The 72,089-nt window shown below is 44.8% G+C and overlaps 1 protein-coding gene and 1 pseudogene across 1 annotated transcript; one reads left to right on the top strand and one right to left on the bottom strand.

The window, feature by feature from the left end:
- Window positions 1–28,275: 28,275 nt before the first annotated feature.
- On the top strand, window positions 28,276–59,172 carry LOC118615230 (cytochrome P450 4F22). The gene is made up of 13 exons (XM_036239921.1): window positions 28,276–28,344; window positions 39,015–39,237; window positions 41,844–41,988; window positions 47,462–47,515; window positions 47,623–47,750; window positions 47,950–48,071; window positions 52,323–52,590; window positions 53,792–53,858; window positions 53,967–54,096; window positions 56,967–57,100; window positions 57,858–57,922; window positions 58,556–58,638; window positions 58,995–59,172. Exons 2-13 carry the CDS (start codon window positions 39,016–39,018, stop codon window positions 59,170–59,172), a joined length of 1,596 nt encoding a protein of 531 aa, XP_036095814.1. The 5' UTR covers window positions 28,276–28,344; window position 39,015.
- Window positions 49,855–50,241, bottom strand: LOC118615231 (annotated as a pseudogene).
- Window positions 59,173–72,089: the final 12,917 nt, after the last annotated feature.

Here is a 72,089-nt window from a genome sequence, read left to right as displayed (position 1 = left end):
TGAAACTAGCCTGGGGAGTTTCCAGGGGACCCACTAGGCTGGGCACTCAGCAAAGGCCAAGCCCTGGGCGGGACAGGGAATGCCCAGGCTGAGCCAGGCTTGGGATTCCCCAGGATAGGCCTGCCCAGATATCCAGTGTCTTCCTTCTGGGGACTCAGCATTACCCAGCACACAGCTGGGCACAGAGTAGGGGCTCAGGAGTGGGCTCTTAGGGGAGGGAGTGAATTGGGGCCACTCTCCAGGAGAATCTGAGGAAATATCCTCCTCTGAGTACCAGCTTCTAAGGATTTGGGGATGGGGCTCTGCCTGGCAGAATCAAGTACAGGAAGTGGTCTGTGTGTCCATCTGGGGCAAGGACTAGAATGAGGAGAAGGAAGCATCCTTGGGCACAAAATTTAAGGTGGTGTCGAAAATCTCAGTCATCAAGATAAATAATATTTTAACGCAACATTTTAATAAGCTAAAGTGAATGCGAAAAATCCATGAAGAACAAACATTTTAGATGTGTTTCTCAACATTTTAGATAAAGACAGGATCAGAAACCATGCTGTGCAAAGACTATTGAAGCCAGAGGTGACAGAAAAAATCAGGAATTCTGATACTGTCTTTGTGCCTCACTTGCCTCACCCTAGTCCCAGTGACCCTGCATAGACCAGAGGGGAGCCCTGAGATGCTGTGGGGGTGGCTGTCACATGAGAGCCACCTGATGTCCACCTGGTCTGGGAATGAATCTGATTCAGCTTTATGGATCTTGGGTTTGTCCCTCTGATTTTCCCACTGATTGTGGCTGTGGGGAGCCTTGTAGTTTTATTTAACCACCTTATGCCCATTTTACCCAGCAGGAGGGTAAACTCAGAGAGGTTAAGTAACTTGTCCAAGGCCACAAAGCTAGAAAGTAGAGAGGACTCTAAGTCCAGTGCATGTTTTCACTGTCCTGTGTTTGGGTCAATGCCAATGTAAACATGACCCTTCACCCTTGGGAAGTGTTTGCAAACTGGCAGTAGAGCAACTTCACTTAGGAATTCAGGGGCCAGCCATAGAGGCAGCCCTGATTCCCTTTTAAAGCTTGGAGTTGGTGGCAGAGGGTGGCTCGAGTTTGAGCCAGGGGAATGTGATGTCCAGCTGGCATTTCCCTTAGGGTCGGTCCAGGATTTATGACCTTCTAGGATAAGACTCTTTCTCCAGGAAGCCTCCCTGATTACCCTTGGCTCCTCCATTATTCTATCCTGGCTCCCTAAACTGGAATTCTCTCTTTTAAGTCAGACCCGTCCATAGAGGACTGAGAGTTTCTTTGTCCAGTTCTGTCTGTCTCCCTGAGACTAGGAGATGTTAGTCCTCTTGGAGTACCCAGAAGTGCACAGCACAGACCAGAGACCAAATGGGTGGCATGGAAGAGTTGCTAAGTACATGAAAGGCTTGACTGAGGATGTGGGGTCAGTTTGGGGTTGGGCTGTGAAACACACATGCACACATACCCAAACATGCAGGCTGGGCCTCACTCCAAGGCACCTGGTCTAGGCTGGGCCTAGGAGGAAGCAGAAAGGCTGGGGTTCCAAGGATGAATCACCCCTACTTCTACCTTTTTTTCCCACCTCATGAGACCCACCTGCCAGGATAGATCAAGGCCCTTCCAGGCTGCAGACAGACTAGAGGTGTCATGAGAGCAGTCACTGTTCAGGGCTTGGGGACAGCTCTAATGAAAGTAGCATTGGCACAGACAGGCAGAGCCCTGGGCCCTGGATCTGAAGTAAAGCTGGGATCAGGGCCAGAGGCTAGAGGAAAAGAACCCTGAAGCAGGGCTGAGCTTGGCTAAGGTTAGACTTAATAATATTCACTTTGGTAGCAGTAATATAATAATAATGAAGAACCTAATACAAGTAATAATAATAATAATAATGATAATAATAATAATAATTGCTGTGTACAGGGCTTTGAGCTAAGATTTTATATGCCTGTGTTTTTATTTAGCTCTAGGATTTGTTAAGAGATGTTGTACAGCACTAGTCAGCACACTACAACCTTCAGACCAACTGTCTGTTTTGTGAAGTATTTTTTCTCAAGGTGAAATTCACCTTACATAAAATGAACCATTTTAAAGTGTACACTTCTGTGGCATTTAGTACATTCACAATGTTGTGCAACCACCACCTCTATCTAGTTCTAAAACATTCTTATCATCCTGAAATAAAGCCCTGTACCCATTAAGCAGTCATTCTCCATTATTCACCAACTCCTCTTACCCATTGATCTGCTTTCTGTCTGTATGGATTTGCCTTTTCTGGACATTTCATATAAACAGAATCATGCAGGAAGAAAAATAATAATGGAGGAGTGAATGGAAGCTACACAGACCATCTCTCAGGACCAAACTGGAATTACAACTAAAATAAAGACAAGTCATTGGGAAAATCCAACTGAAGAGCAGCTAGAGAGAACCCTTATAACTAGGGATGGAAAGAGGACACCAAATTGAGCCTGGTAGGAGCTATAGAGGCACAAGAGGGCTGGCTAGGTGTCCACAGGCAGCAGCTGAGGGCTGTCTTAGCTGTTAGCAGTTCCCTCTGAGAAGTTGGGGGTTAAAACCCCAAGATGGCTCCACAGCACAGAGTAGGGGCTCCCCCAAAACAGAGTGGCAGAGCAGGGAAAGGCTCCCATATAATACCTGTTGAGGAATTTACAACAGCTGTCTGGCAGGGAGAGGCTTGGGGAACTCTGGCACTTCCCTGAAGGGCCAGGGCACTAAACCAGTTACAGCTACTTACCTTGGGCTCCAGTAGAGGGAGGGAAAATTGGACTTAAACTGTGTGAAGAGAGGTGGGAGTTTGTAGCACTGGGGAGAGAGTTGGGAAGGAGGACACTGGGAGTTTTATGCTGAATCACTCCTTCATAGGACAGTAGTCATCTTACTCAAAGAGCCCCTTCCCAGAGCCCTGGAGCAACGGCCCCTCCCTCAGGAAGTTAACACTACGGTGGCTGGAGAAATGCAAATTGAGGCTCATTAGCAGCTAGAGTCTACCAGCAAGCAGGGGGTGGGGGGAAGCCTCTTGAAATGTGGATATGGCTCTCACTGTTGGAGGTCCTGGCTCTGAGGACTGAGCTATGAAGGCTAAGGCCTGAGTTCCTAAGTTGAACTCCTCCCCCATGGCTTCAGTAGCCATATCTGTCAACTAGCCCTCAGTTTTAAACTGGGGGAGAAGCAACTGCCCTCTCTCTGGAATTTAACAACCACCCTGTGGCTCTGGGGACTGAACAATGAAGGCAGAGGCCAGGACCCCACCCTAAGCCAACAATCCACACTGCAAAAACCACTTTCTCTCTCTCTTTTCTTTTTATCCTCACCCAAGGACATTTTTCATCTATCTTCAGATAGAGCAGGAGGGAGAGAGGGAGGAAGAGAGAGAGAGAAACATTGACGTAAGAGAGACACATCAACTGGTTGCCACCAACACAACCCCAACCAGAGCCAGGAACAAACTGCAACCGAGGTACATGCCCTTAGTGGGAACTGAACCCAGGGCTCTCTGGTCCATGGGCTAACACTTTAACTGCTGAGCCAAACTGGCCAGGGCAGAAACCATTTTCTTATCAAAGCAACTTTAACCCAGGGAACAGCAATTGCCCACCTGCTGGAAATCATCTTACCCTGTCTACCTGAGGAATTCTTCATTCAGCTGAGGACTAAAACCTGAGGCTCATCAAGTAACTGAGACTAATACCCTGCAGGCAAAAGCTATAGGATAACTGAATCTTCACTTGGCCTGCAAATCTGCCCAGAAAAGTAAGACTTGACATTGGTGTTTAACGTGGGCCCTCCCACAGTCATCTAGACCCAGTAGAGGGAGCCACAATCAGCAGAACACCAGAACCCACGGGGAAAATTTGGCAGGCTCCAAAACCCACTGAGACAGCCAAAATGGTGAAATGAAGAAATAAACCTCAAATGAAAGAACAAGATACTTCTACAAAAGAAGGGATAAATGAAATGCAAGTAAGCAAGTTATCAAAGGTAGAGTTCAGAGTAATGATTATGAGAAAGTTCAACAGCAGGAGTAAAGAGCTCAACAGCATGAGTAAAGATATAGGAACAATGAAAATCAACCAACTTGAAATAAAAAACCCACCAAGCGGAAGTGAAGAATGACATAGCAGAAATAAAGAACACATTGGAAGGAATAACCAGCAGATTAGAGGAAGCCAAGGATTGGATCAGTGAATTAGAAGACAGGGTAGGAAAATTCACCCAATCAGAGAACCAAAAAGAAAAAACAATTAAAAAACAGGAAGACAGCTTAAGAGAACTGTGGGACAATATGAAATGTAATAACATCCACATCATAGGAGTTTCAGAAGAAGAAAATGAGCAAGGGTTAGAGAATACATTTGAGGAAATAGTGACAGATAACTTCCCTAACTTGGTTAAGGAAAAAAGCATACAATTTCAAGAAGCACAGAGAGCCCAAGTAAGAATAATTAAAAGAGGTCCACACCAAGACACATCATAATTAAAATGCCAAAAATCAGAGACAAAGAGAGAATCCTAAAGCCAGCAAGAGATAAGCAACAGGTTACCTACAAAGGAGGCTCCATAAGGCTATCAGCTTATTTCTCAACAGAAGGGAATTGCAGGGCAGAGGGGAATGGCAGGAAGTATTCAAGGTAATAAAAAACAAGGGTCTGAATCCAAGACTACTCTATCCAGCAAGGCTATCACTCAAAATAGAAGGTGAAATAAAGAGCTTCCCAGACAAAAAAAAGTGGCTCAGGGAATATATTAGCACCAAACCAGCACTGCAAGAAATATTTAAAGGACTACTGTAATAAGCAGAAGAACTAGGAAGACAAACATAACCATAATAAATTAAAATGACAATAAATAAGTACATAACAAAGATAGCCTTAAACATAAATGGATTAAATGCTCCAATCAAAAGATGCAGAGTAGCTGAAAGGATAAGAAAGCATGATTCGTACATATGTTGTTTTCAAGAGACCCACCTCACAACAAAAGACTCACATAGGTTGAAAGTGAAGGGATGAAAAATAATTTCCAAGCAAATGGAAAGGAAGAAAAAAAGCCAGGGTAGCAAAATTCATATCCAATAAAATAGACTTCAAAAAGAAGACCATAACTAGGGACAAAGAAGGCCACTACATAATATTGAAAGCTTCTTTCCAATAGGAAGATATAACCTTGGTAAACATATATGCACTCAATGTAGGAGCACCAAGATATTTTTTAAAACTTCTGGAGGACTTCAAAGGAGAAATCAACAGCAATACAATCATAACAGGGGACTTCAACACCCCACTGACATCACTGGATAGATCCTCTAGAATTAACAAGGAAACAGACTCTAAATGATGCACTAGATTCAATTGATTTAATAGATATCTACAAAAAATTACACCCCAAAACTACAGAATTCACATTCTTCTCAAGTGCACATGGGACATTCTTAAAGATAGACCACATGTTAGGACACAACTAAGTCTCTAAAAGTTCAAGAAGATTGAAATCATATCAAGTATCTTCTCAGATCACAATGGCACAAAACTAGAAATTAATTACAATAAACACACTAAAAAACATTCAAACAAATGGAGACTAAATCATACATTATTAAACAATGAATGGGTTACCAAGAAAATCAAGGAAGAAATTAAAAACTTCGTGGAAACCAATGAAAATGAATGCACAACAACACAAAAACTATGGATGCAGCAAAAGCAGTTCTGAGAGGGAAGTTCATAGCACTACAGGCCTACCTCAAGAAAGAAGAAACATTTTTAGTTGACCATCTAACCCTACAACTTAAAGCATTAGAAAGTAAGCAAAAAGAAAAACCTAGAGCAAGTAGAGGGAAAGAAATAGTAAAGGTCAGAGCAGAGATAAATGACATAGAGACTAAAAAAATTATTCAAAAGATCAATAAAACAAAGAGCTGTTGTTGTTTTGTTTTGTTTTTTAATCCTCACCCGAGGACATTTTTCCATTTTTTGTTGAGACAGAGTGAGAAAAAGAGAGAAAGAGAGAGAGACAGAAAAACATCAACCTGAAAGAGACACATTGAGTGGTTGCCACCTGCACAACCAACCAGGGCCGGGGACAAATTGCAACCGAGGTACGTGCTCTTAGCAGGAACCGAACCTGGGTCTCTCTGGACCGCAGGCCGACGCTCTAACCACTGAGCAAAACAGGCCAGGGCAAAGAGCTGGTTTTTTGAAACTATAAACAAAATTGATGAAACCTTAGCCAGACTCACCAAGAAAAAATGAGAAAGGACCCAAATAACAAAATCAGGAACAAAAGAGGAGACATAACAATCAACATCACAGAAATACAAAGGGGTATTAAAAAATACTATGAACAATTATATGCCAACAAATTGGACAATCTAGGCAAAAATGGACAAATCTCTAAAATCACACAGTCTCCCAAAACTGAACTGGGAAGAGACAGAAAACTTTAACAGACCAATAATAACTAAGGAAATTGAAGATGTAATCAAGAAACTCTCAGCAAACGAAAACCTGGGCCTGATAGCTTCATGGGGGAGTTTTCCTGCAGATTCTTCTCAAACTATTCCAAAAAAATTCAAGAAAAAGGAAGACTTCCAAATTCTTTCTATGAGACCAACATAATTATGATTCCAAAACCAGATAAAGACACTACAAAAAACAAAAACTACAGGCCAATATCCCTGATGAACATAGATGCTACAATCTTTAACAAGGTATTAGAAAATCAGATCCAGTGATACATTTTTTTTTTATCCTCACCCGAGGACTTTTTTCTATTTTTTTTTAGATAGAGTGGGAGGGAGGGAGGGAGAGGCAGAGAGAGAGAGAGAGAGAGAGAGAGAGAGAGAGAGAGAGAGAGGGAGAAATATTGATGTGAAAGGGACATATCCAGTGGCTGCCTCCCGCACAACCCCAACCAGGGCCGGGGACAAATCACAACCAAGGTAAGTGCCCTTGACTGGAATCAAACCCTCAGTTCATTGGTCCACGGGCTGATGCTCTAACAGCTGAGCCAAACCAGCCAGGGCAGATCCAGCAATACATTAAAAAAAGTATTCATTATGACCAAGTGGGATTCATCTGAGGGATGCAAGGCTGGTACAATATTCGCAAATCAGTAATTGTGTTACACCACATAAACAAAATGAAAGATAAAAACCATATGATCATATCAATAGACACTAAAAAAACATTTGACAAAATCCAGCACCCATTTCTCTCTCTTTTTTTAATCCTCACCTGAGGACATTTTTTCATTTTTTGTTCAGATAGAGTGGGAGGGAGAGAGAGAGAGAGAGAAACATCGACATGAAAGGGACACATCGAGTGGCTGCCTCCCGCAGTACCCAACCAGGGCCAGGGACAAACTGCAACTGAGGTATGCGCCCTTAATGGGAACCAAACCCAGGTCTCTCTGGACCACAGGCCGATGCTCTAACAGCTGAGCCAAACCGGTCAGGGCTCCAGCACCATTTCTGATAAAAACACTCAGCAATGTGGGAAGAGAGGGATCATATCTCAACATAAAAAAGGCCATATATGAAAAACCTACAGCCAACATCATACTCATTGGGCAAAAACTAAAAGCATTTCCCTTAAGAACAGCAACAAGACAAGGATGCTCACTTTCACCACTCTTATTTAACATAGTACTGGAAATCTTAACCACAGCAATTAGACAAGAAGAAAAAAATAAAAAGGATCCAAATTGGAAAGGAGTTAGAGAAACTGTCACTGTTTGTTGACAATATGGTATTAGACATAGAAAACCCTAAAGACTCCATCAGAAATCTACTAGATTTAATAAATGAATTTGGCAAAGTAGCAGGATACAAAATTAACATTAAGATAACGATGGTATTCTTATACAACAATAATGAACACTCAGAAAGGGAAACAAACAAACAAACAAAAACAATCCCAATTACTATTGCAATAGCAAAACAAAAACAAAAACACCTAGGAATAAACTTAACCAAGGAGATAAAAGACATTTTCTCAGAAAATGACAGAACATTGAAAAAAGAAATAGAAGAAGACATTACAAAGTAGAAACAGCCCAGCTGGTGTGGCTCAGTGGATTGAGCATCATACGATGGACTGAGAGGTCCTGGCTCAATTTCCAGTCAGGGCACATGCCCGGGTTTTGAGCTCGATCCCCAGTAGGGGTCATGCAGGGGTCACATCAATGTTTCCATCTTTCTCCCTGCCTTTCTATCTAAAAAGTCAATAAAAAGATATTTTTAAAAAAGTGGAAACATATACCATGTTCATGGACCAAAATAATCAACATCATTAAAATGCCCATACTACCCAAAGCAATCTACAGATTCAATGCAATCCCTATTAAAGTATCAATGACATGTATCACAGATCTAGAACAAACACTCCAAAGGTTTATATGGAACCATAAAAGACCCTGAATAGCCACAAAAATTTTGAAAAAGAAGAAAAAAGTGGGAGGGATCACGATACCAGATATCAAATTATACTACAAAGCCATCGTAATCAAAACAGCCTGGTATTGACACAAGAACAGACATACAGATCTATGGAACAGAACAGAGAACCCAGATATCAACCCAAGACAGTGTGCACAATGAATATTTGACAAAGGAGGCAAGAGCATACAATGGAGCAAAGACAATCTCTTCAATAAATGGTGCTGGGAAAACTGGACAGCTATATGCAAAAAACATGAATCTAGACCACTATCTTACACCATATGCAAGAATAAACTCAAAGTAGATAAAAGACTTAAATATAACCCATAAAGCCACAAAAATCTTAGAAAAAATGTAGGCCAAAAAATCTCAAACATCATATGTAGTGGATTTTTCACTGACACAGCTAGGGCAAGAGAGTCAAAGGAAAAATTAATGAATAGGACCACATCAAACTTAAAAGCTTCTGCATGGCAAAAGAAACCAGCATCAAAATGAAAAGGGAACACAGTCTTCTGGGACAACATATTTGCCAATGATATGTCAGGTAAAGGGTTAATCTCCAAAATATATAGAGTACTCATACAACTCAACAAAAGGAAGACAAAGAATCTAATTACAAATGGGTTGAGGACTGGAATAGACACCTCTCCAAACAGGACATACAAAAGGCCAGGACACATATAAAAAAAATGCTCATCATCTCTAATCATCAGAGAGATACAAATGAAAACAACTATGAGCTTAGCTGGTGTGGCTCACTGATTGATCGTTGACCCACGCACTAAGAGGTCACCGGTTTGATTCCTGCTCAGGGCACATGCCCAGGCTGTGGGCCCAATCTCCAGTGGAGAGCATGCAGGAGGCAGTCAATCGATGTTCTCTCTCATTGATGTTTCTATCTTTCTCTCCCTCTACCTTCCTCTCTCTCTAAAGTCAATAAAGCTAAAAATGTAAAAAACCCCACTGTGGTACATTTACACAAGGAATTCTATGCAGCTGTAAGAAAGATAGATCTCTTACCCTTTGAGACAACATGGAGGGACCTGGAGAGTATTATGCTAAGTGAAATAAGCCAGTCAGAAAAAGACAAGTACTATATGATCTCGCTTATTTGTGGAACAATGAACAAAATAAGCTGTCAACCAAAAGATATCCAGAATCATGGAAGTAAGGAACAGACTGACAAACCTCAGAGGGATGGGGGGTGGGAGGGGAGAGATAAACCAAAGAACTTATATGAATATATGCACAACCAATCGACACGGACCCTAGGCTGGGGAAGGCAGGAGGGGTTAAGGAGTGGGAAGGAGGAGGTCAGTGGGGAAAAAATGGGGACATCTGTAATATTTTCAACAATAAAGAAAATAAATACATTAAAAAAAAACAAAAAAGAAAGACTCATGGACATAGACAATAGTATGGTGATTACCAGAGGGATGGGGGCTTGGGGTGAGGTAGAAGAGGGCTAAGTGGGGATAAATGGTCATGGAAGCAGAATTGACTTGGGGTGGTAAACACACAATACAATATACAGATGATGTATTGTAGAATTGTATACCTGAAACAATTTTTTTTAATCCTCACCGGAGAATATTTTTCTATTTACCTTTAGATTGAGTGGAAAGTGGAGAGGGAGGGAGGGAGAGAGAGAGAGAAACATCAATGTGCGAGGGACACATCAACAAGTTGCTTACTGCACGACCCAACCAGGGCCAGGGACGAACCACAATGAGGTACGTGCCCTTGGCTGAAATCACACCTGCAACTCATTAGTCTGACTGCTGAGCCAAACCAGCCAGGGCTACCTGAAACATAATTTTATTAACCAATGTCACCCCAATAAATTTAATTTAAAAAATTAAAAAAAAATAAAAAATAAACAGAATCATGCAATATATGACTTTTTGTGTTTGGCTTTTTTTTTTTTTTAAATTTCACTAAGCACAATGTTTTTTGTTTTTTTTAATCCTCACCCGAGGATATTTTTCCATTGATTTTTAGATAGAGTAGAAGGGAGAGAAGGAGAGAGAGAGAGAAACATCAATGTGAGAGAGACAAATCGATTGGTTGCCTCCCACACAACCCCCACCAGGGCTGGGGAACAAAGCTCCAACCCAGGTACGTGCCCTTGACCAGTAATCGAACCCATGACTTTCAGTCCTCGGGCTGATGCTCTAACCACTGGGAAAACTAGCCAGGGCACTAAGCATAATGTTTTTGAGGTTCATTCACATTATAGTATGAATCAGTGCTTTTTATCATGAATGGATCCTTTTTATGGCTGAATAATATTCCATTGCATGGAATATTCATTTATGTAAAATGGAGGTTTATTGGAATACATCTTTTCCCATTTGTTTATATATTGTCTCTGACGTTTTTTAATGCCTTAACAGCAGAATTCAGTTGTTTTGACAGAGACGAAGCTGAAAATGGTTACTGTGTGACTTCTCCCTTTCCCCCAGCTTTAGGAGATATAATTGACATATAACATTGTGTAAGTTTAAGGTATATAATAAGTTGATTTGATATATGTACATATTGCAAAATGTTTACCAAATTAGATTAGTTAACACATTTTTTGTCTCACATAGTTACCATTTTGTTTGTGTGGTGAGAACTCTCAAGATCTATTCTCTTAGCAACTTTTAAGCATATAATATAGTATTGTTAACTATAGGCACCAAGTTATACATTAGATTGTCAGATCTTATTTAACTTATTTATCTTACAAATAGAAGTTTGTACCCTTTGATCAGCATCTCCCAGGCCCTGGCAACCACCATTCTGCTCTCTGTTTCTGTAAGTTGACTTTTTTTTTTTTTAGATTCCACATGTAAATGAGGTCATACAATATTTGTCTTCTTCTGTCTACTTACTTCACTTAGCATAATGCTCTCAACTTCCATTCATGTTGTCACAAATGGTAGGATTTCCTTTTTTTTCCTTATGGCTGAATAATATTCATATATTATATATTATAATATATATGAATAAAAATAAATAAAAAAAATATATATTCCTTATCCATTCATCCATTGATGGACACTTAGGTTGCTTCCATGTCTTGGCTATTATAATCAATGCTGCAGTAAACTTGGGGGTGCAGATATCTTTTCAGGATAGTGATTTCATTTAATTTGGATTTTTGTGCCCTTTAAACTTTCTTTTCAAAATAGGTTTTAATCAAATTTTATATACAAATTGTTGTTAAATTATTTTTATGTGGCCTTTTAATAAAGTTTGCTGACCCATGCTCAGCCAACCCTACCTAGATTCAAATTGTCAGTCTGTTGCTTAGTAGCTGCACCAAGTGGTTTAATCTCTAGCCTTTATTTTGTCCGTCTCTAAAATAGGAAAATAGTACCAACCTCATAGGGTTACTGTGAGAATAATCTAATCTAGGACCATGCTAGCATGTGGAAAGCATTTGATGAGTAAGGAGTCATTTATGTTGATCTACCCACCTACCCCAGCATCCCCAGTAGAGGTCTAGCCCACAAGATAATCTGTTATGACTAGGCTCCCATGTTCTGGTCATGTATTATTTCTGCAGCTGGGGTATTTGTCTAATCCCAGTCTTCTCTGCTGGCCCTGGCCTCTCAGCAGCTAGCTGGGCCTGAGGGCTAGGCCTTGAGCCAGTCTGGAACTCCAGCCAAATCACTGAAGCCTGGGAAGGCCAGCTCCAGAATTGGTCAAACCCAATTTGCCTAAGGGAAAAGCAAGTTTTGGTGTGAGTAATCAAACCCACAGCCTCCAGCTGGGACTATTCTACAGTCCCCCGTGGGCAGAAGTTGACTTAAGTTGTATCTTTCTGGAAGAGTAGAGGTGAGATTTAATCTGTTGAACACCTGGTCCTGGAACGGGAGAAGAGGGAGTTTTGTAACTCAAAACACTAGATATTATAATGAAATCATGAACTTACCCCTTGGCAGTATGCTAGAGGCCAAGAACAAGTGTGGAGTAAATGGGGCCAGATGTTGGCACTCTCTGGAAAATATTTACCCAGCACCCACAGGCTCTTTGCTGTCATCACCCTGTTTTGATAGAATGACACAAGTCAAAGGCTTTAAGCATTTTTTTTCTAAATAGAAAATTTCAAACATATTCAAAATATTGTATAATGAACTCCGTGTATATCTATCATCCAGTTGACATGTGTCAACTCATGAGCCATCTTATTTCTTCTATAACCTCCATGCACTGGCTCTCTTCTGCAACGTTATCTCACATTGATAATCATTGCCTAGATCTATTAATTCATTAGAAGCTATAACAGACTGATATTAAAATATTATTTTTTCTTCATTTGTTAGCTGGAGTATCTCTGGAAAGAGAGACATCCTCTCATCTACCATTTAGTTACCCAGTAGTACAATTCATATGAGAAAAGCAAGATAAAAGCTTGATTTTTTCCCTCCTAGTTTCCAAAATAACTATTGGGCTCCTTAACATCTTCCAAAGGTAAAGAATAAGATTCCTGCCGGCTGGTGTGGCTCAGTGGATTGAGTGTTGTCCCATGGACTGAGAGGTCTCAGTTTGATTCCCAGTCAGGGCACATGGGTTTGAGTTATGGGTTTGATCACCAGTGAGGGGTGTGAGGGAGGTGGTTAATTGATGTTTCTCTCTCATATTGATGTTTCTATCTCTCTCTATCCCTTCCTCTCTCTCTAAAAAATTTTAAAAAAAGAATGAGATTCCTTTCCTATTTATTTATGTACCCATGAATTTACTGAAATGGGTCAATATGTAGCAGTTCTTATCATTATTGATAATCAAATTTTTATTCCCTCTTTGGCCAGTGGATCCTCTTCACTTTGACACCTGAGTTCTTTTGATAGGACACTTGGGTACCTTTCTTTCTTTTTCTTTTGTTTTTTGTCAATCCTCACCCGAGGATATTTTTTTCTATTAATTTTTAGAGAGAATGCAAGGGAGGGAGAGAGAGAGAGAAACATCAATGTGAGAGAGAGACATCGATTGGTTGCCTCCCGCTCATGTCCCTGACAGGGAGCCAAGGATCTAACCTGCAACCCAAGTATGTGCCCTTGACCTGGAACTGAACCGTGACCCTTTGGTCTGAGGGCCAAGGGACAAAGTTCTCACTGCTGAGCCACACTGGCCAGGGCTTGGATATCTTTCTTACTTTATGATGCAACGAGAATCCAGGAACATCTTGTATGTTTCTTGCCACAAGCCTGGGGTCAGCCATTTCTCCAAGGAGCTCTTTTTCCTTTGATTAGAGAGTAGTACTTAGAGACCACAGTCAAGATGCTAGGGGTGCTGGTGGCTACTGGGTTAGTTGTTGTTTCTAGGTCTTTTCACTGAACAGAAATTGGAAACCCTCATTGTATTAAAAAAAATAAACGACATCATAAATTTATGATGATAGCCCTGGCTGGTGTGGCTCAGCGGTTAGAGCATCAGCTTGTGGTCCAGAGAGACCCGGGTTCGGTTCCCGCTAAGGGCATGTATCTCAGTTGCAGTTTGTCCCCAGCCCTGGTTGGGTTGTGCGGGTGGCAGCCACTCGATGTGTACCTTTCATGTCGATGTTTCTCTCTCTCTCTCTCTCTCTCTCTCTCTTCTTCTCTCTCTCTCCCCTCTCTCTCTCTCTCTCTCTCTCTCTCTCTCTCTCTCTTCCTCTCTCTCTCTCCCACTCTATCTGATCAAAAAATGGAAAAATGTCCTTGGGTGAGGATAAAAAATAAAATAAAATAAAATAAATAAATACATTTATGATGATACGTCTAATACTCAAGATTACATGACTTTGCCCTGGCCAGTTTGGCTCAGCGGTTAGAGCGTCGGCCTGCAGTCCAAAGATTACATACATGACTTTTACCTAGCCTGATCAATCTCATACTTGTATTTCTTTTTCCCACACTGAAAATCAAATACTCAATGACACTATCATTTTTTTTAATTCCACAATACATACAGATAAAATCTCAGAATAACATACCAACAGTACCTTAAACAATGTGATTACTGAAAAACAGTTTAAGACTTTTTTTGGGTTCTTTTTGTTCTTTGAGTATATTGCATTGGGGATATGTCATTAAATTACTGTGCTATACCCTGGCTGGTTTGACTCAGCAGTTGGAGTGTTGACCTGCAAACCAAAGAGTCACAGGTTTAATTCCCTCTCAAGGGCATGTATCTGGGTTGCAGGTTTGATTTTCAGCCCCCGTCTGGGCTAGTGCAGGAGGCAACCAATCAGTGTATCTCTCTCACATCAATGTTTCTCTCTCTCTCATTCTCTCTCCCTTCCTCCTTACCTTCCTTCCACTTTGTCTAAAAATCAATGGAAAAATATCCTTGGGTGAGGATTAACAACAACAAAAAAATTACTGTGCTATAATACCACTTAAAATAGTTTCTTTCTGTAGTTATGTTACTAACCTGAAGCTTTAGATTTTTAAGGAATTTTTTGGAGAACAGAAAATTTTATCTTTTGAAAATAGCAACAACAATAAAAACAACACCTCATGATAAGATTATGTATTATAGTACTGCCGGTGTGGCTCAGCGGTTAGAGGGTCGGCCCCTGGACCAATGGAGTCATGGGTTCGATTCCAGTCAAGGACACGTATCTTGGTTGTCGTTCATCCCCAGCCCTGGTTGGGTCATTTGGGAGGCAACCAGTCGATATGGCTCTATCAATCACATCAATGTTTCTCTCTGTCTCTCTTTCTCTCTCTCCCTCCTTCCCACTCTATCTGATAATAAGTAGAAAAATATTCTTGAGTGAGGAATAAAAAAAAAAGTAATGTGGTATTACCTCACTTGAATGACCCAGTTTCTCTCAATTGCATTTGTTATAGTACAATATTTCAGAGATATTTTTAAATGGATGGGGTAGGGGGAGTAATGATGTTAAGTTTTTATAATAATAACAGATTGATAATAATAATTACAATAATATAATGCACAATCTTTTTTTTAAATAAGGGGATACCCAACTTTATTTATTTTATTTTTTCTTTATTGACACCACATTACTTTTTTTTATTGTGGTAAAATGTACATAACATAAAATTTACCATTTTAACCATTTTTAAGTGTGCATTTCACTAGCATTAAGTGCATTCACATTGTTGAACAACCATCCACCATCCATCTCCAAAACTCTGTACCCATTAAACACTAACTTCCCATTCTTTCCTCCCCCAGCTCCTGGCATCCAACATCTACTTTCTCTCTTTATAAATTTGTTTTCTCTAGGGATCTCATATAGGTGAAATCATGCTTGTCTTTTGTGACTGACTTATTTCATTTAGCAAAATGTCTTCAAGTTTCATCCATGTTGTAGCATGTGTCAAAATTTCCTTCCTTTAAAAAAATAGATAATGTTCCATTGTATGGATAGACCATATTTTGTTTATCCATTCATCTGTTGATGGACATTCAGGTTGTTTCTACTTTGGGCTGCTATGAACATGGGTGTGCATATACGTTTGAATTCCTGCTCTCAATGCTTTTGGGTATATATTCAGAAGTGGAATTGATGGATAATATGGTAATTGTATGTTTAATTTTTTGGGAAATCTCTGTACTATTTTCCACAGCAGCTGCACCATTTTACATTCCTACCAGCATTGCACAGAGTTTCAATTTTTCCACATTCTCACCAACACTTGTTACTTTCTTTTATATAATAGCCATCCTGATGGGTGTTAACCTAGGGAATTATTTTCAAAATATAATATTATTTTAGAATTATGTAAGATATTTACATAATTTCAAAGTCAAAGCTACAAAACAAAGTATATAGAGACACATCTAGCTTCTATTCCTGTACCTTCCATCATGTTCTTTGCTTCTTCCTCAGTTCACCATTTATACTTTCTCATGGTTTATCTTTCAATTAAATATATATATGAATCCAATTTGTTGTTTTTCCACTTAACACTGTTTTCAATATACAGAGGTCTTTCTTATTCCTTTTTATAGCTGCACAGTACTCTATTCTGTGGCTGTGCCATAGTTTATTCAACCATCCTCTATTGATGGACTTAAAGGCTATTTCCAGTCTTTTGATATTTTAAATAGTGTTGCTATGAAAAGCCTTGTTCGTTCACCTTTTCTTATTTTTTAAAAGAAAATTATTGTTTTTTTTTCTCTAAGTGGATAAATGCATATATAATTTTGCCAGATATCACCTGTTTCCCTCTCCACAAGTAAAGTATTCAAATGTGTAAAAATTGAACAAGCTTTTTCATTTGCTTATATCACTTTGCATTCCCACTAGTAAAGTATGCCAGTATGTAAAATACTCACAAGCCTTTTCATTCAACCTGGTGGGCTCCTATATATTCTTTAAAACCCATCTCCTTTCTAGGAGGCCTCCCCTTCTCTGGCTTTCTCCTCTTGGCTTTCCCAGCTCCAGCTTCCTTTTTCTGGCTCAGTCGGACAGTGAGAGGTTGGGAGTGTCTATGTCCAATTTCATACTCTCCAGACTGGGAGCTTCTTGAGTGCTGGCTCCAGAGCTGAGTTTCTTTGGAGGTATCAGCACAAGACTGGGAACAGAGAAGTGATAGTAACATGATTTCTCTCTAAACCTAGGACAGCTCCTTAACCCTGGGTCTCCCTGACTGGGATCTACTGGGCCAGGGGGAAAGAACTGGGTCAAGCTGGTCAATATCCTGGGTTCTGCTGTCTGCCCTCTTGCTGAGACACCTGTGTCCAAGGGTGGTGACCTCACTGTGGGTGTGTATCACCTGAATAGCTCTCAGGCAGAGGAATGGAACCTGCTTGCGGTCAGGGAGATCCCACGTACAATTCAGGCTTCTAAATCATTTTCAACACCCACGATGGAAACCCAATACTGATTAATTAATCACTCCTTGTTCCCCGCTTTGCTCTACCCCTGGTGACCACCAATCTACTGTCTGTCTTTAAGAACTACATAGCCCTGGCCAGGTGGCTCAGCTGGTGGGAGCATCGTGCCATACCCCAAAGGGCTGCAGGTTCAATTCTCGGTCAGGGCACATTCCTAAGTTATAGGTTCGATCCCTGTTCAGGATGTGTGCAGGAGGCAACCGATGAATGTTTCTCACATCAGTGTTTCTTTCTCTCACTCTAAAAATCAATAAAAACATGTTCTTGGGTGAGGATTTTTTAAAAATTACCTACCCTAGACATTTCATATAAGGAATCATACAACGTGAGTCCTTTTTTTAAAACTATGTTTTTTATCCTCACCCGAGGACTTTTTTTTTTTTTTTTTCACTTTTTGTTAAGATAGAGTGGGAGGGAGAGAGAGGAAGAGAGAGAGAGAGAGAGAGAGAGAGAGAAACATCGACATGAAAGGTACATATCAAGTGGCTGCCACCTGCACGACCCAACCAGGGCCGGGTACAAACTGCAGCCGAGGTATGTGCCCTTAGCAGGAACCTAACCCGGGTCTCTCTGGACCACAGGCCGACGCTCTAACCGCTGAGCCAAACCAGCCAGGGCAACATGAGTCCTTTTTTGTGTCTAGCTCTTGTCATTCAGCATAATGTTTTTGAGATTCACCTATGTTGTAATGTGTGTCAATACTTCCTTCCTTTTCATGGCTGAGTACTATTTTACTATGTAGATGGAGCATTTGGGTTGTTTCCACTTTGAGCTAATGTGGCTAATGCTGTTATGCACATATGTATACATATTCTTGTTTGAGTACCATTTTCAATTTTTGTTATTGTTGTAATCCTCACCCAAGGATATTTTTTCATTGATTTTTAGATAGAGTAGAATGGAGGGAGGAAGACAGAGAGACATCAGTGAGAGAGAGAGACACTTTGATTGGTTGCAGGAATCAAACCTTCAACCTAGGTACATGCCCTTGACTGGGAATCAAACCCAAAACCCTTTGGTCTGCAGGCCAATACTCTAACAACTGAGCCAAGCTGACCAAGGCCTGTTTTCAATTCTTTTGGATCTATGTCTTGGAGTGGAATTGCTGAGTCATGCGGTAACTCAATGTGTTCCTTTTTTTTTTTTGTAATTAATCCTTACCCTAGGATATTTTTCCATTGCTTTTTAGAGAGAGAGAAGGGAGGGGCAGAGAAACATCAATGTGAGAGAGACACTTCAATTAGTTGCCTCCTGCATGACCCCAACTGAAGCTGGGGATCAAACCTGCAACCCAGGTATGTGCCCTTGACTGGAATTGAACCCATAACCCTTCGGTCTGCAGGCCAACACTCTAACTGTTGAGCCAAACCGGCAAGGGCTTAATGTGTACTTTTTTGAGGAACTGCCAAAGCTCCACCATTTATTTTTACACATTTTATATCTCTAATGCCTCCCAAAGCCAGTGAAGAGAGAATTCTAAGTGGAGGATTCTAAATCCTAATTTTGTAGTAGAGGAAACTGAGGCTGGGAGAGATGATCTCACGCCATCCTAGACTAATGGCCATAAGAATAGCTCCCATTTGCTTAGTCACCACTGGGTGCCAGACATTTGCTATAGAGGATCTTTGGATTGAGTCCCCAAAAGCCTCACTGTCTCTGGAATTTGACAGATCTGAGTTTAACTCCCAACTTGGGCAAGTGACTTTCTTCCTCTGAGCCACCATCTCCCTACTTATAAATGATCATAATCAGAGTTCCTGACTTATTGTCGAGAATGGATGTGGTAATATAGGCAGAGGATGGTTCCTTTGATTTACAGATGGATCAAACAAACCAAAAAATGATCAACTGAAGTTCAGAGGGTTTAAGTAACTTGCCAAAAGTCACACAGCAGCCCTGGCCAGTTTGGCTCAGCAGTTAGAGCGTCGGCCTGCGGTGCAGAGAGACCCGGGTTCGGTTCCCGCTAAGGGCACATACCTCGGTTGCAGTTTGTCCCCGGCCCTGGTTGGTCGTGCGGGTGGCAACCACTCGATGTGTCCCTTCACTTCGGTGTTTCTCTCTCTCTCTCTTCCTCTCTCTCCCTCCCGCTCTGTCTGAACAAAAAATGCAAAAATGTCCTCGGGTGAGGATTAAAAAAAATAAATAAAAATAAGTCACACAGCAATTGGTGACTGGATCCAACCTGCAAGTATTTTTGAGAAGTTTCCTGAAGCTTAACCCCTCTGGGAGCTAGTGAGAAGAGAGTCCTATGGCAGTTCCACTGGGGTAGAAGTAGTTTGCTGCTGTGTTGCTTTGCTCTGACCTCTAACAACACAGAATCTTGCTGAATCAGACTTGGGTGGCCTGTGGTCACAAACCACAATAACTGGTTTTCTGATGGAAGTCACTTTTGTCCCAACCCACTCACTCCTTTATATCAGCACAGCCCAGGCAGAGTCACTTCCTGTGCCCTACACAGGCATGGGCCAGGTGCTTCCTTGTCTCCCAGTGTTGGCTCCAGTTGGTCTCTCTGCTCTGGGACCCCTTGCCCTTCTCTCTATTTTCTGCCTTGCACACACTAGAACCATCATGATCTGGTTTCCACCAACCCTCTGATCTTTTCCTAGTGGGTTCCCCACTCCAGCCTGCTGGTCTCTTGCTCCTTGAGAATGCCACCCTCAGTCAGCCCCAGGCCCTTTGCACTTGCTGCTTACTTTGTTTGCAGTGTTCCAATTAATGTCTTCGTATGTGATTCAGGGATCACATAAGCATTACTTCCTCCTAGAAGCGTAGCCCAGACCACCTTATCTAAACTAGGTTCCCAGTCCCTCCCTGTGAACTCATCCTATTTGCTAATCCCAGCCAATTCAGATTTTGCCTGTCTGTCCTCCTCCAGAATGCCCTGACCATTAGGATTTCTGGTCCAGGCAGCAGAGGAGTCACTCCCTTGTTGAGGTCCTTGCACCTGTATCCTCCTAGCTTTCTCCCCCTCCCCAGCAGAACTCCCACTCTCCCCACTTTCTAGGGGGACACCTCTCCATCTCTCTCCTTAGTTTCTGAGGACCAGGGCCTCTCCTCCCTGTACCTACCTTAAGGCTCTCTCTGCACCCATCTGGCTCTTTAATGCTATAGACCTCCCTCTTACACTCCATCTCCCTTCCTCCCCAGTTGCTATTTTTCTTCCTATCTTCCCTTTCCTTTTCTCTTGTTCTCCATTGAAAACTCCAGCCTAAATGTGATCCAAGTAAAAAACCTTGGAGTCACCTGTGACTTTTCTCCTTTTTGTCAATAAACAAACAAATAAATAAGTAAATGGAGCCACTTTAAAATGGAGCCGGAGCGGCCATCTCAGAGGAACTGCCTTGAATGTCTCATGCCTCAAACATCTGGAATGTTAAAACAGGGTAAAATAACCTTTGGACTGGACCTCAAGAAACATTGTGCCCAAGAAAAGTTTGCAAAGATAATAAGAAAGCAGATATTATGACTACTGGACTGATGACTACTGGGCTGAAAATTAAAAAATATTGCTTAGAATTAACATCCTTATGTTATTTTATCTGCACCAATAGAAATCCTTTCCTTCTATTGTTGTAACTGTTCTCCTTCTCTTTATCATAAACACCCATTGTGTTTGTTTCCTAATTGGAACACTATTTGGGCTTCTCCTTGAATTAGTGATTCCCGAATAACTATTCTTTTTTTTTTTTTAATTAAAAAAATGTTTTTTATTGATTTTCAGAGAGAGAGAGAGGAAGGGAGAGAGAAACACTGATGCAAGAGCAGAACTTTGATAAGCTGACTGCTGGGGACCAAGCCCAAACCCACGCAGAATCCCCACCAACTGAGCCACACTGACCCGGGCTAGTCTTATGAATCTTAAATAAATGCTTGTTGCCTCTCACTTTGAAAGGCCTTTTTATATTGAGGTTAACATCTCACAACTACATCCAATCTGTCAGCAGGTCCCATCAGCTCCACCTTTCAAATAAATTGTACATTCCACCACCTTTCACAACTCTCAGTACCTCCATTGCCGCTGTGCAGGTCCAAGCCTACAGCCACCTTCCCAGTCTCCTTCTCCTGTTCTTGTGCCCTCTTCAGCTGGTCCATAGTATTGCAGCTAGAGGGAGTCTTAAAAACTGTCAAACCCCACCCTCTTCTGCTGGCTTCCACTTTCACAGAGGCCTGTGTCTGAAAGATGGAATTTGGACTGCTGAGGGTGGAAGGCCATTCGGACTTTAGCCATCTTTGATGTCCAAAACACTACGTCCTCCCACTGGCCCTTCAGGCGCTGCGTGATCGGTTCTGTCATCCCCTCACCCTCATCTCCTCCCAGTTTCCGCCTTGTTTACTCTGCACAGCCTCCCTGGTCTCTTGGATGTTCCTTAAGACACAGTCCAGCCTCAGGACCTGTGCACAGGCTGTGTGCCCTGTGCCTGAAACACTCTTCCTTCAGATATCCCCCTCCCTCTCTTTTGGTCTCTGCTCAATTGTCACCTTCTCAGAGAGTCCTTCCTCATCTACTTACCTGGCTGGATTTTCCTCCATAGTACACATCACATAAAATGCCCCCTTTTCATTATGTGTTTTTAGTTGTGCTTTATGTGATCTACACAAAGCACAGGAAGGTGTGTAGAACAAAACCCGGTACTCTCTGTGAACTTGATTTTGTTTAATGAATATGTGCTCTCTGCTGAGGCTGGGGAAAAACAGAATATGAGAAAGATCCTGTCTATTCACATGGAGCTCAAGGCCCCACCCAGGTAGACAGTTGCTAAACAATCATTCCAAGAGCAATTTTACTATGACTGAGGATATACAGCAGGTGTGGCTGCACAGAGTATGGGTTTGAACTCATCCCAGAGGTGGGGAAGCCCTCAGAGAAAATGGCATTTGAGCCAAGACTTGAAGGATAAGTAGGAGTTAGCTGGGTAGGTGAGAGGAAAAAAGTTCTAAGCATAGGGAACAACATATGCAAAGGCATAGATAGAGGTGGCAGAGATGACCTTGGTGCGTTTGGGAAAAATGGTCACAAGTGGCTGGTGTATGGATCTTGAGCAAGAGCATGGTGAGTGATGAGTTGGAAGGGGCTGTTTTCTCCCCCATTCACCCTACACTCCTGAACTGCTCTGGTCTTTGCTCCAGATCTGGTATCTCCTGTCTTGTCTATATTCTTCTGCCCTGTATTTTGTGTCCTGGAAAGCTGACTTGTAAACACCACTCAACAGGTTCCTTTGCATTGTGGCTTCTGATTGGGTTCAACCAATGGGGAGCTAGAGCAGGCATAGGAGGGAAGGATATAGTAAGGTCAGGGTGTTAATACCTCATCTCATTTCCTTATGGTTCGTGCAGGCTGGCTGTGTCCCTGGACTGAAGGTTCACAGCTCCTACTAGGCAGTCTTCCATACATAGCCTGATCTGGTTCAAGTTCCAGTAACTACTACCCCAGGTCCAAGAACCCAGGAGTGGGGAAGGATCCTGGCTGTTCATAGCCCCTGGGGTGCTGCTATCTCTTTGAAAATAATGCTTCCATCAAACTATTTAAGTTACCCCATTTGAGTGCTCTGTTTCCTGCCAAAACTGTTTTTTTATTGAAATGAAATTCACATCATATAAAGTTAACCATTTTAAAGTATACGAATCAGTGGCATTTAGTATTTCACGATGTTGGGCAATTATCACCTCTATCTAGTTCCAATTTTTTCATCACCTCAAAAGGAGACCTCATATTCATTTTCCCTGGGTTTGGGTTTCACTTCTCATTTCTCGCTCCAGTGAGCCCCTGGCAACCATCTGTCTCTGTGAATTCGCCTGTTCTGGACATTTCATATCGATGGAATCACACACTATGTGTTTTTTTTTGTCTGTCATCTCTCACTAAGCATGTTTTTAAGGTTCATGCACGCTGTAGCATGTGTCAGTAATTCATTTCTTTTTATGGCTGAGTAATATTCCACTGTGTGGATGGATCACATTTGTTCATCCATTCACCCATTGATGGACACTTGGGCTGTTTCCACCTTCTGGCAATTATGACTAGTACTGCTATGGACACACACATACATGTATCTGAGTCCCTGTTTTCAATTCTTCTTCTTTTTTTTTATTATCCTCACCAGAGGACATTTTTGCATTTATCTTCAGATAGAGTGGGAAGGAGAGAAGGAGGAAGAGAGAGAGAGAAACATCAATGTGAGAGAGACACATCGACTGGTTGCCACCCACACGACCCCAACTGGGGCCGGGGACAAACTGCATCCAAGGTATGTGCCCTTAGTGGGAACTGAACCCTAGACTGTGGTCAGCGGGCCGACACTCTAACCGCTGAGCCAAACCAGCCAGGGCTGTTTTCAATTCTTTTGGGTATATGCTAGGAGTGGAATTGCTGGGTCATATGGTAATTGTATATTTCCATTTTTGAAGAACTGCCAAACTGTTTTCCTTAGTGGCTGCCCCATTTTACATCTCCTTCAACAGTGTATGATAGAATCTCTCTTTTTTTAATCTTTTTCCCTAAAAGTCTGTCATGAGCTTCTGGATCCCCAGGAAAAGCCTTTCTCTCACCCCAGCCATGTTCCACTTTTATCTACTTCCAGATGTCTTTCTGGTACCATCTTCTTAATCTGGCCACTGTCTCCACTTCTTATCCTCCCACTCTGATCTTGGTCCACTGGGACCTTGGCTGCCACCGTGCTGAGGACTCTAGTGACCTGCTAACCACATAGTCCTGTCCCCTCCTGGGGCCTTGGCTCTTTAACCTCTGGGCATAGGTGATGGTACCTATTTCTACTCTTCCTTAACCTTCCAGATGAGACTATCTCCACTTCCAGTGCTGTGCCTCTGCCTGTCCTCTCCCTAAATGCAGCTTCTGTTTCCCCACCCTCTTCTATGTGCTTCTCCCTCCCTGAGTAACCTCACTGACCCACTCTAGGGCATCCACTGTCTCCCCAATTAGGTGATTCACAGACACACTTCCAGGAGGGGCCCAGCTGCCTCCTGGGAGTCTCCCTGAACAGCCCATGGGCCTTTTAGACTCAAGGTAACACAGAGTGTCTCAGCATCAGCATTGATGAGATTTGGGGCCAGATCACTCTCTGGGGTGGGGTGTCTTATGCATTGTACAGTGTTTAGCAGCATTCCTAGTCTCTGCCCCCTAGATGCCAGTAGCACCTCCCCTTCCACAGTGTGACAACCAAAGTATCTCCAGACATTGCCAGATGACAATTCATCCTGTTTGAGAACCTCTAAGGTAGCCCAAATCAATTGGCAAACCTGAAGAGCCAAAGTTTGTTCAGACCAAGCTGTGTGCCAAGCATGGGGCTGAGCACTCTGTAACTACCATCTCAACTTGTAATCACCTCCTCTATTTTATCTGTGTGGAATGGAGGTTAGCAATGATGATGCGACTTACCCAAGGTCACACATCCAGGAAGCCACTCTCAGTGACTCCTCATTCCCAGGCCCTTTAACTTGTTTCTCCTTCCATTTCTGAGGGCAGAGAAGCTGGGATGACACCCTCTTCTCTCTTTCTCTGCTCCCTGGAACTTCACATACAGCCAGTCACTAATGCGGATGTCCCCCCACATCCCTAAAAAATAATACACACCCTTAAAAAAATCAATAGGCTCTAATGTGTTTTAAAACAAATCAATCAAAGTGGGGCTTCTCCCATGCTCAAGCACCATCTGTGGCTCCCCGTTGCCCACCAGATCAACCCTCAGTCACTGGGATTGGTCTTCAAAGAACTTCACATCCACTCCTGCACCCCTCCAGCCTCCTCACACCCCCAGGCCAGGGAAAGCCATCTGCCCAGACACACCCTCAGGTTTCTTTGTGTCTGAGCCCCACCCCCTCTCCCCGCACCTGTTGAAATCCAACCTCTCCCTGAAGTACCAGCTCAGATGTCACATCCTTCACGTAGCCTTCTCTGGCCTCCCTTCTTCCTCTTCCAAGTAGCAAAGCTTCAATTATTTGTATCACTTCTTCTTCACCTGGAAACACTGCCCCCTCCCACCCTGGCCAAGGGCCCAGCACCGAGTGAGGGAATATTACTGAAATGAAGAGTCCAAGTTTACCACCTGCTGGGGAAGGGGACAACTTACACTTTTTGTGTGTTTTTGTTTGTTTGTTTGTTTTTGTTTTGTTATTAATTTGATTTTGTTACAGATGTTTCTCATTTTCCCCCATTGACACCCTCCTCTCCTACCCCCCACCCCATCCTCAGCTTTGTTGTCTGTGTTCAACTTACACTTGTTTTTAAATTCTCTCTTTTAAGTCCTCTGCTTCTTGAATTTGGGAAAAATAGTATTTCCAAAACTCAAATTTAGAGATCTTGAGCCTCTTCTTTCATCTTTGGTAATTCAGATAGATGGTATCTGATTCTGAAATTTCAACCCTTCACAATCTTCTGTGACTATTTTTTGCCCCATCTATGTATTATGTTTCTATTACTGAATTAATAGTTTTCTTTCAGTGGTTTTCCTTTTAAACCTTATTTATTTTACAGAAAAATTTATATCACTCTTATTATACCAATGAGACTGTGCTCTTTACTCATCAAGCCAAGTCTATCATTTAACATAAATATATAGCATAGAAAATAAATAGAAAGTGTTCCTCAATGTGCTATCTAAAATTACCCGGCTTAACAGATAAGGATACTTGTATTAGACTTTGGGAACAGCAGAGCACATATTTTCTGTGAAGTTCAGACTTGTGAAAATTCATTCATTCAACATTTATCCCCCCCCCCCCCAGCTTCATTGAAGTACAGTTGACAAATAAAAATTATATATATTTAAGGTGTATAATGTAAGTCAACATTCATTCTCATTATTTGGGTTTCAACAAGGAAGGGACATGACACCAAACCTCAAATAGCAGCACACCCTCTACCCTATCACAAAACCCTGTGTTAGATCCCTTTTCACTGGTAGAAATTTCCTGACTGATATGTTTCTTTATTTTGTTTTCCCCACTTGAGTCTCCATTCCATGAGGACAGGGATTTGGTTTTTCTTTCTTTTCTGCTATATTCTCATGCTTGGAGCACATTGACCACTGGTACAGATTTATTATGAGCTGAGCACTGCCCAGCCCTGCACCGGCTGATCCTGGGGCCCACCTTCATGGAGACCCTAGTCTCAGGTGGAGACAGAGCCAGCTAACACAGGACTTGCCTGACCAAAGATTGTGCATGGATGGATTGGAAAACCATTGCTTTCTCTGAACTGAGGTGCACAGAGCATGGAATTAGCAATAAGAATTTGCTGGTGATGGAGAAGTCTGGAGGCTCCATTGGTAGTTACGAATAGAGTCAGCACTTACCTAGCACTTACTGTGTGCTTCTTATACTTTGAAGCAGGGTTTCTCATTCTCGGCACTGTTGACATCTGGGGCAGGGTTACAATCTGTTGTGGGAAACTGTGCATTATAGGGTGTTTAGCAGCATCCCTGGCCTCTACCCACTAGATGCCCATAGCCCCCCCTCCATCCCCAGGTATGATGACCTAACCTGTCTCCAGACATTGCCCAAGGCCCCCTGGGGGGGGGTGCAGAATTGCCTTAGGTGAGAACCGCTGTAAAGCATTACAGCAACCTTCTGAGGTTCACAGTGAGTCTGTGATGGAGTCATTTGAACCCTCTGTTTCCAGAGTCCACACTCTAACCACTGTGCAACATGGCTTTGCATTTGGCCTTGCCCCCAGGCTCTGTCCTCTGAGAATCCAGCACTGCTCTGGACCTGCTTCACCTCTCAGACCCCCTCCATCAAGCTAACCAGACTCGAGGTCAGACCTCCCACCTGTTTGGCTCACCAGTCAGGCACTAAGTCTAACTGCATCCAGAATTTATTTTTGATAAATCAAAAGACTTTGAAATAGCCATCCTGGGGACAATACCTGCACTTCCTTTCTTTAGTTTCATTATGGTTTACTACAGTTTTAGCTTTTGAACTCATTGTTTTTGCATAGCTTTAGGGCTCTCAGTGTCTGACCTGGTCCCTGCCTGAACCTGGACAGTCACACCTCTCCTTGAGCCTGCAACTTGTGCCTCGGTTTCCCAGGTGGGCCTGCAATAAAGTTGGAGTCTTTGTTCTCTCTAGTCTCCTGTGCGCCCCCCTACCCCACTTGGACAGGTATTTCCTGGGCATCTGGTTTGCTGGGCCCTGAGGAGATGGTAGGGAGTCAGAGGCCAGCTGTGAGTCCTCCCATCTGTCTGCCCACTTACCCAGCCACTCACCCACTGATCCAAGAATGGTATCTCTGTATCACATCCGCAGGTGGGGTTGACCCTGTCTGGACACATCTGGAACAAATGGGCTGGCCAAAGACAACAGTAGAATCAAGGGAGTGTCGAGGTGGCTGGCATTGGATGGGTGGGGTTGGAGGAGCAGAACCAGAGTCTGGGGCTGCTTGTTGAGGCCAGAGGTCTTCCTGGAAGGAAGAGCCGCAGAGCCCCAGGCAGACCCACGATCTAGAGGGAGCAGAAAGGTTGGCTCCCAAAGGTCTGAAGATTTCTGGTGGCCTCAGAGGAGGCTTCTGGGGGTCCCTGGGGAGTCAGGGTGCTGGCTTAGGGACCCCTGTCCAAGCTTGGGAATCGGCCCTGAAGAGGGGGCCATGAAGAGTGTTGGTATGGGACGAGGGTGTTAAGGGAGGATGGGTGGAGGAGGGTCTGGGTGCTAATGGGAGACAGACAGGAGCAGTGGGAAGGAGCCTGAGCATTTGTGGTTTCTGGTTGTCTTATTCTTTGGACGTCCGCAAGTCTCTTTCGCTGTCTCTCTTTGTTTTCTCTCCATCTCTCTCTCCAACTCAGTCCCTGCGTCTTTCCCTTTCTGTCTGTCCATGCCTCCCTGGCTGTCTCTCTCATTCTCTCAGTCTTTGGGCCGGGCGCCTAGGTCCCCGCCCAGAGGCCCGCAAGGCTGGGGGCGGGCCGGGGGCGGGCCTCGCAGTGCGGTCGGGCCGGGTTAAAGGGCCGGGCCGCGGGAGGGCGCGGTCAGAACCGAGGTGGCGGCGCAGGTGGATACGGATTGAGGGCCTGAGGCCGAGACCCAAGGGGTAAGTGCAGCCGGAAGGGGGTGCATAACCCGAGCGCTCCCTGTGCTGGAACCCGAGAAGCACCGTCTCCCGGGCTGACAGGACAGTTGCGAGGGTTTGCACGCGGCGGCCTCGCGGATCCCCCGGACCGGGCCGCGTGTCTGGGACACTCAGGTTGTGGGGATATGGCTGTGTCCTAGACGGTAGCTACGTTTGAGCGGGGATTTTTTTCTGTGCACGCCAAGGAGTCCTGGGTGTACCCTTTCTGGATGTCCACGGTGGGCAGGGTCCTCAAGAAGATCCCCCCCGGCCCCCCCAAAACAGGACATCTCAGACGGATCCAAGCCTTGCCCTGTGACGCTGCCTTAGGGCTAATTGAGGTCAGTGGGATTTCATTGTCTTAATCGGGAGGCTGTGTGTCCCACCGACAAACTTTATGCTCTGCTCCTGCTGCCTTCGGGTCCCTCTACAGCACCACCGAGTGCCTTTCTATGAAAACAGGATGCCCTCCTGGGCTCCCATCTGTCATTCTCTCTGTTGGCTGTGAGGGTTGTGTGAGGTCCTGCAGTTGACCTTAGCTGATGTTTGTTGGATGCTGGCGACAGGATGCTCTCTGGTGTCCCAGGGGCCAGGCTCTCACCCCTTGGATCAGCAGGTAGCTAGCTGTTCTGAACCATGCAAGGCAGCTGAGGCCCACCAGCTGGGGACTATCAGGCTGGTGGTAGGAAGAAGACAGGGAAACAGTGGGTAAGCTGGGATTTAAACAAACCAGCCTTGTATGACCCCAACATCCTGGGCACTTTCCAATGGCCCCAGCCTCTCTGTATAGCCTAGCTTGGGTTTCTAAGTGGTAACATTAGCTCTGGGCTCATGGCCGGTGGTGACCTGGGTTGGTATCTGCAGAGAGGCTTGGATGTCTCAGGAGTCATTCACAAAATAGGACCCTCTCTCTCCTTTCTAGCAAGCTTTGAGCCCTATTCTACTAATCTAAGGTGGCCAGGTACAATACTGAATATGATGGTAGCACTAAGAGCAATGAGAGGTACCTTTTTTTTTTTTTAATCCTCACCTGAGGACATTTTTTCATTTTTGTTCAGGTAGAGTGGGAGGGAGAGGGAGGAAGAAAGAGAGAGAAACATCAACGTGAAAGGGACACATCGAGTGGCCGCCTCCTGCATGACTCCAACTGGGGCAAGGGACAAACTGCAACCGAGGTACGTGCCCTTAGAGGAAACCGAACCCGGGTCTCTCTGGACCGCAGGCCAACGCTCTAACCGCTGAGCCAATCCAACCAAGGGTGAGAGGTACCTTTGATCAATGACTTACTGTGTGTCAAGCACTGAGCTGAGCACATTAAAATGCTGTTTTGTCATAATAGCTTTATTGAGGCAGTTAATATGGTTTCTGTCTTGCTGAGGAAGAAATTGAGGCTCAGAGTGGTACAGTCACTCATCTGAGGTCACACAGCAGATGTTTATAGAATCCTTTCTGGGTCTCACATTTAAGCATGGACACACTTGCTCCAGACGGTGTTCAGAGACCATTGCAGCCCTGGAATGATCTAGGTTACTACTGGTGGTTTTAAAACTTATTTTCCTGCCAGGATCTCCTACAATATGCCCAAGCTTCAGTGAGACCCCCCCCTTCCCCATGCTGATTTGTCAACTTGGTCTTGCCCTCAATACTGACCCTGAAGTCCTTTCTCAGAACCTCAGAAATCTGGGGTAAGCTTCCTCTCAGTCAGGCCTTCTGGGGCCTGGCACTTTGGGAGAGTATGAATCTTGGGTGGGGCAGCCCTTTGGCATATAGGGGTTCAAGGAGGTGCCATGAGCCACGACGAAGGAGTGGAGAGCAGAGCTGGGATGTGGGGCTGTGGGATCCGTGCTTGGCTGTCAGGCTTCTAGGGAGCCCCAGCACCTGTGGTTCAAGGAAAGGCAGATAGGTGGTTTCTGGCAGGTCAGGGTTTCTGTCCTGAATTCCTTCTTAGGAGCCCACACACCTTGTATGACAAGTCCCCGGCTGGTGGCTGGGCTAACCTGACAAACCAGAGCTCCATGGGCGTGGGCCTTGGAGCCACTGACACCTCCATCTCTAGATAACTTGGGGCCTTAGCAGAGCAGGTGGGGCTACCTCTGCCAGGGTAGGGCTGCTGGGTGCCCTACCTGGTATCTGGGATGATCTTGGGGGCTGGTGCAGAGAATAGTGGGCGTGGCAGCCTCCTACAGCATCCGAAGTGTCAACTTTGAGTTTCTCTCACTCCTATAAAATACTAAAAGTAGAAATAGGAATAATAGCTAAAATGTTGCATGCTATCTACTAAGCCTCATCTCACTGAAGTGTCCTAAACAACCTTAACAGGTAGGTCCTGCTATTAGTAATTCATTTTCCAGATTGCTAAGTGGAAGCTGAGATTGGGGACTCTATTCACTCAAGGCTGCTTTATTGAGGAGAGTCATGATTCGAATCCAGGCTTGTTTGAGTCAAAACCTCACATTTTAAAGGATGATACCTTGCCCAAACAGCTTTTCATTTATTTAAGTTGAAGTGTAATATATGTACAGGAAAGTGCATATTCCAGAACTGGACAGACAGTTCGAGGGTTTTTGCAAATTGAACCCACACTTGTCACCAGACCCAGATCAAGAGAGGGAAAATTGCCTGTGCCCCAGAATATTCCACTCCCTACCAATCAAAGCATCTTAACTCATTCTTCATTAATTTCAACTAATTAATTTTTTTTTTATCCTCACCCGAGGACATTTTTTGCATCCATCTTCAGATAGAGTGGAAGGGAAAGAGGGAGGAAGAGAGATAGAGAAACATCAATGTGAGAGAGACACATCGACTGGTTGCCACCCACGCAATCCCAACCGGGGCCGGGGACAAACTGCAACCAAGGTACATGCCCTTAGCGGGGACTGAACCCAGGACTCTCTGGTCCATGGGTTGACACTCAACTGCTGAGCCAAACCGGCCAGGGCTCAACTAATTAATTTTTAAATCGGCTTTATTTTCTAGAGAAGTTTTAGATTTACAGAAAAATACACAAAAAGTATAGAATTTCAACACACCCTTTCAACTCCCTACAATTTTCTGTTATTAACACCTTGCATTAGTGTGGTGTGTTTGTTACAATTGATAAACCAATATAGACACATTATTATCAACTACAGTCCATAGTTTACATTAGAGGCCATTCTCTGGGTTGTACAGTCAACTTATTAATTTTATTTTTAAAAAAACTAAAACAGCCCTGGCCAGTTTTGTTCAGTGGTTAGAGCATCAGCCTGCGGTCCAGAGAGACCTGGGTTCGTTTCCTGCTAAGGGCATGTACCTCGGTTGCAGTTTGTCCCTGGCCCTGGTTGGGTCGTGCGGGTGGCAGCCACTCGATGTGTCCCTTTCACGTTGATGTTTCTCTCTCTCTCTTCCTCTCTCTCCCTCCCACTCTATCTGAACAACAACAACAAAAAAGTCCCAAAAAATGAAGAGGGAAAGTTAAGTCTTCCTTCCACCCCGCCCTCTGTTCTTCCAGACCCTTCCAGGGTAGCCGCCATGAGAAATTCATGAGTCCTCAAAACACTTTTTGTATTTTTTTTGCCTTAAAAAATTGAGGCAAAAATTCAGCTAATATGAAATAACTATTTTAAAGTGAACAATTCAGTGGCATTTAGTACATTCACCACCTCTGTTTCATTCTAAAACATGTCCATCTCTCCAAAAGGAGACCCTGTCTCCATTAGCAGTCACTCCCCATTCCCTCCCGCAGGCCCTGGCAACCACTAATTTGCTTTCTGTCTGTGGATTTGCCTGTTCTGGACATTTCATATAAATGGAATCATACAACATGTGACCTTTTGTGTCTGGCTTCTTTTACTCAGCGTGATGTTTTCAAGGTTCACCCATATTGTACCATATACCTGAGCTTCATTCCATTTCATGGCTGAATAATATTTCATTGTATAGATGGACCACATGATATTTATCCATTAATGAGTGGAGGGCCATTTGGGTTGTTTCCACCTTTTGGCAATTGTGAATAGTGCTGCTATAAATATTTGTAGACAGTATTCGTTTGAGTCCCAGTTTTCCATTCTTTTGTGTATATGCCTAGAAGTGGAATTGCTGGGTCATGTGGTAATTTGATATCTAACATTTTGAAGAACCCACAGTGGCTGCACCATCTCAAAACTTTTTGTAGCACTTCCTTTTAGGGGGTTAGACAGGAGTGCTCTTGTTTGGGGGGCAGAGGTAACCCAGCTGGAGAAAGTAGACAGCTTCGTCAACGCAGCCATTTATTGAGCCCCTTCCCTGAGCAGCAGTTGGACTTCTTGCTATTATTCCCATTTTCTAGATGAGAAGACAGGCTCCCAGGTGAGAGCCAGTTGGGACCCACAGCATGTGCTCTTTCTGCCAGGAGCGGAGCTGGTGTGTCCCGGGAAAGGCTATAGCCCACACCTGGCTTATGGGGGTGGTGAGGTGGGCACAGGGCTTCAGAACTTTCCTCCCTGGCCCTCCCTATGCACTCACCTCCCCATGTGCCCACTCACCTGTGGGGCAGGCACAGGGCTTCACTCATTCTTTTTTTTTTTTTATCCTCACTCGAGGACATTTTTGCATTTATCTTCAGATAGAGCGGGAGGGAGGAAGAGAGAGAGAAACATCAATGTGAGAGAGACACATCGACTTGTTGCCACCCACACAACCCCATCCTGGGCTGGGGACAAACTGAAACTGAGGTACAGTGCCCTTAGTGGGAACCGAACCTGGGTCTCTCTGGTCCGTAGGCTGGTGCTCTAACCGCTGAGCCAAACCGGCCAGGGCTTCACTCATTCTTTTCTCTGACTTCTCCATGGACTCACCAACCCAGAGCAGGGACCCCTTTTCCAGGGCCGGAACTTTCTTTTGTTCCAATTTTTTTTCCCATTTCAATCCTTCAGAAAGGCATTTTCTCTGTTGAGATATCAGCTGGGGTTTCCCTGGGTGGGGGTGGAGCTCTTACTGTGACTCCACTCAGAAGTCCCCCAACTCCCTCTGAGGGCTCCTGGGCAGATGAAAGGAATGACTGCAAAAGCCAGTACATACAGCATGTGCTCAATGATTTTTTAGAGAGCAAGGGACAAGAAGTGGCTGATGGTGGTGGAAAATGGACTGTTGAGGCAGAGCTGGATCTGGAGGAGGAGTAGGAGCTGCCATGGGCTGAGCTGGGGAAAAGGCATGACGGGTGGAGGGAACAGCATGTGCAAAGGCTCTGAGGTAGGAATGAACTTGGCCTGTGGTTGGAGTGGCTGGAGTTGAGTGAGTGAGGGGGAGAGCGATGGGAGACAGGGTTGGAGGGGTCAGCAGGGGTCAAGCCACACAAGACATTGTGGTCCATGGAAAGGACTCTAAATTGTGTTCAGAAAGTAATGGGGAGCCACAGGAGGATTCTGGGCTGGGGAAGGTCATGATCTGATTTCATTTTAGGAAGATCCTTCTAGCTGCTGTGTGGAAAATGGACTGCTAGGACAGGGACGGGGGCAGGACAGAACTGATAAGACCAGTGGGATCACTGCAGTGGCAGCCTGACATGGAGCTGAGATGATGAGGATGGAGAGAAATGAACAGATGTGAAAGATGTTTAGGGCAGGCAACAGGTTAGATATGGGGAGAAAGGAGGTAAGGTAAATCTGAGGGTCTGGGGATGCCTCTGGGGGTTACCCAGAAGGTGGCTGGACCTGTCAGAGGGGTATGCAGAGCTGGACACCAGGATATGGGAGGCACCTCAGAGATGAGGCCACAGAAGCCATGGGAGGAGGTGAAATCTCCAGGAGGTGTATACAGAGGGAGAGGATGAGATGACACAGGGCCAAGCTCTGAGGAACTCCAACATTTACAAATTGGGTGAAGAGGGGTCCAAAACAGACTGAGAAAAGGGTCCGTATGGCTAATGTGGAGGATGGGCAAGGATCAGCTCCTGAAGGGCTTTGGATGCCAGGCTGAGGGCAGTGGGGAGCCATGGAAGACATCAGAGCAGTAGAGTGTCAGACCTTCAGAAAGGTGACTGTGGTGGCTGAGATGAAATCCAGACTGCAGCCAAGTTACCCAGGGGTTAGAGGTGATCCATGTGGGCCCTTGTTGGTTGAATATGTTGACTTTCCCCAGGAGTCTTGGGCCTGCCAGATGGTTACTAACCACTGCCACATGCAGGAAAGTTCACACTGGGGTGGACCTGGAGATCATCTTTTACAGCCAACCCAGTTTCAGATGGGAAACTGAAGCCCAGTGCACACAGCCAATCAATGGAGGAGTCAGGATTAGAACCCAGCTGCTTATGGTGTGTGTGTGTGTGTGTGTGTGTGTGTGTGTGTGTGTGTGTACGCGTGCGCGCCCGCATTTAGTAAGAAAGCCCTCTTGATTTACATTTTTCACTTCACTTGGGGCTCAGCATGGATACCCCTCCCCAGAGAGGCCCTTCTGGACCACTTCGTCTAATAGGATTGCTCTCTATCCTCTTATTCTGTGTATTAGTGCCCTGGGGCTTCTGTGACAAATGACCATGAACTGAATATAACCCCACCCACCCACACACACACACCCCAAAACAAAATTTTCTTCGCTCACAGTCCAGAAGTCTGAAATGCAGGTGTCAGCAGGGCCGCACTGCCTCTGAAGGCTCTAGGGCAGGATTCTTCCTGCCTCTTCTAGCTTCTGGTGGCCCCAGGCATCCCTTGGCCATATCACTCCAATCTGCGTCCATCTTCATATGGCCTTCTCCTCCTCCATGTGTCAAGTCTCCCTCTCCCTCTCTCTTCAGGGACACTTGTGATTGTAATTAGGATCTACCTGGATAATATTCCATCTCAAGGTCCTTAATCCCATCTACAATGATTTTTCCATATAAAGTCATATTCCCAGGTTCTAAGGATTAGGATATGGTGTTTTTGGGGAGAGTAATATACAGCCCCCCTCAACCCCCACTTTACCTCCTTCATGAAACATAGCGTTTAAAATATATATTTTTTTTATCCTCACCTGAGGACATTTTTTCATTTTTGTTTAGATAAAGTGAGAGGGAGAGAGAGGAAGAGAGAGAGAGAGAGAAACATCGACGTGAAAAGGACACATCAAGTGACTACCTCCCTCACAACCCAACCAAGGCCGGGGACAAACTGCAACCGAGGTACGTGCCCTTATTGGGAACCGAACCCGGGTCTCTCTGGTCTGCGGGCCGACGCTCTAACTGCTGAGCCAAACCGGTCAGGGCTAAACTGTTTTTCTTTATTGATGTTACAGAGGAAGGGAGAGAGAGAGGGGGAGAGAGATAGAAACATCTATGAGAGATAACATCAATTGGCCACCTCCTGCATGCCCCCCGCTGGGGAATCGAACTGGCAACCTCTTGGTGCATGGGTAGATGCTCAACCACTGAGCTACACCTGCCAGGCAAAATGTAACTTTTATATGGTGTTTTATCATGTCTATTGGTGGCCCCTGAGGACCAGGACCATGTCTGTTCTGCTCACCATTATATCCTGAGGGCTCAGAACAGTGACACACATAGCAGGGACTCAAAAATGATCTGCCAGTGGAATGCTGGAGAAATGCCCACTGAGCACTTGGCAAAGGGCCTGGCATGTGAAAGCATTTAGAGGAAAGTCACAATTCATAGTAGTAATCATTAGCTGGCTTCCTGGCTTCTCCACTGGGAACAATCATCATCCACCCTTAAATTTATAAAGAAACAAATACCCATGGCTACTTCCCGTCAAGAGTGTCACCTGGATCTGCCTGTGTGAGAGGCAGCCCAATTGCACATCAGCATCCATGATGCAGAACATCTGCTGAGACTTGTGCTTCATATCGAGAGGTTGCCTACTCCCCACCTCTACCCCTATCTGGACATTTTAAAGGGCAGATCACTATATCAGGCAGTCTGTATTTTAAAAAAGATTTTAAATTGTGGTAAAACACATATAGCATTTACTATCGTAACCATTTTAAAGGTACAGTTCTGTGGCATTAAGTACATTCATATTGTTGTGCACCCATCACCACCATCCATCTCCAAAACCTTTCATCTTCCCAGACTCAAACTCTGTACCCACTAAACACTAACTCCCCATTCCCCTCCCCCAGCCCCTGGCACCTACCCTTATGTCTCTAAGAGTGTGCCTACTCTCAGAAACTCATGTAAGTGGGATCACACAGTATTTGTTTTTTTGTGACTGGCTTATTTCATCTGATACAATGTCCTTGAGGTTCATTCATGTTGTAACGTGTGTCGGAATTTCCTCATCAAGGCTGAATGAGCCCTGGCCAGTTTGGCTCAGCAGTTGGAGCATCAGCCTGCGGACCAGAGAGTCCCAGGTTTGGTTCCCGCTAAGGGCACGTACTTCGGTTGCAGTTTGTCCCCGGCCCTGGTTGGGGTAGTGTGAGTGGCAACCACTCTATGTGTCTCTTTCACATCAATGTTTCTCTCTCTCTCTTCCTCCCTCCCTCCCTCCCACTCTATCTGAAGATAAATGCAAAAAAAAAAAAAAAAGGCTGAATGATATTCCATTGTGTGGATATACCTTATTTTGTTTTTCCGTTCATCTATCCATGAACACTTGAGCTGCTTCCACCTTTTGGCCACTATGAATAACACTGCTATAAACATGAATGTACAAATACCCGAGTCTCTACTTTTACTTCTTTCGGAGATATATCCAGAAATGGGATTGGTGGCACATATGGTAATTCTGTTTAATTTCTTTTGAGGAATTTAAAGCATAAAACTTTTCCACAACATGGCTGTACTATTTAAATTTCCACCAGAAATGCATACCGATTTTGATTTCTCTGCATTCTTGCCAACACTTGTTATTTATTTATTTTTTTTGATAGTAGCCTTCCTAATGAGTGGTCATGTTATCTTCATATTAAGTCAGACCATCCCAGTAGGCCTCTCCAAATTTGGTGATGATCTACCCAGATCTTTGCTGAGGATGCAGTAACCAATAGAAACTTCATGTCTTCTCTTCTGCATGATTGATGTGGTTGGCCGTCAGCAGGTAGAAGAACCTGTGAGTCTGAGCCCCAGGGGCGCCAGGTGAGGGCCTGGAGTGCTGGGTTTCTTTATCTGTGTTGCCGAGGAGGTAGGAGCATAGAGGGAACCCTTGTCTAGTAGAACTGAATGGAAAGAAGAGGTGAGGACAGGACCCACCATTTTCAGGAATCTTCTTGGCATTGTCTGAAATCCATGGGTTCTCAATGTGAGGGTGATTGAGTTTGATCTCTGGTGATGTCTTTGCCAGCTCTTGTCTCCCTTTAGCTGAGGAAACTGACCTTGAGTTGTCTGGAAAATGGAGAGGATGATAGGAACTCCCTCCAAGGACTGCTTTAAGATCCCATGAGACAAGGCATCCACATCCCTAAGCGTGGAGCATGGCACGTAGGAATGGCACCATGCCAGGTCAATGCGTTATTCATATTATTGTTATCCACCCACTTTGTTTTGGTTGGTTCCTTCAGGAGCTGACCCTAGATCAAGGATTTGAGTGCAAGTAGTTTATCTGGGAAGTGAGCACAGAAAAAGCCAGTAAGGAAGAGGGACATGGACCTGAAAGAATTGAAAATGGGGACTCAAACCAACACATGTCCACATAGGTTTATAGCAGTACATGTCCTAATAGGCAAAAGGTGGAAACATCTGAGATGTTCATCAACAGATGAATGAGTAAACAAATTGTGATATATCCTTATAATGGACTATCACTCAGCAGAGAAATAAAGCACTGACACACACTACAACGTGGATAAACCTCGAGAACATCATGCTGAGTGAAAGAAGCCAGACCCAGATGCCAAGCACTTGTTGTATGATTCCATTGATATGAAATGTCCAGAATAGGCACATCCACAAAGACAGAAAATAGGTTAGTGGTTGACAGGGGCTGAAGGTATGGGGGAGTGACTGTTCATGGGGACGTGTTTCCTTTTGGGGTGATGAAAACATTTTGGGACTAGATAGAGATGTTGGCTGATACTAGGTACCACTGAATTGTGCGCTTTAAAATGGTTCATTCTAGCCCTGGCCGGTTTGGCTCAGTGGTTGGAGCGTTGGCTAGCGGACCAGAGAGTCCCGGGTTTGGTTCCTGCTAGGGGCATGTACCAAAAAAAAAAAAAAAAGTTAATTCTATGTTGTGTGACTCTCACCTCCATTGAAAGAAGGAGCGGGGAAGAGAAGAAAGAAGGAAGTGAGGCATTTGATAGAGAGATTTTCTATGGTGGGCAGCTGGAGTTTAATCCCATTGGTAATGCATGTGGAACCCACACCTCAGGGTCATTGCACCCAAGGGGAGAAGGTGCTGGAGTATTTATCTAGCAATGCTCATCAGACATTGATGAGAGTTGCTTCTGGGGCAAAGTATGTCTTAATTTTCCAGCATCCTGGCTAGCCATTGGGACAGAGAAGTCAGGAGGAATGCCCTGCAGTCAAGGCTGAGGGCACACGGCGGGGCACTGGTGCATCCATCTGGCCAGCTGCCTGGAGGTCACTGCTGAGGACAGGAGAGACATGTACTCCTGGCATCTGGAACTCACATCTATGGAGCACCTACTGTGTGCCAGGCACACCACGCTTGACTCCACAGGTCACCATGCGTATGGCACACATGTGGCTGGAGGCCGGTTTCCATCTGCAGTGACCTCTGTCCCATGTGTTCCCCCAGGATGCTGCCCATCACAGGACATGTGCTGCGCCTTCTGGGACTGGAGAAGACCACCTTCCGCTTGTATGCCCTGTCTGTGCTCCTGCTCTCCCTGCTCTTCTTCCTCTTCCGCCTGCTGCTGCGGTTCCTGAGGCTCTGCTGGCGCTTCCGCGTCACCTGCCGCCGGCTGCGCTGCTTCCCGCAGCCGCCCGGGGGCAGCTGGCTGCTGGGCCACCTGAACACGGTGTGTGTGGGCTGGGTGGGCAGATCCCATGCGTTCGGGGAGTCTGATGGATTGCTGGCTTCCTGCTCCCCTGACCCCGAAGAATCTGGTTGGAGCCAAGATGGCGAGGCTGAGGCTCAGAAAGGGCAGTTTGCCCGAGGTCACACAGCAGGGCTGAGGCAGAGCTTACTGCAACATTTTCTCTGTAATTCCAGGCTATTGCTGTACCTTTCAAATGATAGATGTTATAGTCTATGATGTATAAGACATAATATATTCAGAAAACAGGTACCAATGCCCATGAAGTTCATCAAGTTCTAGGACCTTGGTGGGGTGGGGGGGTGGGGTGGGGGCATGCTCCTATCGATTTTGTTGCTCCATCCCCAGCCCCAACATGGTTCCATACTTTCTCTCCCTCTTTAATGCTATAGTCCCAGGTCAGGACCCCAACACTTTTGTTGATCTTTCTTTCTTTCTTTCTTTCTTTCTTTCTTTCTTTCTTTCTTTCTTTCTTTCTTTCTTTCTTTCTTTCTTTCTTTCTTTCTTTCTTCCTCCCTTCCTCCCTTCCTCCCTTCCTTCCTTCCTTCCTTCCTTCCTCTCTCTTTCTTCCTTCCTTCCTTCCTTCCTTCCTTCCTTCCTTCCTTCCTTCCTTTCTCCCTTTCTCCTTTCTCCCTTTCTCCCTTTCTCCCTTCCTCCCTTCCTCCCTTCCCCTCCCTTCCTCACTCCCTCCCTTTCTCCTCATCTGAGGATATATATAATTGATTTTAGAGAGCCCTGGCTGGTGTAGCTCAGTTTGTTGGGCATTGTTTGGTGCACGGAAAGGTTGCCAGTTGGATTCCTGGTCAGGTCACAGTGCACTTACTCCAGGAAATCTCTGGTTTGGATAGTGGTCCTAGAGGTAACAGTTAGGCCCTGGCATGCCAGGCAATTGACCAGGGCCAGTTCTGAAGCCCATCCTTGGTCTCATGGACCCAGCCCATCTCCCTAGTCCACGAGACTAGGTGAGGCCATGATGTCCCTTGGGTGTGAACAGTCTCAAGGCTGATCCTGATAGAGAAGGAGACATAGGAACTAGAGAGGAGTCATTTGTTCATTTATTTACTCCATAGTAGCTGGACCCTACTACTGGCCAGGCACTGGGTTAGGCCCCTTCGGATCAGAGCTCTCCCCTAAATCTCACAGCCTGTGAGTTAGGGATGGGTCTGCCCTATATTATGGATTCAATCTTTGGGGCTCAGAGAGGTTAATGACGTGCCCAAGGTCACACAGAGGCTGAGGGTAGATTTGAGTTCAGATCCATCTGACATTGAGCCTGAAGTGCTTCTGCTTCATAGAGCATGCTGGTTAAGAGCAGGCATTTTAGCCCTGGCCAGTTTGGCTCAGCAGTTGGAGCTTCGGCCTGCGGACCAGAGAGTCCTGGGTTCGGTTCTCGCTAGGGGCACGTACCAAAAAAAAAAAAAAAAAAAGAGAGAGAGAGAGAGAGAGAGAGAGAGAGAGAGAGCAGGCATTTTGGAGCTGGATGGCTTGTGTTCAAATCCTGGCTTTGCTACAATGGCAGGTGGTGCCACTACCTGTCCATATCCTTTGGGCCCATTTCTGGGTGCAATGGCCTGACCTTTGGGTGGGTTGACTCTGAGACACATGTCCCCCAGAGTTCCCCTGTGGCACTGAGCCCTGGTTGCCCATGGTGGTAATTTCCTTGACAACTCACTCTTTACTGACTGCCTTCCCTCGTTTTGTCACCTCCCCACTTCCTTACCCGTGGATTTTAGAAATCACCATCCCAAATAAGCCTCTTGCTCTAGAACCCTGTCTCAGAACCTGTTTCTGGAGAGGCCAAACCAGGACAGTCACTTACTGACCTGTCACTTTAGACAAAGAAATAATAGCAACTCTATCACTGGGTTCTTGTGTGAGTTGAACATATAAATCTATGAAAAATGCCCTGAGCAGTGCCCAACATTGCAAGCACACATATATGTTAAATGTGACAGTAGTAGTAATATTTTATTACTAACAGAGCAAGAACTTGGTAAATGCTAACCGTTATCATTATTGTGTTTACTGTCCCTGTTTTTTATTAATCCTCACCTGAGGATATTTTTCTCTTGCTTTTAGAGAGAGTAAAAGGGAGGGAGGGAGGGAGGGAAGGAGGGAGAGAGAGAGAGAGAGAGAGAAACATCAGTGTGAGAGAGTCACATTGACTGGTTGCCTCCCACGTGACCTCGACCAGGGCTGGGGATCAAACCTGCAACCCAGGTACATGCCCTTGACTAGAATAAAACCTGCGACCCTTTAGTGCACAGGCCAACGCTATAACCACTGAGCAACACAGGCCAGGGCCTGTCCCTGTTTTTATTTCTTGAACATCAGCTGTGTGTCAGGCCCCATGTTAGGGTTCCCATGCTTTGTTATTTCATGAATCCTCTCAACTTTCGTTGGACAGAGTTGATTCTTCCCCACTTTTCAGATAAGAAGGTGGAGGCTCAGCAAGTTTCAGCCAACTGTCTACAATCATGTAGCACTTCTTGGCTTGTTTTGAGGACAGGGGAGGTGTCAAGAGGAAAGAACTGGGGGAAGCTGGAGCTGGGCACCTCCTCACTATCCTTCCGTACCATCCCCCACAGTATCTCCCGAATGAGACGGGCCTCCAGAATGAGAAGAAGGTGCTGGACAACATGCACCATGTAATTCTGGTGTGGATTGGACCTGTCCTGCCACTCTTGGTTCTGGTGCACCCTGACTACATCAAACCCCTTTTGGGAGCTTCAGGTAGGTGGCCTGGGCCTCTGAGTGATGGGTAAACCCCCAACTCCCAGAGTCCACCAGGGCTTCTAGGCAGGTGGGCTATCCAGAAGAAGGGTCATTTGAGTAGGGCTTTGAAGGATGAATAGGAGTTCACCAAAGCAGAAATAGCAATACAGAGAGTGGGAACAGCATGGGAAAAGGTGTGGCTAATAGAGTCCCATGAACTTTGAGAGGATGCCCATCCACTGGAGGTCAGAAATAAACACGTTCGGATAAGTAGTTGTTTGTTCACAATTTTGTTAACTGGTTGTTACTCAATTCTAATGGCATTCTCATCATTTGGGTTCTGACTATTCCAACCTTTAACCTTCTTTCTTTACCTGGGCTGACTCTGACTGGTGGAGAGGAAAATATAGAAGGATTGTTTCTTCCTTCTGCAGTCCACACCTACCCGATGGGGCAGGACTCCCAAGTGTACTTGTCAAGCTCTTGTTTCACCCTTAACACCCTTAACTCCGATGACCCTCCCCTTCTCCAGGAAGGTTTCCCTCCATAGCCGTCTATTCTGGACTTTCCCATTCTCAGTCCTAACCATTCGGGGCTGAGTATGTCTGTGTTTGACTCTATCTTTTTCATAAGTGGGGCTCTGGATCCTCAGTGTGGTCTCTCATGTAGCTGGATACTTCCAAAAGCATCAGGGGACATTTGAGAGAGCAGGGATGGGAAAGAAAGAGCCCCAGGAATTTTAGGATCCCTTGCCTCCACTTGGGCCTCTACACACACACATCTGGAGATTGCCTTTGAGGATGGCACTGGGAGCTGCCATTCTTCCCTACCTGAGTGATGCCCTCCTCATGCCTCTATGTCCCCATTGTTGTGTTTGTGAGGGAGACCCTCCCCACTGCACAAAGGGGGAAACTGAGACCCTGGGAGAGATGACTCTTCCAATGGATGAGCACTAAGTGTGGGAAGAACCCTGGGGCCAGGACTTGGGTGGGCTGCCTTAGAATCCTGACTGGAGCACATTCTTGCTTTGTGACTCAGAAATTCATCCAGCCCCTCAGGGCCTCAGTTTCTGATCTGTAAAAAGGGACTGTTATGAAGATTTAAAAATATAATGTAGGCAGGTGCTAATAAGGGTTTCTTCTCTTTTGCCTTTTTAATGTACTTTGTTTTCTTTCTCTTCCTGACTTTCTTTTTTCCTTCTCATCCACCCCTTCCCTCTCCTCCTCAGAGCATCAGTTTCCTAAGTATCATCCTGCATGGTTTGAGACTCCAAGTAGAGCCCCAGCATGGGCTTGACACTTAGCAGATGCTCAAGTTTTTTCCTCTCCTCTTCCCTCCCTGAGGACAGGCAGGATATCCACCGCCTACCCCACTAGAGGAGCAGGATGGGGGACTTCAGGTTGGGAAGGGTGGAGCTGTGAGTCAGGCGAGGCCCGGCCTTAGGGTGCCTCTGCCCCTCCATGCCTGCTCACCTGGAATGGGTCAGGCCTTGCCCAAATCTCAGATGCCATCTCCCTCCGGGGCCTTCTTGGGGGCCACCCCTGGGGGTCTTGCTGCTTTGAGCTTAAACCAGCACAGCTGATGGGCCCCGAGGAAGGCATGAGTCCTCTTGGAACCTCTGCGGGTTTTTTTTTTTTTTTTTCAATCTTCTAATGGGCATTTGGGATAGAGAACATTAATGGAAGAAAGTAGGTGAAAATACTTTACAGAGGACAAGGCATAATCTATAGGCATATAATTATAGCATGTTTTATACATTCATTTTTTTATTGAGATGAAATTCACATAACATATAATTAACCATTTTAAAGTGTAAAATCTTAGCGTGTAAGATAATTAGTGTGTCCACAATGTTGTGCAATAATCAGCTCTAGTTTCAAAATGTTTTCATGACCCCATAAAACACCCTGCGCCTATTAAGTAATCACTTGCCATTTCCCCATCTCCTATGGATTTTTTCTACTTTGGATATATCATAGGAAAGGAATTATACAGAATGTGGTCTTTTGTGACTGAATTCTTGCACTCAGCATGTTTTTGAGATTCATCCACGTTGTATCAATTATTAGGACTTTATTCCTTTTATTTTATTTTATCTTTTTAACCCTCACCCAAGGATATATTTACATTATCATCTGATAGAGTGGGAGGGAGGGAGGGTGAGAAAGGGAGAGAGAGAAATATCGATGTGAGAGACACATCAACTGGTTGCCTCCCGCATGACCTGACCAGGGCCGGGGACGAACTGAAACCGAGGTACGTGCCTTTGACCAGAATCAAACCCACGACTCTTTGGTCCCCAGGCTGACACTCTAACCGCTGAGCCAAAATGGTCAGGGCAGGACTTCATTTCTTTTTTTTTTAACTTATCGTTATTATTGAATATATTACAGATGTTCCTCCTTTTTCCCCTATTGACCCCCTGTTTGTCTCTCTCTCTCCGCGCCTGCCCCCTTCCTGCCTTTCCCCACACTGTTGTCTGTGTCCATTGATTATGCATATATGCACAGAAGTTCTCTGGTTTATTTCTTCCCACCCTCCCACCCCCCTTTCCTTTGAGGTTGGTCAGTCTAACAACCAATTTGTACTTCTTAATCTCTTCACCTTTTTCACCCATTCTCCCAACCCCCCTCCCATCTACTTTATTCCTTTTTAAAGGCTGAGTAATAGTCTATTATATGCATATACCATAATTTGTTTATACACTCATCTGTTGTTGCTTCTACCTTTTGGCTGTTATAAATAAAGCTGGTAAGAATATGTGTGTACAAGTTTTAGTGCGGACATTTTTTTTTTATTTCTCTTGGATAGATACCTAGGAGTATTTACCAAAAAAAATTGTGGGGTCATATGATAATTCTATGTTTAACATTTAAGGAACCTCCAAACTGTTTTCATAGCAGCTATGCATTCAGTTTTTACTAACAGGGATACCATAAGGCAGGCAGGATTGTTCTGTTTTTCCTTTGGCAGCTGAGGACATGGAGGGGCACAGTAGTAACATGTCCAGGTTTACACAAGTAGTTAGTGGTAGGGCTGGAATTTGAACTCAGACTTGGCCAGCCCAGAGACCAAGCTCTTAACCAGAGTGATATGCAGCTTCCTACTGGGCACTGTGTGTGGGCTTGCCTTCCTTCCTTCCTTCCTTCCTTCCTTCCTTCCTTCCTTCCTTCCTTCCTTCCTTCCTTCCTTCCTTCCTTCCTAGAGGATATTTATTTTACCATTGGTTTTTTTTAGAGAGAGTGGAAGTGAGAGAGGATGGGAGAGAGAGACACAGAGGGGGGGGAGAGGGAGAGAGAGAGACAAACAGAGAGAGAGAGAGAGAGGGAGGGAGAGAGAGAGAGAGAGAGAGAGAGAGAGAGAGAACATCTATGTGAGAGAGACATATCGTTTGGTTGCCTCCTGCATGGGGGATCGAATCTGGGTACATGCCCTTGACAAAGAATTGAATCCAAGACCCTTTGGTGTGTTGGCTGATGATCTATCCACTGAGCAACATTGTCCAGGGTGGGAGCTTTTCTTATATGACCTCTTTCAGAGTATACTTTACTATCCCCTTTTTACTGGAGGGAAAATTTATGGAAGAGGCAGCCTGAATACAAACTCTCCTGGCTTTGAGTGGTTAAGGTTGGAGCAAAGGAGAAACCCAAAGATGGGAAAACAAGGGTTCAGTTGGGGAGAGGGTTTGGAGAAGACTTTCTGGAGGAGGCATTAGGGAATCTGGACTTTGAAGGATGCATAGAAGTTTGCCAGATGAGTATTTCAAGTGGAGGATCCTGCCAGTACAAAGGCTCAGATATGTGTAAGTGCCAGGGGAATTCAGGTGACTTGGGTTCTCTGGGGTGAAGATGATGTGTGGAGAAGTAAAAAATGAGACAGGAAGGAGCTGGACTCAGAGTAACTTTGTGCAAAGTGAATGAGCTTGCGTTTTACCCTGGAGTGATTGGGAGCCATGGAGGTGTTTGAGAAGGACCACCACTGGACAGGTCTGTGAGTCAGAAAGACTTCCGTGGGGGGGGTCCTAGCCTGGAGTTCGGAGAAGAGAGGAATGATTAGACTCCCACTTTCCTCTCCAATATTTTCTCTTCCAGGAAGCTTGCCTTGACTTCCATCAGCCTTTTCTCTGTGCCTCCCTTCTCTCCTGGCACACTTCCTACCTTCTTGATAATTGCATGATGTGCCTCTGCTTCCCTTTCTCACTCCACCCTGAGCTCCTCCAGGCAGGGTGTGGAGCTGAGCCATCTCTGGGTCTCCAGCATCATCCAGCATGGGTTGGGCACAGAAAGGTGGCAGAAGAGGTGTGTGTTAAATGGGAGAATGAATGAGTAGACAGATGACTGCATGATTGGCCAATTCCTGGGGAGTGTGTGTGCAGGCGGCTGAGTCACAGCTCTGGTAAAATGTGACTTCACTTGCGTTTCAAGTACTTCTTTCCTGGGCCCCTGCCCATTCTATCCCAAATCTGTTTAGCATATAGAAAGGGAACTCAGTTAGTCACTCTCTCACTTACCCATTCATTTATTTATCCATTCACTAATTTGTTCACCTTTTCATTCATTCATTCGTTCATTCTTCGTTTGTTCGTTCATTCATTGGTTCATTCATTCATACAATAAAAACTTACTTAGCACCAACATATCAGTGATCAGACATAGTCCCTCTCCTCCAGGGGATTGTAACTTGATGGACACAATCCAGAGTGGTTGGTGGTGGAGGGTATGGCATGCAAGCACAGACTAGAAGGATGAGAAAACAGTGTTTGAGGCAGAGAGGGCATGTGATGGAAAGTCTCAGAGCAGAGAGAGAACACAGTTTTTTCCAAGGAGCTGAGAAAAGTTTTGTGATGTTAGAACATTAAGTGTGTTGGGGGTGGGATGGTGATAGAGATGCCTGAATGTCTTTGGAGAGCTCTGGACTGGGATAGATCATTCCGAGTTTTGAAAATGGGGTGAGCAACTGGTGCAGGAAAGGGACATAGTTTGATCTAGTCGGATAAGATCCTCATTGGGCCAGGGTTCAGGATAGGCTAGAGAGGGCAAGGCTGGAGGCTGGGAGCACAGAAGGTATAATTCAGATGGCCTGAGCTTGTGGAAAAGTAGGGATGGATTAAGTTGAAGAAGGCCATTCTGGATGGGGAGCACAACTCAGGCAAAGGTTTGGAAGTGAGAGACATCATGTGGGATTATTTAGTGGATGTTGATAACAAGGTGGGAGAGACACACAGGAGCAAGATGGGACAGAGATTTTGATGCTAACCAGAGCTTGAACTTTTTTTACCAGGGTGATAGGGAGCCAATGGGAGGTGTTTGAGCAGGGGAGCCTCATGTTCAGGTCAGCATGTTATAAGGATCTTTCTGGGGTAGGTGTTAGGATGGATTGGAGGGGTGAGATGGGAGGTCAGAGCCCAGAGAGGAGCCCCCAAAAGGCCAAAAGCAGTGGTCAAGGGTTAGAATTCTATTTTGAGTCATCATTGCCTTGTCTGTCTCTACAGCTGCCATTGCCCCCAAGGATGACCTTTTCTATGGCTTCCTGAAACCTTGGCTGGGTGAGTTCAGGACTGTGTAGGCTTGAGGGAAGTGGGAATGGGGCATACATTTTCTTGGAATGTTTCAGAGTAATAGGAGAGACCCCTACCCTGTCTTCTGGGCCTAGGAGATGGGCTGCTGCTCAGCAAAGGTGACAAGTGGAGCCGGCACCGCCGCCTGCTGACACCTGCCTTCCACTTTGACATCCTGAAGCCCTACATGAAGACATTCAACCAGTGCACCAACATCATGCATGTGAGTCCCAATGTTTCATGGGAAGAGGTTGTCCTAGAAGTGAGATGGCCAGGCTCCAACTCGTGGGTGAGCCATGTGATGTCACGAAGCCTCACTTCCTTTATCTATACTGGGCTTGTAGTGAGCATACAGCTAGGTCATTGTCAGCCAGGCTTTCGGTCTGTGGTCTTTGTGCCCATTTGCTATCTCTCTCTTCCAGGCTAAATGGCGGCGCCTGGCAGAGGGTCCAGTGGTCTCCCTTGACATGTTTGAGCATGTCAGCCTCATGACCCTGGACAGTCTTCAGAAATGTGTCTTCAGCTACAATAGCAACTGCCAAGAGTGAGTGTGGCCTACCTGGGGAAGACAGAACCAGCTGCTTTATAAAGGGCAAGGTGGTGGGAGGAGAAATTTGATGTAAGGCACCTTTGGGTTGCTGGTGCTCTGCCAGACAGGCTGTGTGGTTCCAGGAAACTGACATCATGCCTCTGAGCCTGTTTTCTTATTTCACCCTCCCTCAAAGAATCCTAATTCCATCCCCATAGTCATGGTGTGAGAATTAAATGAGATAATATAAGTCAGTGGCTTTGAACATAATATGTGCTCAGTAAATTCTAGTTTCCCTCATTCCTCTACAAAGACTATGTGGTCTTTGGAAAGTATCCCACACTTTCTGAGCCTCTGCTTCCTTGTTTAATGACAATCCCTGACTGTCTGAGAGGTGCTTTAAGAATAAAATGATGTTAGCACAGCCCTAGAACACAGTAGATGCTTAGTGAGTATTTGTTGAATGAATTAGTAAAATAACCATTGTCCTGGTTCGTTCGTTCATTCATTCATTCATTCATTCATTCATCAGATATTCACTGTGTACCTACTATGTGCCTGGCATTATGCTAGCTACTGGGAATATGGTAAGGAAACACACAAAAATCCCATTTCTTTGGAGTTTATAATCTAGGCAGGGATATAAGGAATAAGGGACATAATGAGTGTCAAGTTTGTAGCACATAGTAGGTCCTTAACAAAAGCTTCTGGCTTTGTTACTCTGGGCCTTGTAGGGGTATGTTTCAGTTGGGTAAGGTGGAGATGATCTTAGTGATTAATTACTTAAATCAGGAAATATTTACCGAGTGCCCACTATGTGCTAGTACTGGACTAGGCACTGTAAATACAGTGGTCATTAAAACAGAAAGAACTTGCTCTTCTGGAACTTATATGTTGGTGGGAGGAAAGCAATAACCACGAACAAAAAAATAAACCAAAAAGTTGACAGACTGTGATAAGTGTATGAAAACAAGCACACTTCAGGACCAAGGACAGCCTCTTGAACCACTGCCCCACTGATTCGTTGTTATTATTATTTTTTATCCTCGCCTGAGGATATGCTTTAATTGACAGAGAGAGAGAGAGAGAGAGAGAGAGAGAGAGAGAGAGAGAGAGAGAGAGAGAGATTAATGTGAAAGAAAAATATCAATCAGTTGCCTCCTGTATGCACCCTGATTGGGGATGGGACCCACAAACTAGGTATGTGCCCTGACTAGTAATTGAACCTGAAACCTTTTGGTGTATGGGATGATGCTCCAGCCAACTAAGCCACCTGGACAGGGCTGTTGTTATTGTTTTAATAACAACTTTACTGAGATGTAATTCACATACCATATCATTCACCCATTGAAAGTACACAATCCAACCATAATCAATTTTAGAGTATTTTCACCAAAAAGAAATCTTGTACATTTTATTTTATTTTATTTTACTTTAGTTTGGTATATGACCTTTATTGAGCTTATCCACCAGAGTGGAAATAATGTCTGTAACCAAATGTTTGTTAATGTAACTTTTGCATCATAATTAAAATTCAAACAGTTTTGAAAAAACAGTCATCTCAATCAAAACTCACTACATCAGAATCAATAGCTTCTTTGACGCCACAGTAACACTTAAATATGGTTAAGACTCAAATGCAGAAATTTGGTTGATAGAAAAGCTAACTAAACTTCCAACTTGCTCATATAGAATTACAAAAAGGTAAAATTGTTTTTCACAGAGATATAGTCCACTGGAATCACCAACACTGGACAGCTGTATTTAGACTATTGAGAATAAGAAATCCAAGCACCCTTTAGATAGTCCTCTGCTGTCCTTTCTTCCTGAACAGAGGTTTGTGGGTGTGTGGAATGACACTATCACCAGCAACTGTAGCCTTGATGAAAAAGTCCAATCCTTCATCTCCGTGAATAGCAAGTTGCAAATGAGGAGGGGTAATTATGCTGTACCTTTAAGTCTTTTGATATATTTCCTGTCAATTCAAGTACATGTGTGGTGAGGTGCTCCAGGATGACTGCGCTGTAGACAGCAGCAGTCACACCCACACGTCCTTGGCTGGTCATCCTGGAATCTAGGTGTGGATAAATACAGCCCACCATAAACTGTAAGCCAGCTCTCTGTGAGCAAGAAACCACCATTGTCTTGGCCTTTCTGGGGTCCTTTCAGATTTACTGCCAGCCATTTCAAATTCTGCTGAAACTCAAACAACCACAAGGCAGAGATGGGACTAGGCAGACACCCAGCAACATCCTACCACCTACACTGTCACACTGTGATTCAAATTGCCCCTGCATATTTTAGCACTCCTGCACCCCCGTACCCACTTCTCCTCCAGGTGCAGGCAATCACTAATCTTCCTTTTGTATCTATAGATCAGTCTATTATGGAAATTTCATAGATGGAATTATACAGACTTTTGTGTCTGGTTTCTTTTACTCACCATATTGTTTTCAGATTTATCCATGTTGTAGTATGTATCAATAATTCATATTTTAAATTGCTGAATAATATTCTATTTACTGCATAGTAACACATTTTGTTTATTTAGTTATTTGTTGATGGACATTTGGGTTATTTTCACTATTTGGCTACTATGAATAAGGCTGCTATAAACATTCATGCACATGTTTTTATTTATTTTTTTAAAATATGTTTTTATTGATTTTTTTAGAGAGAGAGGAAGGGAGAGAGAGATAGAAACGATGTCAGAGAGAAACATCGATCAGCTGCCTCCTGCACGCCCCCTACTGTGGCTCGAGCTTACAACCCAGGCATGTGCCCTGACCAGGAATCGAACCGAGTCCTCTCAGTCCATGGGACAATGCTCAATCCACTGAACCACACAGGTTGGGCTCATGCACAAATTTTTGAGTGTATATATGTTTTGAATTTTCTTGGGTATATACCTTGGAGTGGAATTTCTGGGTTATATGATAATTCTGTGTTTAACTTTTAGAGGAACTGCCAGAATTTTTCCTAAAGTGGTTGCACCATTTTATGATCCCACCAGTAGTAGGCGAGAGCTGTAATTTCTCTGCACCCTCACAAATACTTGTGATTATTTGTCTTTTTGATTAAAGCCATCCTAGTCAGGGTGAAGTAGTATCTCATTGTGGTTTTGATTTGCCTTTCCCTAACAGCTAATGATGCTGAGCATCTCTTTATGTGTTTGTTGCTCCCCCTTTTTTTAACTCCTCACCTGAAGATATTTTTTTCCATTGATTTTTTTTTAAGAGAGAGTGGAAGAAAGGGATGGAGGGGAGAGAGAAACATTGATGTAAGAGAGACACATTGATTGGTTGCCTCCCATGCATGCCCTGATTGGGGCCAGGGATCAAACTTGCAACCCAGGCATGTACCCTTGAATGAGAATTGAACCTGTGACCCTTTGGGGCACAGGCTGACACTCTAACCATTGAGCAATACCAGCCAGGGTTGATGGCCATTTTTGCATCTTCTCTGGAGAAATGTCTGTTCATATCCTTTGCCCATTTTTAAATTGAAGTATTTTCTTTTCTATTATTGAGTTTTAATAGTTCTTTATATAGTTCAGATACAAGTTTCTCATCAGATACATGATTTGCAAATATTTTCTTCCACTCTGGGTTGCAGCAATTTAGTTTTAGTGATGTTACATCAATTTGGAAGTCCTCATTCCTCTTTGGGCCTGTTCTAACATGCACCAGGTTTTGGTTTTATTCAGGTATAGTGAGGCCGACAGATCAGAAAATGGTTGCCATTGAAAAAATAGTTCATTACTTACAGTTCCCAGGAGGGGAAATGACACATTACACAGGGCCCCATGGGGAAGCACCAGGAGAAAGCATGGTAAAAGCCTTTTTGGGGTGTTTCTAGGAATAAACAGGAAATGCAGGGTATGCAGGTTTAGGACTGGCTAGTTTGAATCATTTCAGTAGGCTCTGGGGTAAAAGGGTGCCCCTAGTTGTCCAGTACTTGTCCCTGCGTTGATTAAGGCAGGTGGAGTGGTGATAGGGGCTCAGTCCGATAAAGTTTGGAGTAGGGGCTATGGATTGGTTGGTTTGCAAAAGAAAGGTATGTTCCTGGGTGAGTCTCTAAGAACTGGCTAGTCCTGGGAGGGGCAGTGTCTCTAGTCAGCAAGGTCCCAGACGGTAGAGCATCAAGAATACAAAAAAATAAGAAAATATAATTAATCCAGGGCCTCGCTTTATCACCTACCCACTGGGAGAGGAAGCTTGTCCTAGGGAATGGGCCTACACTCATGGCCCTTCTTCTCCCTTGCAGGAAGATGAGTGATTACATCTCAGCCATCATTGAACTGAGCGCACTGGCGGTCCGACGCCAGTATCGCCTGCACCACTACATTGACTTTATCTACTACTGCACAGCAGATGGGCAGCGTTTTCGTCATGCCTGTGACACCGTGCACCGCTTCACCACGGAGGTCATCCAGGAGCGGCGGCGGGCACTACGCCAGCAGGGGGCTGAGGCCTGGCTCAAGTCCAAGCAGGGCAAGACCTTGGATTTCATCGATGTGTTGCTCCTGGCTAAGGTGAGGCTGGGCCCTGCCCAGGACGGCCCCTTCATGAGTTGCACGAACTGCCTAAAATACTGAATGTCCAAACTATCTTAGACATAGGATTTAGGCAGATGCAAAATATGTAAGACTTAACTATATTCATTTGCTAGGGCTTCTGTAACAAAGCGCCATATACGAAGTTGCTTAAACAGAAATTCATCTCAGTTCTGGACGTAAGAAGCCTGAGATCAAGGTGTCGGTTGGCAGAATTGGTTTCTTTTGAGGCCTCTCTCCTTGGCTTGTAAATGGCCATCTTCTCCTGCATGTTCACATGGTCTTCCCTTTGTGCAGGTCTGTGTTATCTCCTCTTCTTATAAGGACTCCAGTAGTATTGGATTAGGGCCCACTCTAATGAGCCCATTGTAATTTAATTACTTCTGCAACAGTCCTAGCTCCAAATACTCTCATATTATGAGGTCCTGGAGGTTAGGACTTCAACAAATGAGTTCTGGAAGTGGGCATGGGGGGAAAGACAATTTAGTCCACAACACTTACAAAGATGAAATACATGACCTTTCCCGACCAGTGTGGCTCAGTGGTTGAGCATCGACCCATGCACCAAGAGGTCGCTGGTTCAATTCCTGGTCAGGGCACATGCCCAGGTTGTGGGCCTGATCCCCAGTGGGGGACATGCAGGAGGTGGCCAATCGATGTTCTCTCTCATTGATGTTTCTATCTCTCTCTCTCCCTTCTTCTCTCTCTAAAATCAATAAAGAAAAAAAATACATGACCTTTAAGACACGTAACTTGCAGAGATAGGTGGTCACCCATTTGTGGTGCTTCTGTGGAATTTCTGAGTAGCACTTGGGTTCTGGATTCAGACAGTCTTAGACTCCAGTTCTGACTCCGAAGTTTCAAGGATGCTTGGCCTTAGTCATCTGACTCTTCCTTCTGAGCCTCAGTGATGTCATTTATGATGTGATGATCACATGACTTGATCACGATTGTTGGTGCTAGGAGATATTCAAGAAACACAAACCCCTTTCTTCCACTCACCTTTGACTCTCCTTCCCTGTTTTCGTCTTTCTTAGATAAGTTGCATGCCTCCATCTTCCTAGAATCTTTTCCCTTGCAGCTGGCTTAAGAGGGGGGGGGCATCTTTGACTCTGGAGGAGCCCCTAGCATATAGAGGGTGGGATGAAGTGGGCTGAGCCTTGTCTACTGCCCATTTCAGGATGAAGATGGAAAGGAACTGACAGATGAAGACATCCGAGCTGAGGCGGACACCTTTATGTTTGAGGGTGAAGACGTGCGGCAAGGCTGGGGGAGGATGGGGGGGGCACCCATTGTCTGAAGATAGCACCTCTGCTATCTCCAGGAAGCCTCCATTTGAGCTCATCTGCCTGCAGGTCATGACACAACATCCAGCGGGCTCTCGTGGGTATTGTTTAACTTGGCCAAGTACCCAGAGTACCAGGAGAAGTGCCGGGAAGAGATCCAGGAAGTCATGAAAGGCCGGGAGCTGGAGGAGCTGGAGTGGTCAGTCTGGGGTCATGGGGATTGTGGGGGCAGGTTGAGCCTTGGGTGTGTATCTCTCTGCTCTACCACTTATTGACTTTCTGACCTCAAACTAGTCACTTAAGATTCTTGAATTTTAATTTCTTTAACTGTAAAACAGGATGACAACAATGTATCTGCCTAGCTCATAATGCAGGAGTTCTTAGTTAGTAGTGTCTTAGTTAGCACTGGTGGCAATAACGCTGCATAACAAACAGCCTCTAAACTCACGGGTTTGCAGCAAGCATTTATGTTATATCTTGCTCTTGCCTGCACATATTTCTTGCTCTTGTCTGCATATTACTCTTGTTACTGCTGGGTGATACTGAATTGAATGGGGTTGCTTCCGAACTGAGGTTTGGATTTAGGTCTGTTCCACATATCTCCTCATTCTCCTTGAACCAGCAACTGCTCTGGGTGTGTTTGTCTCAAGGTAGACTTCAGAAGCACAAAGTGCCACACACTTTTGAAAAAATGTGTGACATTGATTAATAAAATTATATAGGTTTCAGAGGTACAATTCTTTTTTTTTTTTATCCTCACCCGAGGACATTTTTCCATTTTTTGTTCAGATAGAATGGGGGGTGGGGGGGAGAGAGAGAGAGAGAAACATCAATGTGAAAGGGACACATCGAGTAGCTGCCTCCTGCACCACCCAACCAGGGCTGGGGACAAACTGCAACCGAAGTATATGCCCTTAGCAGGACCCGAACCTGGGTCTCTCTGGACCGCAGGCCGACGCTCTAACCGCTGAGCCAAACCGGCCAGGGCCAGAGGTACAATTCTTAATATATCATCTGTATGTTGTATTGTGTGTTCACCACTCCAAGTCAAGTCTTCTTCTATCACCACTAAGAGCCACACAACTTTCCCTGGCCATTTTGGCTCAGTGGTTAGAGTGTCAGCCCGCAGACCAATGAGTCATGGGTTCGATTAAAGTCAAGAGCACATACCTCAGTTGCGGTTTATCCCCGGCCCTGGTCAGGTCGTGCGGGAGGCAACCAGTCAATGTGGCTCTATCACATCGATATTTCTCTCTGTCTCTCACTCTCCCTCCCCCCCACTCTATCTGATGATAAATAGAAAAATATCCTTGGGTAGGGAATAAAAAAAAAAGAACCACACAACCTGCCTGGCCAGTGTGGCTCAGTGGATTGAGCATCATCCCATGGACTGAGAGGACTTGGTTCGATTCCCAGCCAGGGCACGTGCCCAGGTTGCAGGCTTGATCCCCAGTAGGGGGCATACAGGAGACAGCCAATAGATTTTCTCACTCCCTTCCTCTTCCTCTAAAAAATCAAATAAAGATATATATATCTCCACACAACTTAAAAACAACTTAAAACCTCTGCTTGCATTGTAACATTCCATTACCTACAAAGCAAGTCGTGTGGCCAAGTGCAACACAATTGGGATGGTAAATATATTCTACCGATCTAAGTGGAAGGCACTGAAGAATCACAGGGCACAGGGCACAGGTGTATAATTCAAATACAAGAGGAAGTGAAGAATCAGGAACAATAATCCAACTGGTTTCATATATGTGTGTGTAGAGCTGCTTCTAGGTGAAAACACAGCATTAAATAACAATGAACAGTGAGAAAGTGGTTCAATGTCAAACTTTCAAATTATGAACTCAGGGAGAAACTCTCAGTTGGGTGCTATCAGATCTTCAACACCTTGCTAACTGCTTTTAAAAAATATCCTCACCCAAGGACATGATTAGAGAGAGGAGGGAGGGAGGGTGAAAGAGAGGGAGGAGAGGGAAAGGGAGAGAGAGACACACACACAGAGAGAAACAGATGTGAGAAAGCAACATTGATCAGTTACCTTCCATATGCTCCCCAACAGGGAAACAAACCTGCAACTCAGGTATGTTCTCTGACCTGGAATTGAACAGGCAACCTTTCAGTGCATAGGACAATGCTCAACAAACTGAGCCATTCTGGCCAGGCACTAAGTGACTTTTTAGCAAAGGGAGAAGATGCTCCAGTTTCTAGGAGATGGTGCCTAGTGAGAACTTAAAAACTCTCTTCTGGTTTCCCAGTGATGCTTATGTTTATGACACTTTTATGCCAGGCATGCTGTTTGCCCTTTATTTATTTTTATTTTATTTATTTATTTATTTTTTTAATCCTCACCCGAGGATATTTTTCCATTTTTTGTACAGATAGAGTGGGAGGGAGAGAGAGGAAGGGAGAGAGAGAGAGAAACATCGACGTGAAGGGACACATCGAGTGGCTGCCACCCGCACAACCAACCAGGGCCGGGGACAAACTGCAACCGAAGTACGTGCCCTTAGCGGGAACCGAACCCGGGTCTCTCCGGACCGCAGGCTGACGCTCTAACCGCTGAGCCAAACTGGCCAGGGCTGTTTGCCCTTTAAAGTAGCAACATGACGTTTCTTTGAAAGAGAACCTGTTGGTGTAAAGAAAACCATCTAGATCATGAACCAAGAGTTATAATTAATCCAATTTTGGCCTCTGAAAAAAGGTAAATAATAGTAAAGAAAGAGGATGTATGGGTTTTTTAATACTGAAATTGATCCACACAAGCTGGTAAATTGCTGCTGCCTGGGCCCTCTTGGCCTTCCTGGCACATCCTCCAGTGCCCCTGATTTCCACATAATTCATCAGTTAAAGGGTTAATGCTGGGCCCCCAGAAACCTGCTAGCGCTGTTCTGATTTGCTGGGAGTCAGATGCTGTGGGTTAGTTGTGTATGCAGGGCACAACCTCAAATGTCAGAAGTTGGAGCAAGTCTGAGATCCTGGATGTTTCCTGTGTAGTTGCTCCTGAGTGAGTGTGTGTGGCCTGGCCTCCAGTCACCCACGCCCCCATTCCATGCTCCCCAGGGATGACCTGGCTCTGCTGCCCTTCACCACTATGTGCATCAAGGAGAGCCTACGCCAGTTCCCACCTGTGACCCTGGTCTCCCGCCGCTGCACAGAGGACATCAAGCTCCCAGATGGGCGGATCATCCCCAAAGGTACCCACATGTGCTCCCTGCCTCCTGGCTGCTCTATTGCTCATGGGGTCTGGACATGCTCACCCCAGATGTAACATCCCTGTAGATGGGGTGGCTGTCTGTGTGGCTGTTGCTTCTGGGTGATGGGGGAGACAGTGTGTAGGGGGGAGATAGAGGTGAGTGAGTCTAGGTGTAAGGAAGCAGGAGTATGACAGGGTGAGCCCTGTGTAAGTACAGGTAGGAGAAGGTTGGTTTCATTCAGTTGCCAGATGTCCCCTGGAGACCCAGCCCTGTCCTGAGTGATGCTGGGGATCTAGAGAGGCCTCATCCTCAGGACCAGGCTGAGGAATACAGCAGGGCACAGACTTTCCCAGACACATGAGGTCAGGGCCGGGCTAAAGGGAGAGATGGGGGCTGGAGCAGCCCAAAAGGAGTGGTGGCTCTACCTGAGGAAGAATGTAGGGAGGGCTGCTTGGAAGAGGAAATATATGAGGTGAAAGAGTGCAGATGGTGAAACGCCTCCAATGCCAGATTGAGGCACTTGAACTTGATCCTCAGGGCAGCAAGGAGCCATGGGAGGTGTTTGAGCTGAGGAGAAGAAATGCCAGATATGCCTCCTCAGGGGGACATACAACAGAATTTGTCAGGGAAGGATGGGTGGGAAAGGTCGCAGATGGCTCATAGGACACCATGGCTCCAGGGAAAGCAGGGAGGGGGGTAGGTCTCCACAGGAGGCCCTGATTCCCTTCTGCCCCACTGACTTCACCCCTCCCCATAGGAATCATCTGCCTGGTCAGCATCTATGGAACCCACCACAACCCCATAGTGTGGCCTGACTCCAAGGTAAGCTCCTCCTCTCCCTCAGTTTCCTCTTCAGAAGGGGCAGTCCTGGGGCAGCAGGGCCTCCCCTGCCCTGCTTCCCAGGAAGCCAGACATCAGGGCTGGATGCAGGACTTGGGTGCCTTGCCCATTTATTCATCTATACACTGTGAATTCATTAGGTCCACAAATATTTATTGACCTCCTGCCAGACCCTGTGCTGGGTACTGAGGACAGAGAGAGATACTGTCATTACCCTCATGGAACTCACAGTGAAGTGCAAAGGAAGAAGAGCAAAAATAAGATGATTTGGGGTATTGGTAAATGTACAAAGGAAATAAAAAATGGAGTGGGGCTGGGAATAGGGAAACACTCTAGCTCATATGGTGAGGAAAGATCCTGTGGAGGAAGAGATGTTTGAGCTGAGACCTGAAAAGTGTGAAGAGCGTGAAGTGTGTTCCAGGCAGAGTTAACAGCAAGTTCAAATACCCTGGGGTGGGAATGAGCCAGGCATGCCTGAACAGCAAAAAGAGGCAGTGTGGCTGGATTGTAATGTGGTTCTTTTTCTAGTTGGGCTGCTCTCCAGACACTGAGGGAAGTGGCCAAGCTGATATGGGTGGGCCAGTGCCCAGACTCACCAAGGCTGCTCCTCTTTAGGTGTACAACCCCTATCGCTTTGACCCGGAAAACCCACAGCAGCGCTCCCCGCTGGCCTTTGTGCCCTTCTCCGCAGGCCCCAGGTAACTATTCTATGCCCCAAGTCCAAGCCAAGTGTAGGAGGAACACCCAGACCAGTGGAAAGTCAGGGATGTGCCTATCAGGGACAGAGACCACATCCCAACCAGATGTCCTATCTGCCAACCTGGCACATACTTCGTGTCCTTAATGCACCCATAAGCCCCCAAATCAGATCTGCGATAGCATCCCTAGGTATTAAGCGTAACTACTGTGTGCCAGGCCCTGAGTTCTGGGAACACAGGCTCCCAAACAGCTATGATGCATTGTCATGTTTTGCAAATGAGGAAATTGAAGCTCGGATGGGGTGGTCATTTACCCAGTCCCAGGGACCCTGCTCACACAGTCGTCCTTCCTCCAGGAATTGCATCGGCCAGAGTTTCGCCATGGCCGAGATGCGCGTGGCAGTAGCGCTGACGCTACTGCGCTTCCGCCTGAGCGTGGACCGAACACGCAAAGTGCGGCGGAAGCCGGAACTCATCCTGCGCACCGAGAACGGCATCTGGCTCAACGTGGAGTCTCTATCTCCACAGGCCTGAACGCAGTTGCTCCGTGGCGGAGCCCGGAGGCCCAGAGGCCCCGAGGCCCCGAGGCCCCAGCCCCGCCCAGAGGCCTAGGCCCCGCCCCCTAAAGACCGGGCCCCGCCCTCGAAGTCCTGTGGGCATAGGCCACGCCCCTCGAAGTCCAGGCTCCGCTCCAGGGGGCGGGGGTAAGAGTCCTCCATTGAGAAGCCTGTAGGTGCAGGTCACGCCCCTCAGGACAAGGCCCCGCCCATTGAGGTCCAGGTCCCACCCCCTGAGTGCTCATTTCAGTCCTCTTGTTTGAGGACCAAGCTAGGCCACACCCCTGGGGCCCAGACCTCACCCCCAGCATCCCACGGATTCAAGTTTTCAGGCCCCACCCACCGAGCCTTCTGAGACCCTAAAACCAGACATCTAAGGCGTCCTAGATACAAGCCCGGCCCCAAGCGGATTCAAGCGGCTTTTACATGGAAGACTTGGGAGCTGGAGCCCGAAGTCAGAGCCTTGAACCTGGACATCACCTTCCTGAGGCCCTCCAGCTCAGATGGACAAACCTCTTAGGCATCAGGCTACATCTCGTGGCCCTGCTGTTTGCTTTTCTTGTTTTGTAAACTCAGATCCTCCCTCCCAAGCCCCTTCCTTCCTTCCTTACTCAAAGGCCCTTTGCTAAGGGTTTTGACTTTTTGTAGAATAAAAGCAAGGCATACCACCGTCTACCCTCTAGCCTGACCAGACACTGACATCTGGAGCCCAGCATGAAAATGAGGGGCCGTGGACAGTTGGGAGACAGCTGAGGAGTGTTGTAAGCTAGGAGGCTGGAAATCCATTTGTCCTCAGACAGTTTGTGTATTCATTTATTTTATCAACAGACTGCAATATTAATTGTCTGCTGGCACTAGGCCAGGAGCTCAGCCGACCTGATTCCTGCCCTCAAGAGGACTGGGGACACAAGTGTTGAGCAAATAATTCTACATATAAATATTTACTGAAACTTGTGACAAGTGTTCCAAGGGACAGGCCCTTGGTGCTGGGTGAGCATAACATTTTTTTATTCTCACCCAAGGACATTTTTTGATATTTTGTTCAGATAGAGTGGGAGGGAGAGAGAGAGAGAGAAACATCGACATGAAAGGGACACATCGAGTGGTTGCCACCCACAGGACCCAACCAGGGCGGGGGACAAACTGCAACTGAGGCATGTGCCCTTAGCAGGAACCTTACCCGGGTCTCTCCAGACCGCAGGCCGACGCTCTAACCGCTGAGCCAAACCGGCCAGGGCTGGATGAGCATAACATTTGGTGGGAGTGGCTCAGGGAGAGGTTCTCTGATGCTGAAGTGGGAGTAGAATTTGAGTGGTGACAAGGGAGAGAAAAGCATTCTAGGCAAAAGGAACAGCATCTGCAAATGTCCTGAGATGATGGGGAGCATGGTGTGCTCGAGGAACTCACAAGGAGCTAGGGTGGCTGGACCTGGGGAGTAGGGCAGAACAGAGGAAGGGTGGGCAGGGACCAATAGCATAGAAACTGTGGGCCATGTCACAGTTCAGGCTTTATTCTGAGAGCAATAAGGAGTTATTGCGGGGGTGGGGGTGTGTGAGCAGGAACAGGACAAATCATGATCAGATATGGGCTGGCAGGGAGCTGGCTTGGAAGGGAGTATGGGGGGCTGGAAATCCAAAGAAGGTGGGACAGGAAGTGTGGGGGCTGAGGGGAGGGAGGAAGTTAGGATGATTTCCAAATCTTTGGCTGGGGGAACTAGGTGGTGGAGTAGTTCCTGAAATAGTGATATAGAGGGCAGGGCAATGACAGTGTCCACAATAGTCACATTAATTCATCAAATTGAACATCTACTGTGAGTCAGGCTGTGTTTGAGCTCTTGCATAACTGACATTCTAGAAAGGGGAGCAGATAACAAATGCTTAATAAACAAATAAATAAATAAATTTACACAGGGCCTTGAAGCCATTGATTTTATTGTGAGAGAAACAGGGAGCCATAAAGGGTTCTGAGCTGAGGAGGTATAAGATTTGTCATACAGTCTGGCTGCTATGTTGAATAGTGACTGTGGAAGGCAAGGATAGAACTAGAAAGATGTGGTGGGGGTGACTACATTAGTCCAGAGATGAGAGATGACAGTAGTTCCAACCAAACTCGGGGCTGTACAGGTGAAGAGGGGCAATTGGATTCTTATGAGGAATGATTGTTTTATGAAGGTAGTCCTGGCAGGTTTGCCAATGGATGGAATGTGGGATTCATGAGAAGGGCAGGACCCCAGGTTCCCAGGTTTGAGCACCTGGAAAGATGGAAGAGCCATCAACTGAGACGGGCAATGCTGAATGAAGTAAGTTGTTTTTTGAGGGTGAGATTAGCATATCAGTTTGGGCCAGGAGAAGTTGGATTGTCAAGCTGGCAGTTGGATAGAAAGGCCTCAAATTTGGGAGAGTTCTGGGCTTGATATGCATTTGGGAAGCCTCAGTATTTAGATGGTGTTTAGAGCCCAAAGATTGGGTGAGATACCAGGATGTGTGTGTGTGTGTGTGTGTGTGTGTGTGTGTGTGTGTGTATGTGTGTGAAGGAGGGGTTTAAGGATCAAGCCCTGGGGTCTCCAAAGTTAATATAATAATGAGATTTAAAATTGATTGAGCACTTCCTGGGTGTCCTTCCCATTCAATATTCTCATTTAATTCTTACAGGTACTGTTATTATGAGATGGATATTGCTATTATCTCATTTAACAGGTGGAAATTGAGTTCCACAGAGTTAAATGACTTACCCAAGATCCAACAATGATATCCTTGGGACCACAGATGGGACCCTGAGTCCTTTTTTTATACCACATCCCTTGGGCCTCCTTGTCCTGCTTTGAGTCCCTAGACTCTCTTTGCCTTGAAGGGATATCAACAGAGATGGCATGGGGGTGGCGGGGTACATGGAGATGAGTTAAAGCTGGGCTGTCAATTCTGGGGCGCTCCCAGGTGGCGCGTGCCAAGATCATCGCTGGAATGCCTTGTCCAAAGTAGACAGTGGAAAACAGGCAGTCCTAGGCCCTGCAGGAGCCAACACCGGCTCTTGCTGACACTGCCTTTCTCACACTCCCATCTTTTTTTCTTTTCAATTTTATTTTTGTTACAGATGTTTCTCCTTTTTTACCCCATTGACACCCTCCCCCCATCCCTCCCACACCATCCCCAACTTTGTTGTCCATGTCCATTGGTTATGTGTACATGCATATAAGTTCTGTTGTTTATCTCTTCCCTCCCCCCACTACCCCCTCTTCTGAGGGTTGTCAGTCTGTACCCTACTTCCACCTCTCTGGGTCTATCCTATTCCTCAGATTGTTATGTTCATTATATTCCACAAATAAGTGAGGTCATGTGGTATTTGTCTTTTTCTGCTTGGCTTGTTTCGCTTAGGATAATACTTTCCAGGTCCCTCCATGTCATCTCAAAGGATAAGAGATCTTTCTTTCTTACAGCTGCGTAGTACTCCATTGTGTACATGTACCACAGCTTTTTTATCCATTCGTCTACTGATGGACACTTGGGCTGTTTCCAGATCTTAGCTATTGTAAATAGTGCTGCTATGAACATGGGGGTACATATATTCTTTCGGATTGGTGTTTCAGGCTTCTTAGGGTATATTCCTAGAAGTGGAATCACTGGGTCAAATGGCAGTTCAATTTTTAATTTTTTGAGGTAACACCATATTGTTTTCCATAGTGGGTGCACCAGTTTGCATTCCCACCAGCAGTGTACTAGAGTCCCCTTTTCTCCACACCCTCGCCAATACTTGTTTGATGATTTGTTGATGGCAGCCATTCTGACATGTGTGAAGTGATACCTCATTGTTGTTTTAATTTGCGTCTCTCTGATGCTTAGTGATGTTGAGCATTTCTTCATATGTCTCTTGGCCATTTGTATGTTTGGAGAGGTGTCTATTCAGCTCCTCTGCCCATATTTTAATTGGGTTCTTTGTCTTCTTTTTGTTCAGTTGTATGAGTACTCTATATATTTTGGAAATTAACCCCTTATTTGATGTATCATTGGCAATGATGCGCTCCCATACAGTGGGTTGCCTTTCCATTTTGATGGTTTCTTTTGCTGTGCAAAAGCTTTTTAGTTTGATGTAGTCCATGTGTTCATTTTCTCCTTTGTTTCTATTGCCTTAGGTGATGTATCAGTGAAAATTCTGCTGCATATGATGTCCGAAATTTTTTTGCCTACATTTTCTTCTAGGATTTTTATGGATTTACGAGTCACATTTAAGTCTTTTATCCATTTTTATTTTAATTTTGTGTATGGTGTAAGTTGATGGTCTAGTTTTATTTTATTTTTTGCATGTAGCTGTCCAATTTTCCAACACCATTTATCAAAAAGGCTGTCTCTACTCCACTGTATGCTGTTCCCTCCTTTGTCAAATATTAATTGAGCATAATGTCTTGGGTCCATTTCTGGGTTCTCCGTTCTGTTCCACTGGCCTATATGCCTGTTCTTGTGCCAGTACCAGGCTGTTTTGATTACAGTAGCTTTGTAGTATAACCTGATATCTGGTATTGTGACCCCCACCTACATTGTCCTTCTTTTTCAAGATTGCTGTGGCTATTTGGGGTCTTTTTTGGTTCCATAAGAACTTTTGAAGTATTTGTTCTAGTTCTGTGAAATATGTCATTGGTATTGTGATGGGGATTGCATTGAATCTGTAGATTGCTTTGGGTAATATGGACATTTTAATTGATGTTAATTCTTCCAATCCATGAACAAGATATGTACTTCCACTTTTTCTTTTTTTAATGTCCTGTGGTTTTTTACAAATAGGTCCTTTACTTCTTTGGTGAAGGTTATTCTTAGGTATCTTAATTTTTTACCACGATGGTAAATGGGATTGTTTTTTCAGTTTCTCTTTCTGTGAGTTCATCATTAGTGTATAGGAATGCCATTGATTTCTTGACGTCAATTTTGTATCCTGCTACTTTGCCAAATTCATTTATTAAGTCTGGTAGATTTTTGATAGAATATTTAGGGTTTTCTATGTATAATATCATGTTATTTGCAAATAATGACAGTTTCACTTCCTCCTTTCCAATTTGGATCCCTTTTATTTTTTCTTCATGCCTGATTGCTGTGGCTAAGACATAAAGTTAACATATTTTAACTTTATGTTAAATAAGAGTGGTAAAAGTGGGCACCCCTGTCTTGTTCCTGTTCTTAAGGAAAATGTTTTTAGTTTCTGCCCATTGAGTATGATGTTGGCTGTAGGTCTTTCATATATGGCCTTTATTATGTCGAAATATGACCCCTCTATTCCCACAGTGCTGTGAGTTTTTATCAGAAATGGACGCTGGATTTTGTCAAATGCTTTTTCAACATCTATTGATATGATCATGTGGTTTTATTCTTTATTTTATTTATGTGGTGTATCACATTTATTGATTTGTGAATATTGTACCAGCCTTGCATCCCTGGGATGAATCCCACTTGGTCCTGGTGAATGATTTTTTTGATGTATTGCTGGATCCGATTTGCTAGTATTTTGTTTGGGATTTTGGCATCTATGTTCATCAGGGATATTGGCCTGTAGTTTTCGTTCTTTGTAGTGTCTTTTTCTGGTTTTGGAATTAGAATTATGCTGGCCTCATAGAACGAGTTTGGAAGACTTCCTTCTTCTTGAATTTTTTGAAATAGTTTGAGGACAATGGGTGTTAGTTCTTTTTGAATGTTCGGTAAAACTCCCCTGTGAAGCCATCTGGGCCTGGGCTTTTGTTTGCTGGGAGAGTGTTGCTTACCACTTCAATTTTCTTAGTTGTTATTGGTCTGTTCAAGTTTTCTATCTCTTCCTGGTCCAGTTGTGGGAGATTATGTGTTTCTAGAAATTTGTCCATTTTGCTTAGATTGTCGAATTTGTTGCCATATAATTGTTCATAGTAGTTGTTAATGATCTTTTGTATTTCTGTGGTATCAGTTGTTACTTCTCCTCTTTCATTTCTGATTTTGTGTATTTGGGTTCTCTCTCTTTGTTTCTTGGTGAGTCTAGCTAAGGGTCCAACAATCTTATTTATCTTTTCGAAAAACCAGCTCTTTGTTTCATTGATCCTTTGAATTGTTTTTTTTTTTTTTTTTTTTTTTTTTTGGTCTCTATGTCGTTTATTTCTGCTCTGATCTTTACCATTTCCTTCCTTCTACTTGCTCTGGGGTTTTGTTTTAGTTTGCTTTCTACTTCTTTAAGTTGTGAAGTTAGATAGTTTATTAGAAATTTTTCTTGTTTCTTGAGGTAGGCCTGTAGTGCTATGAACTTCCCTCTCAGAACTGCTTTTGCTACATCCCATAGATTATGTTGTTGTGTGTTCATTTTCATTGGTTTCCAGGAAGTTTTTAATTTCTTCCTTGATTTTCTCAGTAACTCATTCATTGTTTAATAACATGCCATTTAGCTTCCATGTGTTCAAATGTCTTTGAATGTTCTTGTTGCAATTGATTTCTAGTTTCATGCCATTGTGATCTGAGAAGATGCTTGATATGATTTCAATCTTCTTGAACTTGTAGAGATTTAGTTTGTGTCTTAACTTGTCATCTATCTTTGAGAATGTCCCATGTGCACTTGAGAAGAATGTGAATTCTCTAGTTTTGGGGTGTAATTCTCTGTAGATATCTATTAAATCGATTTGGTCTATTGCTTCATTTAGAGTCTCTGTTTCCCTACTAATTTTTTGTCTATAGGATCTATCCAGTGATGTCAGTAGGGTGTTGAAGTCCCCTGCTATAATTGTATTGCTGTTGATTTCTCCTTTGAAGTCCTCCAGACTTTTAATATATTTTGGTGCTTCTATATTGGCTGCATATATGTTTATCAAGGTTATATCTTCCTGTTGGGTAGATCCTTTCAATATTATGTAGTGGCCTTCTTTGTCTGTAGTTATGCCCTTCATTTCAAAATCTATTTTATCAGATATGAGCATTGCTACCCCAGCTTTTTTTCCCTTTCCATTTACTTGGAAGATTTTTTCCCATCCCTTCACTTTCAGCCTATGTGAGTCTTTTGTTGTGAGGTGGGTCTCTTGTAAACAACATTTATATGAGTCATGCTTTCTTATCCAATCAGCTACTCTGTCTTTTTATCAGAGCATTCAATCCATTTACATTTAAGATGATTATTTATTGCCATTTTTGTTTAGTTTGGTTATATTTGTCTTCCTATTCCTTCTAGTAATTACAGCAGTCCTTTTAACATTTCTTGCAGTGCTTTTTTGGTGCTAATGTATTTCCTTAGCTTTTTTTGGGGGGTCTGGGAAGTTCTTTATTTGACCTTCTATTTTGAATGATAGCCTTGGTGGGTAGAGTAGTCTTGGATTCAGATCCTTGTTTTTCATAACCTTGATTACTTTATGCCATTCCCTTCTGGCCTGTAGTGTTTCTGTTGAGAAGTCAGCTCAGAGCCTTTTGGGGGTTCCTTTGTAGGTAACCTGTTGCTCATCTCTTGCTGCCTTTAGGATTCTCTCTTTGTCTTTGATTTTTGGCATTTTAATTATGATGTGTCTTGGTGTGGGCCTATTTGGGTTCTTCTTACTTGGGGCTCTCTGTGCTTCTTAAACTTGAATGCCTTCTTCCTTCACCAAATTAGGGAAGTTTTCTGTCACTATTTCTTCAAATATATTCTCTAACCCTTGCTCATTTTCTTCCTCTTTGGGGACTCCTATGATGTATATATTACTATGTTTCCAGTTGTCCCACAGTTCTCTTAAGCTGTCTTCCTATTTTTTTAATTGTTTTTTCCTTTTGGTTTTCTGATTGGTTGAGTTTTTCTACTCTGTCTTCTAATTCACTGATCCAGTCCTCAGCTTTCCCTACTCTGCTGTTTAGACCTTCCAATGTGTTCTTTATTTCTGATATGTCATTCTTCATTTCTTCTTGGTGGTTTTTAATTTCCAATTGGTTTATTCTCAACATTTCTATGTCTTTACTCATGGTGTTGATGTCCTTACTCGTGCTGTTGAGCTTCCTCAAGATCATGGCCCTGAATTCTAGCTCTGTAAACTTGCTTAACTGCATTTCATTTATCTCATCTTTGGTAGAGGTCTCTTGTTCTTTCATTTGGAATTTGTTTCTTTGTTTCATCATTTTTTCTATCACAGTGGGCTTTGGAGCCTGCCACATTTTCCCTGTGGGACTTGGAATTCTGCTATTCGTGGCTCCCTCTCCTGAGTTTGGATGAGCATGGGAGGACCCACATTAAACACCTCTGTCAAGTCTTACTTTCCTGGGCAGAGTTGCAAGCCTAGGAATGGTTCAGTTACCCTCTAGCTTTTTGCCTGGAGGCTATTAGTTGTGGTTACTTGAAGAGCCCTGGGTCCTCAGTTAAATGAAAAACTCCCTCAGGTGCTCAGGGTAAGGGGATTTCCTGAAGGTGGGGCAGATGCTGGTTGTTAATGAACCTCAATTTGCATTTCAATGGCCCACATGGGTGGGGTTCAATCTCTGAGGGAGGGGCTTCCACCTCTCCCCAGAGCCCTAGGAAGAAGTAAGATGGCCGTCATCCTGCATGGCTGCAACTCAGGAAAAGCTCTGAGCTCCCTCCAAATCCCGAGTGTCCCCAACAGTTCCAGTCCAGTCCACCCTCCCTCTGCGGAGCCCAAGGTGAGTGGTTGTGGCTATTTTAGCATCTGTCTCAGCTCTGTGCTGTGGAGCTGCTTGGAAGTTTAACCCCGAGGGTGCTGCTAACAGCTAAGACCACTGCTGTCCATGGGCTCCCAGCCCCCCTCTGGCGCCTCTGCAATCCTACCAGGCTCGGTTCAGTGTTTCTGGTTATATGGTCCTCACAAGCTGCTTTTCTGTTGCTTTTTCCTTATGATTTGTCTTTATTTTAGTTGTAATTCCAGTTTGGTCCTCGGAGATGGTCTGTGTAGCTTCCATTCACTCCGCTGCCATTTTGGAATCCTACACTCCCATCTTGATGGAGGGTCTCCAAGCTCTCATTATTCCCCAAACACTGCACCAGCATCCCTCAGCGCCCCCTCCCCAACCCCCCGCACCTCGGTGCAACCCTGTCATCCACCAGCAGAAATAACTTGACCTTAGGAGGCAACTTATATGAGTTCAAACCCAGGCTGGAGCTCCTTCCTAGCGGTGGCCTTGGCACGTGACTGCCCCTCTCTGCCCCTTGGTTCTTCTGCGGATTTTTTTTTTTTTTACAGGATTATCATGCTTGTAATTAACACACGTTGACTTTCTGCTAAGGGTCTTGGTGGATGACTGAGGGAGGAGGGGGAAGAGTAGGGTCTGTGGGGCCCAGGACTCCACTGCATCTGCGTGTGATTCTTAAGACACACCTGGAGAGCCCTGGTTGGTTCAGCTCAGTGGTTAGAGCGGTTAGAGGGTTGGCTTGCGAACCAGAGAGTCTTGCGTCGATTCCCAGTCAAAGGCACCTACCTTGGTTTCAGGTTTGATACTGGCCCCGGTAGGGGTCGTGAGAGAAACAACCAATTGATGTCTCTCTCTCTCTTCCTCCCTCCCTCCCACTCTGTCTAAACAAATAAACAAACAAATAGACTAAAAAAAAAAAAAAACGGTAGACACCTAGTGCTAATCACAGCCAGCTGTGGGGAGCTCCTGAGTGTGTCGGCAGCTCCTTCTGCTGGACAGTTGGGGGACGACAGGCTCTAAGGAGCCTGGTCTCCATTTAGCGTGTGTGATTCTGTGGATGGGTGTGCTGGGAAGAGAGGAGGGGAAAACCTCACTTATTGAACGACTATAACTGTCCACATCAGGTTGTGCTCCGACTCAAGGCAGGAGCTTCTGTCCAGACCCCCTCCCTGCCTCACAGCAAGCTGAACATTCCAGAGAAATAATGAGCAACCCTGACTAATGACAGTTGGGCACATGTTCTCTGCTCTCTCCTAGAGGGATTGAGCCCCAGGTGACATCAGTGGGAACTTCCTTTCTAAAGCACTTTTTCTCTGCTACCTTCCCTTCCCTGTCTCTCTTCCCCACTGCCTTACTGGCATCTCCTGGTATCACCTCCCAAAGAAACAACTTGCAGTTGAATTTTTTGCTTCAGAATAAAGTATTTGCACTTGAATCCTTGTATCACAGTCTACTTTTGGGGAACCCAAACTAAGATACACATGTAGGCCTGTTATTATGCCCTTTTTACTGAGGAGGAATGTGAGGATCAGAGAGAGCAAGTCACTTGCCCAAGGTCACACAGCTGGAGAGTGGCAAAGCTAGGCTTTGACCCCGGGCCATCTGACCCCAATCCCAGTGTTTGCACCCCTCCTGGAAGCCCTCCTCCTTGCTAAGGGCAGAGGGAATTGGGGGGGGGTGTCATTCACAGCTAGTAATGTCCGTGATGTGTGTATTCATTTATGGCTGGTTTTCATGTCTTCATTCTGTCATGAAATAAGGGAAATAATGGCAAACACATGCTTGGTGCTGACTATGTGTCAAGAGAATGTTATTATAAGCACTTTATTTGTTTATCTCCTCTCTCCAAATACTGCATGAGCTTGGTGTAAAGTGTAAACATTTTAAAGGGAAATTCTTCCACTTCTGCTCCCCACCCCCAGCCCAGCAATTTGGTTTGATTTTTTTTCAACTTTTAAAAATTGCATATATGAACATTTTTTAGTATATATACAAACATTTATGCACACATAAACACTTTTTCTTAGAGAATTAAAAAAAAAAAAAAAGTGTATTTGAGCCAAACTGACGACATGTGTCAGGGAGCAAGATCTCAAATGCTCCCACACATAACCATTTTTTGAGGACTCCAAATATGTTGGGAATATAATCTGTTCTAGTTAGCTATCATTGCATAGCAAACTGCCAGGACATTTAGTAGCTTCAATTGACAAACTTTAGTTTGCTCACCAGTTTATAATTTGGCAGAGCTCAGCTGGGACAGCTTTCTCTACTCTATATGGCATAAGCTGAAGCAGCTTGTCTGAAGCTGGAAGATCCTCTTCCAAAACAACTGACTCTTGTGGCTGGCAATTTGGTGCTGACTATTGGCTGGGTCCTCAGTTTCTGCTAACATAGGGCCTCTCTGTGGGGTTGCTTGGGCTTCCTCTTCACATGGCATCTGTGTCCAAGAGGGTGTATTCCAAGGGGCCTGGAAGGAAGCTGCAAATCTTCTCATGATTTAGGCTCCAAGTCCCCGAAGTTACTGAGAATAGCTCAGGCTCAATGAGAGAGCAATTAGATTCACTTCTGTATCAGGTTTCTCCAGAGAAACAGAATTAATAGCATCCATCTACCTGTCTATCTATTAATCATCTATTTATCTATTTATTCATCCATTATGCATCCATCACCTATCATCTATCTACCTATTATTTATCTATATCTATCATCTATCAGTCATCTATATATACATATATTTATCTTGAGATTTATATAGGATACATAAATGTATATCTTAAGATTTAAATTCTTATCTTAAAATAAATATTTTTCTCAAGATTATGTATACATTCTACTACTTGGGGAAGAGGGGGACAAATGACTTCTTTTTATGATATCACACTTCCCAAGTCTCCCTTCTGTGGATTTTGGTGATAGTATGGCTGGTTTTTATGAACAGTTGTCACCCAGTAAACACAGAGAAAGAAAGATGTAGTAGGTGTATCAGTGAGCTACCATCTCATAACAAACAGCACCCCAAAACTTAGTGGCCTTAAACAATGACCATTTTATTTTCTCATGAGTCAGCATGCCGACTGATTGGAGGCTCAGTTGGGCTGGACCATCCAAATGGCTCTCTCACATGGCTGGCAGTTAATACTGGCTGTCAGCAGGGAAATCAGCTGGGGCTGGCGATCAGAGTGTTACATGAGCAAGTACTTTCCATGTGGCCTGGGCTTCCTGACAGTATGAGATGTGTCCTGTGAAAAAATACAAGTGTAAGCTGCCAGCTCTCTTCAAGGCCATCATTGGCATGACACCTCCTGCACTACATACTATTAATTAAGCATCCCAGGCCAGCACAGATTCAAGGAGAAGGGAAATAAACTCTTTTTATTGGGGACAATGGCAAAAATGGTGTAATCATCACCTTGGTGGGTCTGGGTTAGAGCCTGAGATTTTGCATTTCCAAGATGCTGCATGTGATATTCAGGCTGCCGGTCTGAGGACCACATTTTGAGCGCCCAGTTTTTAGAGCTCATGGCTACTAAGTCCTGTTCTTTCCTACATCGTTAATAAGCACCTACTATGTGCCAGGATTCACTTTCTCCTGTGCTGTCACATTGAATGACTCTGCTGTGTGGCTAGCACAAGTTACCACATCTCTCTGGACCTCTGTTTTTTCTTCTTTTCTGCTGCTGCTCCCCAGACCTAGCTGGCCAGCTCTGCTGCCTCTCATGTGTCCTGGCCCTGCCCCTTGCTCTTCTCCAGATGGATCTATCAGCAGGTTGATCCACCCCAGCAGAGGAGAAGGAGGCCCTAGGGCAGTGTGCCTCACCTGCTGAAGGCTCCAGAAACAGCCACCTGAAGCTGGATCATGTAGGACTGGAAGAAATGAGGTGGGGCGGGGTGGTGGGGGGAGTTTGGACATTTCCCCAATATTCTATCAGGTGCAGGAGGAAAGTCTGTCTCAATTTTTTCACTCAGCTCCATCCTTCAAATTCACCTTTATTTTGGAGCCTGACCATGGGGAGAACTCATAGGGGCTGAGACCCACTCACAGAGAAATTTGGGAAGGAGTTGGGTAAGATGTGACCCCTTTCAAGTGCTCATCCCAGAAGGAAAGACTAAGCCCCGAAGGGGCCAGCACAGCCTGCAGCCAGAGCAAGGGTGAGAGAACTCACTATGGGTCTCCTAGCTCTGCCCTCTCCTGCCTGGACCCTCTTCTCATGGCCCCACAGACCTGCCCCACTCATCTTCAGGTGCCCTCTTTCCAATGGGCCCTTCCACCGCTGAATCTAATGGGGGAGGCCCCAGCCAG

The sequence above is a fragment of the Molossus molossus genome, unplaced genomic scaffold (genome assembly GCF_014108415.1).
Source record: "Molossus molossus isolate mMolMol1 unplaced genomic scaffold, mMolMol1.p scaffold_m16_p_4, whole genome shotgun sequence".
NCBI lineage: Eukaryota > Metazoa > Chordata > Mammalia > Chiroptera > Molossidae > Molossus > Molossus molossus.
Note: the sequence above shows the minus strand (reverse complement) of the source record. Positions and strands in the feature narration are given on the sequence as shown.

Coding starts and splice junctions, on each gene's coding strand:
- LOC118615230 (XM_036239921.1), top strand. CDS start 39,016: ATGCTGCCCATCACAGGACATGTGCTGCGCCTTCTGGGACTGGAGAAG. Junction 53,859..53,966: donor GGACACCTTTATGTTTGAGG/GTGAAGACGTGC, acceptor ATCTGCCTGCAG/GTCATGACACAACATCCAGC. Junction 57,101..57,857: donor TGGGCGGATCATCCCCAAAG/GTACCCACATGT, acceptor CCCTCCCCATAG/GAATCATCTGCCTGGTCAGC.